This window comes from Candoia aspera, chromosome 2 (assembly GCF_035149785.1).
Source record: "Candoia aspera isolate rCanAsp1 chromosome 2, rCanAsp1.hap2, whole genome shotgun sequence".
Classification (NCBI taxonomy): Eukaryota; Metazoa; Chordata; class Lepidosauria; order Squamata; family Boidae; genus Candoia; species Candoia aspera.
This window is the reverse complement of record NC_086154.1, coordinates 19,947,994-20,020,082: the sequence shown is the minus strand read 5'-3', so window position 1 is coordinate 20,020,082 and position 72,089 is coordinate 19,947,994. Positions and strand designations below refer to the sequence as shown.

At 41.4% G+C, this 72,089-nt stretch overlaps 2 protein-coding genes across 6 annotated transcripts in view; both read right to left on the bottom strand.

The window, feature by feature from the left end:
• QRICH1 (glutamine rich 1) overlaps positions 1–29,237 on the bottom strand; it is a 31,969-nt gene extending 2,732 nt beyond the window's left edge. The window contains exons 1-10 of one of the 3 annotated variants that reach the window (XM_063291469.1): positions 29,131–29,204; positions 20,905–21,017; positions 19,851–20,183; positions 10,098–11,117; positions 5,574–5,751; positions 4,781–4,935; positions 2,113–2,227; positions 1,792–1,900; positions 919–1,070; positions 387–477 (exon numbers count right to left, since the gene is read on the bottom strand). In XM_063291469.1, coding sequence (XP_063147539.1) covers positions 387–477; positions 919–1,070; positions 1,792–1,900; positions 2,113–2,227; positions 4,781–4,935; positions 5,574–5,751; positions 10,098–11,117; positions 19,851–20,162 — 2,132 coding nt within the window. In that variant the 5' untranslated portion in view covers positions 20,163–20,183; positions 20,905–21,017; positions 29,131–29,204. Of the gene's footprint in view, positions 1–386; positions 478–918; positions 1,071–1,791; positions 1,901–2,112; positions 2,228–4,780; positions 4,936–5,573; positions 5,752–10,097; positions 11,118–19,850; positions 20,184–20,904; positions 21,018–29,130 lie in introns of all 3 variants that reach the window. The other 2 variants (XM_063291470.1, XM_063291468.1) reach the window with 2 other exon arrangements.
• An 8,039-nt stretch (positions 29,238–37,276) lies between these two features.
• Positions 37,277–63,468, bottom strand: QARS1 (glutaminyl-tRNA synthetase 1). Of its 3 annotated transcripts, none has more exons than XM_063291465.1 (24): positions 63,289–63,468; positions 60,923–61,070; positions 59,975–60,084; positions 59,260–59,335; positions 58,207–58,271; positions 54,028–54,081; positions 53,220–53,277; positions 51,638–51,709; positions 51,288–51,373; positions 49,631–49,717; positions 47,641–47,740; positions 47,233–47,311; positions 46,923–47,031; positions 45,945–46,075; positions 45,366–45,458; positions 44,681–44,818; positions 44,501–44,588; positions 43,000–43,146; positions 42,761–42,865; positions 40,814–40,906; positions 39,536–39,663; positions 39,060–39,126; positions 37,893–38,018; positions 37,277–37,521 (listed from the first exon to the last, which is right to left on the bottom strand). In XM_063291465.1, exons 1-24 carry the CDS (start codon positions 63,433–63,435, stop codon positions 37,468–37,470), a joined length of 2,361 nt encoding a protein of 786 aa, XP_063147535.1. In that variant the 5' UTR covers positions 63,436–63,468; the 3' UTR covers positions 37,277–37,467. The 3 variants fall into 3 exon arrangements, with proteins under 3 accessions (XP_063147535.1, XP_063147537.1, XP_063147536.1); XM_063291467.1 differs by lacking the exon at positions 63,289–63,468 and adding an exon at positions 63,230–63,247; XM_063291466.1 differs by lacking the exons at positions 59,975–60,084; positions 63,289–63,468 and having other exon boundaries at positions 60,923–61,007.
• Positions 63,469–72,089: the final 8,621 nt, after the last annotated feature.

Below are 72,089 nucleotides of genomic sequence, written 5' to 3'. Positions count from 1 at the left end.
CTATTTAGTTTTAGTTGTTTAAACTATCCTAGAAATAAAAATGAAAGACAAAAATTACTTCATGTTATTAGAACTAATATAATTCTGGGAATCTTGTACAGGTAGTCCTTGCTTAGCAACCAGAATTGAGACCAGCAACTTGGTTAAGAGAAGTGATTGCTAAGTGAAACAATGACTGTGCTTATGAACTTAATCTTTCCTTTGCTTTACAAACCTGGGAAGGTCGTAAATGTGAGGACTGGCCGTAAAGTTACTTTTTCATCACTGTCATAATTGTGAACAGTTACTAAATGAGGCAGGTGCTAAACAAGGACTACTTGTAGACTCAAAGCCCCTGAAGAGAATGTTCAAGTCTGGGTCTGGACAATTGTAATGGGAAAACTCACCATTTGAAGAGGTAGAAGTCATAGAGTTTTATAGGACACCTCAAGGGGTTTTCAGGATTCTCTGTCTGCTCTGCATACATGTCATCTGTAACTGCAAATCAACCCCAAGAGATAGAGAACCATTAAACACTTTCTTGCAGCAGATAGGCAGATTGATGTCAATGTTATTAATGGAGCAAAGAACATATCTTTTGTATCTTCTGCTATCTTTCATGGTTACATTTACTGTCAAATACATATCTTCTAAACAGTTTTTACAAATAAGTAAGAGCCCTCCTTCATAAGGCAAGAAAATTCCCTAATGTAAGTTATAAAAGGCTTGATAAATGACTACCAGAAACACTAGAAATCAAATCAGCAATTTCACACACAGCAAGGCACATACTCATTTGCAAACAGATCACATTCATCTGGTCCTCACCAGACAATTTATATTCCATTTATCACACAAGGTCTAAATAGTAATTTATGAAAAAGCTCTGCAAAATGAACATGGGTATTAGAATTTTTTCTTTTCAGAATGTCTTTCTACCTTTCTGGCCTGCCTGGTGAATGCCAAGAGCCTTTAGATACCGGATGCTTGTACTCTTGTCTTTAGGATTGGAAGGGTTCTTCTTAGTCTGCCTCAAGACTTTTGAAAAGGCCAGCTTCATATGCTGGTCTACTGTTTTTAACAGGAAATATCTGCAGAAAGAGACAGGCCAAGTGCCCATTAAAATATATTTTCTCTGCACATCCATCAATGGTCAAACATAATTAACATTTATGGACTATGGACCTAGGCATGGAATACCTAGATTTTGACAAGCAAGGACATGCATATATATTTTAAAAAATGGTTAAGCTTAAACAAAAAACATTGGTGCATCACTACTACATCTAGATGAAGTCACTTTTAGAGAAAAATATTTATCAGGGCAATTTGCCTCAACAACTAAGCTGAAACTCCAAGTTTTAAAATAAAGAAGGAAATGCCCCCCAAATCATATAGGAACACTAAAAGAATATATTCTTAAAGGATTAGGATGGTCTCTTCAGAAAACAGAATGCTGAACAGCAGCCAACATTTCTGCAATATGTGAAGTGATTTGCCATCAAGTACTTCAATTTCTTACATCTACTTACTACAGACTGATCATACTACAGACAGAGGATTGACCTAAAAGCACATACGGTTAATGGAGAAAGCAGAATTTGAACTAGAAAATTACTGGTTCATAGTTTATTCCTTTGTAATTGTACTATACCAGCTGTAGATTCACGTTTAGTCTGTTTCATCCAGAAAATTCTTGTCTGGAGGTTTGATTTGCTCATACTAATTCAAAATCCTTGGAAAAAGAGGGTTCTGCTTATTTTAAAATAATTGGAATGGTTTTAATGAGGTAATGTTTCCATTGGTACATACTTTGTATTAAAAAACATGAGAGTAGTTAACAAGGTAGCAGGAGAGTGAGCTCCCAGCTGTTTACACTCCCATAACATCTCTTCTGTCACATGGCTGGGAAGAACATACCCTGTGCAGATAAAAATACAGCATCAGTAACAGACATATCAAGCCAATGCTCCTCATAAAAGATATAAGCACTGCATTTCTCAACATTATAACATTAACGAAAAATAAAATTTTAAAAAGTTTGATTCATGATAGCAAATTCAACCACTTGTTTAGTTGCTGTTACATATTTACATACTCATCACAACTATCCCTGCCTGAAGATTCTCTTACCCAAAGGAGTGACCCTAGGCTGCACATCCTTGAGAACTTCATGTAACCATTCAGTGAACCGTATGTAATAGAGATCTGAGAAAATGTCATCAACTCGCCCATTTTCAAATAAGTACTGCAAGAAACAATTAACACAGGTGAGAGAAAACCTTACCCATGATGTTCATTATTGAACATTAAATCAACAGGGTATATGCTTCCTTAATTTTATATTCAAAATCCCTACCAGTCTGGATCTATCTTTTGTGCCTTGATGTGGAAGCATTTCAGTTCAAAGATTCAGAGAAGTTAATTGAAGAAAAATAGAATCAACAAATACCGCCCTCTGCCTCGCTCAGCCATCCACAGATTTGTGTTTAATAAAATTTTAACCAGGGTTTTAAAAATATATAAAATATATTAATTTCTATCATATAAAAAGCTCAGAGTATTGTCATCACATTCATCCAAGCAGCCTGGAAGCCTCAGACATTACTTGTCTGAAGCGTGAATTAAATGGGGCTAATACTTATTCTGCTAATTTCCAAAATTTATTTTACAACTATTAACGCTAGCAGTTGTAGTAACTGAAACTCCCAACATTTGGTATTCATCCAAAATATATGCCAGAGTTCAGTATCAGGTTCACCCCATTTTCTCCAACCAAATCAGGGTCTTATATTCCCATAGTTAGGTGGGTACATTTCAAAATGGTTTCCAGAGAAAGCACAAAAAAACTTCTCAAGTTCCTTTATTCATCTGAAATCTACACCAAAATTTTTTATCAACTTTGTTCCACCAGGGGGTAACTGACATACCCCCCTGTAGTGAGCTTCAGAACACCTGAAAGCCAACTTTTCTCTGTTAATCCCAAGCCAAAGTTCTGTACCAGTTTGGTGTTGCTCCGTTTCATCAAGCATAGGGTTTGTACGTGTAAGGGCCAGACACTTACTGGCATTTCAACCTATGGGTTTTCCACCTTTCCCCTCCTCCAGAAGTGGGTAACTGACATCACCCATTGCGGATCAACATTTCTAGAGTAGAAATATGTGCATCCATGTTTATTAGACTAGCTCCATGATTCTCACTTTGCTACTTTTTGATCAGATATAAATATCAAAACTTACAATGAAAAGTAGAGGGAGCTTTCTGAAAGCCCTTAGAAAATAATGAGAGCTGACAGTAAAAAATGCGTATCCTCACCTTACATTACCCTCCTGTTCTTCTGCTACTTGATAGTTATTGTTGTATTTCCAAAACAGTCAGAATCCAAGATAATACCATATTAAATGAATTAGTTTTTTCAAGCACAGAGATTTATAAGTTTCTTGATTATTGCTTGAAAGGATATATAAGGGGTTCTGTTTTAGTCACTATTGTTAATAAACTTCTAGTCACTTACAATAATTTATTGAGATTTTCTCTGTGTATGTGTGCACAGCATGGATGAATTAGATTACTTCTAAATTTCTTTTTAGTTCTGGAATTCCAACCTCTCCAAATTTCATCTGTGAAAGCATATTGGAAGTATTGTTATAGCTATTATTAGCAAAATGTAAAAATAAAACCCAAGGCTTTTTTCTTAAAATAGTCAATTTTAAACACAAAGATTTTCATGTAGAATATTATGTAAAGCAATTACCAAATAAATGAGCTGACACTGCACCCATATATCTACTGATGTGGGAATAGAATTACAAAAATTGTTTAGGGCCTTGTAACTTTTTTCATAATTAAAACAGATGTCTGGAGGAGATGTGGTTTCTTCCCACTCGAGTTGCCAAAAAAGAAATAAGAAGTAATAACTTCCATTTATTCAGGGTTAAATAATTTCCAAGCTAGTACAAAGAGTTTGTGTGAATGTGTTGAGCCACATACAAAATTTGGGCATGGTGAAGCAAAACAGTGCAAAACTAGTACAGATCTTTGGAATGGGTTTTTGGTCAATAGGCCATGTAATTGTTGGCATGTGCCAGTTATCCACTTAAAAGGGGGGAGAATACAAAACAGGCTTGGTGGAACAAAATGATAGAAAACTGGTATAGCAGCTTTGCAGTGTTTTAGGTGTTTCTCAGAATGCCATCTGAAATGTCAGTGCCCACTTAACTATAAGGGTACAAGACCCAGGCTTGGTGGAAGAAAAACAAGTTTTAAAATACTGACATAAAATCTGGGTAGAAACTAAATTTTGGTATAACAAATGCTAGTTTGCTTCTAATGCCTAAATAGGCTTAAATAACAGTATATTGGTAAAATGCTGCTTTAGAAGGCACACATCTAGCTACTCAACTGAAAGTTTCCATTAGCTTTTCACAAGTTGCTCCATCTCATTTGCATGCATTTCAAGACCTGGATTATGGAATTATTTCTCACTCCCCCTCCCCTCCTCTCCCCATCAGCTCCACACATCTTTGGAGTCATTCAAGAAAGATTTGAAAACTTACTTAATAAAAATGGTATTAAGGCTGTTTTTACTGTAAATCTGCCTAACAAAGTTAGATGGTAGGTAGGTTACGATTTTGTAATTGTATTATTTTTTTTTATTGTGATAGTAAATATATCATGGTGTACATTAGTTTTATTGCTTTTGTGTATTTGCAACAGCTATTTAGTTTTTCCACTCAAAACATGCCTAAAACTATTTGTAGTTTTAAAACTGTTTGTAGCAAGAGTTTCCATGATGCCACACCTTTTGAATGCACAGAAAGATATAGTAAAGAACATCTGGATCATAGGGCTCGCCTTCACTATTGCGAGCTTCACGAGTCATTAAGCACAATCCGTAATTTAACTCTGCTACAGCTGAAGATATAAGATCTTCTTGGAATCTCAATAACTGGCGTCCTGAAAACAAGAGGACAGGTCATCAATTGGCATTTAAAGTCCCCATTTAAATCACATTTTTCTTGACCATTTAAATCAACCCATTCTGCTACAAAAACACAACCTCTTCCTCCTTCAGCATATTGTTGAATAAGTAACCAATAAATATTTTAAATCCCTGATACTTGAATATACAGCCTGTCCTCATCTAAAACTTTTGGAGTGTCATCCAGAATCCTTCCAAAAGATACTGAATTGTAACTCTTAGTCTGACAGAATATAAAACTACCTGATAATATTAGTAACACAACAACAGTTAATAATTCATTGTTAAGTTACCAAAATTAATTTTTGCCTGGCCCCACCAACTTTTAGAGTGTAGGCCAATATCCTACACAAACGCCCAGTATGGCCCTCATACAAAACAAACAAACACCCATGTGTTAAAAAACTGGGAAAAGGGGCACACCAGGTAATATATAAATTTTCTGACACAACGTTTAGGGTTTTTGCTTAAGGTGGCAAAGCTCATTTTATAATGCAAACCTAACAAATATAACAAAGGTTTATCATGTTCTTCCTATAAAAAGAATAACATTACCAAAACCAATACAATAAGACAACCGAGAATAGTCGACTGGAAGGCTTGGGGCACTTACTACCAATGGGTGCAAGCCGGTTCTGTGATTCTTTTTCCATCTCTGCGTTTTTAGTCTGTGCCCAGCTCTTCCATACTTCTAATCCTTCCTCTGGCTTGAGAGACTGTGGAAGGAGAAGTTCAGGGGAAGGCTGAGGCTGTGGCTGCTGTTCAACTTCAGCTACCTGAACGGTTTGAGCCTGTGGAAGAAAACCATTTCAGCAACTCCTACAAGAGTTTCTTTAAAGTAAAAAAATGAACTAGGGGAGGATTTGATTGTCTGCAGTACTTCCTATGGGTAACTTCCCAAGTTTAGTCTGTTTTAGACAACTATGCATATAAACACATTTCTCATTTCCATAAATTTTTATTAGGCAGATTTCACTGATAAACTCCTACTTGCTTTATAACCAAGTACTTTATTGCAAGAGGTATTCAAGATATCATCAAGTCCAACACAGAGACTGACACTTCACATAATTATACTCTACAATAAGTTTGATCTTCAGTTCCACTAACATACATTTTATTTCAATTTAGGTGCCATCTGACTCCAAATTGAATCTGGCCAGCTCACAATATAATAAGCAATAAAAACACAGTATAAAACAAGATGACATCCAGTCACTCTATACAAAAACACAGACAAAAGCACATTCAGCAAGGGGCTCAATCCATCTTAACCCAAGACCCAGGAAAACAACCATGTCTTCAAAGCCTTACAGAACATCAACAGGGTAGGGGCCACAGATTTCAGGGAGGATCTCATTCTAGAGAGCAGGCACCACAACAGAGAAAATATGCTTCCTGGTTTCCAACAGATGGCACTATTTAATTGAAGGAACTCTGTCAGCATGTTCTGGCCAGGCAGAAACCACTGAAGATAGGCAGCCCCTCAAATAACTTGGCCTTATGGCTTTAATAGGGAATGACCAGCACCATGAATCACACTTGGAGGCATACTGGCAACCAGTGCAGCTCATGAAGCAGAGGTGTCACATAGGCATACAAGGAATGCCCCTTGCTTGCCCACGTCACTGCACTTTGGACCAGCTGAAGCTTCCAAGTGGCTTTCAAGGGCAGCCCCATTTAGAGCACATTGCTACAGTCAACCCATGAGATGACCAGAGTATTAGGGACTGTCTGAAGGACCTCCTGATCCAGGAAGGGGTGCAACTAGTACACCAGATAGAGTTGTGCAAAGGCTCCCTTGGCCACAGCTGCCACCTGCTCTTTAAGCAGGAACTGTGAGTCCAAGAAGAATGACACACAACGTTTGAATGGGGAAGCACTACTCCATCCAAGAGTATAGATGGAAAATATCTGGCTCCATGAAGTCTTGGTAGGACTGAGTGGACTTGGTTACTCCCTGTCCAGACCTACACAGCCTCCAGACATGGGAGCAGAACCTCAACAGCCTCACCTGGCCGGCCTGGAGAATGAAATACATAATTAGGTTATCATCAGCATACTGATATCAAACCCCAAACTAACAGATGACCTCACCCACCACAACAGCTTCATGTAGATGTTACTGGAGAGGAGTGCTGAACCCTGTGGCAGCCCATATAAGACAGCCAAAGGGATGACCTCTCCCCACCTCTAACACCTGACTGGAAACAGCCATGAAGAAAGTAAGAGAACCACCATAAAATGGTGCCCCCAATTCCCAACTCCCACAGGTGGTCCAAAAAGATACTGTGGTCAATGGTATTGAAGGCTGCTCAGAGATCAAGAACCATGCACTACCTCCATCCCAACTCCTGCACAGGTCATTAGCAAGCACAACCAAAGCTGTCTTAATACTGAATCCCGGCCTGAAATCCAACTGAAATGGGTCTAGATAATCTGCTTCTTCCAGGGTTCTCTGCAACTGTAAACTGACCACAAACTCAATACCTTTTCCTTAAAAGAGAAGGTTGCAGGCAGGATGGTAGTTGTCTAAAATTGTTGGGTCCAAGGCTGGTCTCTTGAGGGGGGGGGTGCACCAGCACCTCCTTCAAGGTCGAAAGCACTACTCCCTCTCTCAGCAAGGCCAACACCACAGCATAAACCCAACTACAGTCACCTCCCTGGCTGCCTTAACAACCCAGGAGGAACCTGGGCTGAACTAACAGCGCAGAGAACCCTATCCATCTCCTCAGGAGTCAGTGGCTCAAACTTACCCCAGATCACACTACAACACTGAGTCTCGGGTACCTTGGCCAGACCTGCCTAATCGACTCTAGTTCAGAGTGGAGTTATAAACTGAGAGCAAGGCCCACTCCCTCTTTGCACTGAAGATGTTGCCTAGTCTGGCAATGAAACGTCTGCAAGAAAACAACAAGGCTCAGAGAGCACCAAGGATTCCACAGTTCAACCTTGAGCTACAAATATTTGCTTCAATTGGTATCACATTAGTATATATGAGCTTTGTACATTTGACCCATAGTATAGAATCACAGAACTGAAAGGCGTCATTTAGGCAACCAACTCCAACTCTGTGATCTGAGCAAGAATCCAAATTAAAGCATTTGTAACAAAGAGCCAGTCTGGTCTAGTGGTTAAGGCAACGGGCTAGAAACCAGGAAACTGAGAGTACTAGTCCCACCTTAGGCATGAAAGCCGGCTGGGTGACCTTGGGCCAGTCCCTCTCTCTCAGCCCAACTCACCTCACAGGGTTGTTGTTATGGGGAAAATAGGAGGAGGAAGGAGTATTAGGTATTTTTGCCGCCTTGAGTTATTTATAAAAATAATAAAGGTGGGATAGAAAATAAATAAAATAAAATCAGTGCTCCAGTCTCTGAATCTATCGAGTCAACAGCTGCTCATCACCTCTCTTGATAATTTGATTCCATTCACAAACTGCCCTTACAATTAGGAATATGACTCTAGAGCGCTGTTTGCCAAACCATTAATTTAACTCTTAAAACAATTTTTAATTTACCCAGCTAATAATTTTCACTGGAGAAGCTAGCAGCCTGATAAAATAGATAGTATATATTTGTTCATTCAATTATTTTGGATGCTTTTTGACATTTCAACAGTACAACTTAAACAGTATACAGCTATTGCCGAAGTAACATACAACATAGCACTTACAGAAAAAAACCAGGATAGTGTTTCCAATGTTTATAAACAAACACTATGAAGCACTCAAAGAAAACCAAAGAATGAATATTGCCTTCCTGCCTCCTAGTATAGCATCTTTGTTACTTCCTGCAATCTAAAAGATGTTTTATTTATCCTGAAAGTTCTGCAACAGCTTATGTCTAGCCCTGATGAAGTTTCTATTTGACAGTGATAAGAAATTTATACTAATGTATCATTCAGTGAAGGATTGTTTATCTTCCGCAATTATGCAGAATTGGATCCAACAGTCTAGCTTATAAAAATCTCTGGAACTAGAAAGCAGTATTCAAGTTCTAATAGTAATGTTAGAAGACAGACAGCATATTTTAATATGCGCAATATCTCTGCAGAATGCATTGCCAAAAAAAAAAAGGACCAGAAAACTGTACCCTCTTTGGCTAGCTAATTTATGTTCTCAACATTCTCATCCTATGTCTGCTTTTCCACACAAGGAAACTGATTTATGTGAGAACATAGAAATACTTCATTCAGAACAAAGTGTGCAATCCAGAGAAATTCATAAGCCATGCTGTATCGTATTTGACAGATGCTTACAAAGCATAACTATCACTCTTATTCAGATACCCAAGGCACAATATCAGAGATTATATATAACCATCATTTCTGGTAGCCACAAGTAGCTTGTCTTTCATGGATTTGTCTATTTTTAAAAGCAGTCATAGAAAAGTGACTGGCAGGAGGCAAATGATGTTTTCCTATGGCATAAATGGTGCTCTCAGCTCACTCCTTTCCAATCGTTCTTAGGTCCTCTATTGTTGGAAGACCTGAAAGACCAGGTTAGGGACAGACTGTCATAGAGAAAATCTGTCTATGCACCCACTAAGAGTAACAGCTTGATGGCACACAATCAACCAAAGCTATCTAAACTGGCAGCCACTGTTAGAGCTTGTGACCTTGAATGCACTGGGCATCTGTATGTGGTATGGAACAGCACTTCCCTGTATCCATCCTAAGTCTCCCACCATTCAGCTTCATTAGGTGACCAAGCATTACCAGAAGGCAATTTTTTTTCCACATCTGTTTTCTCCGTATCATGTAAAACGGCATATGCTTCAGTCATTTTCCCAAGGCAAAGGTCCTCACATACTGCAGCCTTTCCAACGGACCCCAGTTCCTTATTTTATTCTGATGCTATTTTCTACATACAGTATGCCAAGCACAGCAGCACTAATAATTTGGATAAAAGCATTTTGATAATTATATTCCAGTTGAAGAACTTCTTGAAGAACTGCAGTTAAAGCTTGGATAAAAATTTATAGATTATTTAAAACACAGAATGTAATTGTTCAGAACACAACAAGCAGACAAACCTTCTCTTTAAAACTGTTATCTTTCACAGAGATGACAGACGATCCTGCCCATATTAAGTTATTCAACCCTGCAGGCACTTGACTCATAAAGATAGCTTACTTACAGAGCAAGTAACTTGCAGCTGCTGCTGCTGCTGCTGCTGCGCCTGCTCCTGTGACGTGGACTGCTGCTGCTGTGGGTCCCATATATGAACCGTCTGTGCTGTATTCTGGTAGGTCCCTGCCACTGCTTGCACTGCCACTGGAATGTGGATATTGCCATTCATAAACTGGGCTGGAAAAAGGGAATTGGCAAGAGTTTGCACCACCTCCTCGTGAGAGTTTTTCACTACTGATGCACCTCCCACCATCTTATCCTTGTCTTCTTCTAGCTTCACAGTGGCCAAAGTTGTTGGGGAGCCACTAACGTGGACAGCATTGTAGGCCTCCTGGGGAATGGCAATATGGGTAATGTTCTGCTGCTGTAGATCACCACGTGGTTGGGCAGAGTAAACAGGGATTGTCCAAGTCTCCCCAGTGGGACTGGTGATGGTCCCCGTGGCACTGTACAGGTGGGCACTATCCACCGTTAACAAGTCCGGCCTTAAGGATACGTAACTCTGCTGTTGGCCCTGGGGGATGGCCAGAACCGTAGCAACCGGCTGCCCTGAAATAGCATACGACACGGTAATAGGCATATCCACTTTGCGCTTCTTTACTGGCTGAAGAACGCTGGCAGTGCTGATCCTTCGCTCGCCCTCCCGTGGTGAGCCTTGTTGAGATGGAGGAGGGGAAAGTGCTCCAACTGTCTGAATCTGGATTTGCTGGCCTCCAGCAATGGCCTGTCCTGCCACGAGCTGGGCCTGGATCTGCTGGTGTTGTATGTGTTCCTCTGGTATTTCTGCACCCTGGATTTGCTGAGCAGTCTGCACATGCTGCACCTGGATCTGAGCCGCCTGTAACTGAGAAGGGCTGGGACTCTGGAGGGCCTGACCCTGTATTGTCTGGGATGCCTGCTGCTGTGTCTGGCCTTGGATCTGCACCTGGACTTGTATTGGCTGCTCAGAGGCTTGGTGGACAGTAAGCTGAGGAGAGAGCTGCTGGGTGGACACTTGTTGAGGGGACTGCTGAACCTGAACCTGCACCTGCAAAAGCAACACGTGAGCAGTTAGTGCATCAACTCCAAAATCCCCGAGACACTTCAGGAGTTGGCAGGACATCAAGTTAAATAAATAAATAAGCCAGCAGCAAGTTTAGAATTAGGCATTAAATATTAATAGGCATCCAATCAGCCGGGGAGCTAAATGAGAATACTCACAAAGGAAAAAAGGGTTAATACATCTTGGTAGAATCACAAAGAAAAAAACATTTATACCTTACAAGAACCGCCCCCCCAAAATTCAGTACAAGGTGAGCATACGTCATTGACCAAGAGTCACAGTTCAGAAATAGTCCATTTGTGCTTAACAAGTGAACAAAATTTACGCTATCTCAAAAAAAAATTTTTTTCTTCAAACACTCCTCCAAGGAGCCTAAAGACAGTAAGTGCTCTGAGCAGAAAACTTCTGTTTAGGAATACATCAAAGAATACTTGATTGTATGCAAATAAACATAATTGTATTAGAACTGTTCTTTATTGGCAATGTGAAAACTTTTGGGGGTTACTGATCTGGTCTTGTGAATTACTGACATTTTTGGAACAATATTTTAATGTATGTAAGTAGATTTATGCTTCAGCAAAGGATCGTTACCTTGTTGTGGTGCTGGAGCTTGAGCACCTCAATGATGCCATGAGCTAAACCGTGAAGGGCCACCCAAGACGGGAAGGTCATGACAGAGAGGTCAGACTAAATGCGATCCCTGGGGAAGGTAATGGCAACCCACCCCACTATTCTTGCCGTGAAAACTCAATGGATCAGTACAACCAAAGATATATCGGTATACCATCGGAAGATGAGACCCCCAGGTCGGAAGATGGTGAAAATGCTACTGGGGAGGAACAGAGGATGAGTTCAAATAGCCCCAGACGTGATGACGCAGCTAGCTCAAAGCCGAAAGGACGGCTAGCAGCCGACGGTGCTGGTGGTGAACGGCAAATCCGATGTTCTAAGGATCAACAAGCCATTGGAACCTGGAATGTAAGATCTATGAGCCAGGGCAAATTGGATGCGGTTATTGGTGAGATGTCAAGATTAAGGATAGACATTTTGGGCGTCAGTGAACTGAAATGGACTGGAATGGGCCACTTCACATCAAATGACCACCAGATCTACTACTGTGGACAAGAGGACCACAGAAGAAATGGAGTAGCCTTCATAATTAATAGTAAAGTGGCTAAAGCAGTGCTTGGATACAATCCAAAAAACGATAGAATGATCTCAATTCGAATTCAGGGCAAGCCATCTAACATCACAGTGATCCAAATATACGCCCCGACCACAGATGCTGAAGGAGCTGAAGTAGAGCAGTTCTATGAAGATCTGCAGCACCTACTGGACAACACGCCTAAAAGAGATGTTATTTTCATCACAGGAGACTGGAATGCTAAGGTGGGCAGGCAAATGACACCTGGAATTACAGGTAAGCATGGCCTGGGAGAACAAAACGAAGCAGGACATAGGCTGATAGAATTTTGCCAAGACAATTCACTCTGCATAACAAACACTCTCTTCCAACAACCTAAGAGACAGCTTTATACATGGACTTCACCAGATGGACAACACCGAAATCAGATTGACTACATCCTTTGCAGCCAAAGGTGGCGTACATCTATACAGTCGGTAAAAACAAGACCTGGAGCTGACTGTAGTTCCGATCACGAACTTCTTCTTGCACAATTGAGGATCAGACTAAAGAGATTAGGGAAGACCCACAGATCAGCTAGATATGAGCTCACTAATATTCCTCAGGAATATGCAGTGGAGGTCAAGAATAGATTTAAGGGACTGGACTTAGTAGATAAGGTCCCGGAAGAACTATGGACAGAAGTTCGCAGCACTGTTCAGGAGGCGGCAACAAAATACATCCCAAAGAGAAAACCAAGAAGGCAAAATGGCTGTCTGCTGAGACACTAGAAGTAGCCCAAGAAAGAAGGAAAGCAAAAGGCAACAGTGATAGGGGGAGATATGCCCAATTAAATGCAAAATTCCAGAGATTAGCCAGAAGAGATAAGGAATTATTTTTAAACAAGCAATGCGCGGAAGTGGAAGAAGACAATAGAATAGGAAGGACAAGAGACCTCTTCCAGAAAATTAGAAACATCGGAGGTAAATTCCAGGCCAAAATGGGTATGATCAAAAACAAAGATGGCAAGGACCTAAGAGAAGAAGAAGAGATCAAGAAAAGGTGGCAAGAATATACAGAAGACCTGTATAGGAAGGATAACAATATCGGGGATAGCTTTGACGGTGTGGTCAGTGAGCTAGAGCCAGACATCCTGAAAAGTGAGGTTGAGTGGGCCTTAAGAAGCATTGCTAATAACAAGGCAGCAGGAGACGATGGCATCCCAGCTGAACTGTTCAAAATCTTGCAAGATGATGCTGTCAAGGTAATGCATGCTATATGCCAGCAAATTTGGAAAACACAGGAATGGCCATCAGATTGGAAAAAATCAACTTATATCCCCATACCAAAAAAGGGAAACACTGAAGAATGTTCAAACTATCGAACAGTGGCACTCATTTCACATGCCAGTAAGGTAATGCTCAAGATCCTGCAAGGTAGACTTCAGCAGTTCATGGAGTGAGAATTGCCAGATGTACAAGCTGGGTTTAGAAAAGGCAGAGGAACTAGAGACCAAATTGCCAATATCCGATGGATAATGGAAAAAGCCAGGGAGTTTCAGAAAAACATCTATTTCTGTTTTATTGACTATTCTAAAGCCTTTGACTGTGTGGACCATAACAAATTGTGGCAAGTTCTTAGTGGTATGGGGATACCAAGTCATCTTGTATGCCTCCTGAAGAATCTGTATAACGACCAGGTAGCAACAGTAAGAACAGACCATGGAACAACGGACTGGTTTAAGATTGGGAAAGGAGTACGGCAGGGCTGTATACTCTCACCCTACCTATTCAACTTGTATGCAGAACACATCATGCGACATGCTGGGCTTGAGGAATCCAAGGCTGGAGTTAAAATCTCTGGAAGAAACATTAACAATCTCAGATATGCAGATGATACCACTTTGATGGCTGAAAGCGAAGAGGACCTCAGGAGCCTTATGATGAAGGTGAAAGAAGAAAGTGCAAAAGCTGGCTTGCAGCTAAACCTCAAAAAAACCAAGATCATGGCAACCAGCTTGATTGATAACTGGCAAATAGAGGGAGAAAATGTAGAAGCAGTGAAAAACTTTGTATTCCTAGGTGCAAAGATTACTGCAGATGCTGACTGCAGTCAGGAAAACAGAAGACGCTTAATCCTTGGGAGAAGAGCAATGACCAATCTCGATAAAATAGTTAAGAGCAGAGACATCACACTGACAACAAAGGTCCGCATAGTTAAAGCAATGGTGTTCCCCGTAGTAACATATGGCTACGAGAGCTGGACCATAAGGAAGGCTGAGAGAAGGAAGATCGATGCTTTTGAACTGTGGTGTTGGAGGAAAATTCTGAGAGTGCCTTGGACTGCCAGAAGATCAAACCAGTCCATCCTCCAGGAAATTAAGCCAGACTGCTCACTTGAGGGAACGATATTAAAGGCCAAACTGAAATACTTTGGCCACATAATGAGAAGACAGGACAGCCTGGAGAAGATGCTGATGCTAGGGAGAGTGGAGGGCAAAAGGAAGAGGCGCCGACCAAGGGCAAGGTGGATGGATGATATTCTAGAGGTGACGGACTCGTCCCTGGGGGAGCTGGGGGTGTTGACGACCGACAGGAAGCTCTGGCGTGGGCTGGTCCATGAAGTCACGAAGAGTCGGAAGCGACTAAACGAATCAACAACAACAAGTAGATTTATGGGGAATTTTTTAAAGGATGTTAGTGTCATGTTCCAAAACTTAAATATCTGACTAGTTTTAAGGAGTTATGGTTAAATTGGGCATGGGGTGTTACTAGGAGAATTATTTTGAGAAATTGGAAAAGGAGTAATATTCTTAATATTAAGGATTGGATTCGCCAGATATATAACTTATGTTTTTGAAAAGGCAATTTTATCACTAATCCAAAAATGACTCCATATGACATTTTGTAATGTTAGAGAATCATCACTTGTTTAAAAAATGTAAATTTAGAAACCTGTTGATATTTTATGAATATGTGATATATATCATTTTTCCCTTTGGGGATTTTTTTGGGGGGAGTTAAGTTGGTTGTTTAATGTTTTTATTGTTTTTCATATATTTGGTTTTGTTTGTTTCTGTAAAACATGTTAGGATAAACAAACCTAACTAATTCTCTAAAAATAGCATATAATACTAAGCTGTTGTTGCCTGGTTAGTTTTCAGCCACTTCAGTGTTCAAGCAGAAACAATTAAGCAACATGCTTCTTCCAAGTAGTAAATTGAGATCCTCTAATTCTGGCTTTTCATTAAATCTGAACCAGGCCAAAGAGTAATCATTTCTATTAAGTTTATTTTAACCTATATATATATAGCCTGAACTAATCACGTCTAAACTATTCTCAAGCAATACTTGTGATACAATTTCGTTTCAACCAGTAATCAAGGTATTCTGCAAGAGAGCTCTCTCATTCTCTCTCTCATATGGACATTGTACTTATCAACACATGAATTAATGCTATCCTGCTATCCATGACCTTAAGAGTAGAACAAAAGGAAAAACTGATGGCACAAGAAGCTTCCAGTGTATAACCCAAACCTAGATGTAAGGAGAGGAAGCTAGTGATAAGAGTTATTTGTATCTGCATTCTTACGCCTTGATGGCCATGATAAGAAAACTGACATTCACAAATGCATTGCTACAGAACACTGAAAGCAGCTTTATGTAAATTCAAGTATTTCAGAGTCACTTATCGTGATGGGCAGCTATAGAAATCGAATAAAAATAAATAAATAAATTTCCCCTTGCATAAATTCAGTCTGTGTTTGAGTAATCAAGCAAGGACAGCATTTATTTATTACATGAGCTGGTTAAAACGTTTTCTGCAAGCCTGTAAAGGAAAAAAGCTACACATCTCTCTAGTTCTTAAAAAAGCAGCAGCTTCCTCTTTTAGTTTAATAAACAGGAATTGTGAATACTGTTCAGAACAAAACTTTGTACTGTTTGGCTTGATACAGTGGCAGAGGTTTTCTATTCAAACTCTTGGCAGGTGCTAAGAACTAGAATACAAAGTGCAGTCGCAACAAGAAGTGGGACACTGGCTATCAGTAAAAGGTACATGACAGCTTTTGTTCTTAAATCCTGCGATCTATAAGCAATGAGAAGGGTAGAGGGGTAAATCCTACACCTATAAATATATTATATAATTTAGATACATTTATATAATTTAAATGTATATATAAACATATATTTATATAAACTATAAGTTCTGATGGAATACGGACATTTCACTGTTCAATTATGAACACTTCGTTTCAAACACTGGGACTTGCAAATTCTTACTTGTGTATCTGAGTTTCATTTTCACATCAGAATCCAATCTTTACCTTATAGATTTGTGGCAAGTCCTCAGTGGTGCCATTGCTTATTGTTAAGATACAAGTCTTGTCAGCAACCTACAGATGCCTTAGGAATCCCAACTTTTTAATCAAAAGCAATTTATTTCTAGCTTTATTAAAGCCCATTCGTCTGAACGTAAGGAAACCTCAAAGTGGGGTGAGAACAGAGCTGGACATACAGCCTCATCTGCTCCACTCAACTGCAAAGTTCAGGTAGGGCATCTGAAGGGACCGGTACTTGGTGCCGGAGTTGCATCTGTAGGCGTGGCTAAACCAAGGTACTCTGGCTTGTCTGTCTTTTAGCAAGAGAGTCATAAACAAAAAAAAGTATGGCCAAGGACTCTAGCTTCCTTAGGAAAACAAACCAGCATTCAGAGTCTTCATTTGCACAGGAACATTAAACAAATCACAGATCAAACCGTTAGATATGCAAGGTATGGCCACTGACAGCAGAAGCCAGCTGGAGCAATCAACCGGCACAGACCATCCTTATACACAGCTGGCCCCCGCTTGCAAATAACGATCTTCACCCCTCTTGTATACGTCAATATTCTGTTTTCAAACAGACAGTGACAATCTGCAGACAGTTAAACCACTCACTTCTGATGTACCTTCATGCTATAAAGGGCCAAATGATACTATTACTAAGAGTATTCTACAACTTCCAAATTTGATATAGTGTTCTTACCTATTTTGCAATTGAAAGAAATCAAAAATAATTGAAACTGCGTAACAAGCAACATAAATCATATCTATCAATCATAGGTAAGATGCTAAATAGTAGCTACTTTTCTGGTAGCTGAGAGCAGCATCCAAACAAGGCAGCACAACCGTAACCAGAATGCTCAGCGCAGCACTATTGGAAGAATAAAATCAACAGTGCCTCGGCATAGTATTGTGTGTAAGTAAATGTCAAGGGCACCCACATATTCTGTGATTTCTATTTCCATTGTAAATGCCCTTTGTGATTTCTGTTGTAAACGCTCTTTGAAGCAAGTTAAATGAAAGGAGTACTAACACTATTTGGGCAGCAGAAAAGAACGCATTTTCAAATCAAAACACTTATCACTAGTTGAAAAAACAAAGCCAACCAAATATTGTGCAGCTTATTCATATGTTCTCTATATAACCCAACTGGTATCTTTACAATTTCAGTCTGACCTCTAAGGACAAGGTTGTTTTTTCCTACCAGTTCATTGTTATAAATCTTGCTATGAGCTACGTTTCAAAAAACTTACACAAAAACGTATTTGCTTGTCACTAATAAGATAAAAGTTGTTTATCCTATTTATCAAAATTTGATAATCAAAAATCAAAATAAAAAATGCCATCTAAGTTCCATCCACAGAAATAATTGGTAAATTAAGGTTGAATCAAATAATTCCCACGAAATGCAGTTATTTTCCATTACAAGGAATTGGTAGATACGAGTGTTTGAGAAGTCAGTATCACGATTTCATAATACATACTTAGCTCCCTTTCCAGGAATAAAATCTACAATGTTCAGAACCAAGTACAACGTTCTGACTGGAGATGTTGGAAGGCCACAGACAGATACTGGCCCATGGAGGCTGCTGACTGACCCCAGGAATACTGCCGCCAGCACCACTGAAGCTCCTGGCAATATTCCCTTTTCCACAAACACTGCAAGTTAAGAAAATGCAATAGCAGGCCTAAAACTTTTTAACCAAGTTTAGGCTTGTTGAATTGATATATGGTGAAATTATAAATGTGATTGTCAGACAATTTTGTACGTACCCCTTACCCTTACCAGGTGAATATATTACGAGTTTGTATTGTTCCTGAGCAATTGTGGGATCTTATTTCTTCATTCTTCCACTTACCATTTAAATATGTGCCAGCCACGATCAGCATAAACTACATGGCTATAAAGATAGGCATCGATGTTGCGGCTCTTTAAATTGGCATTGGAGAACAACAAATATCAGCTCAACAATTTCAAGAAAAGAAATCTTGAATATTAACTTATTAACTCAATACTATGTACTTCAATAACTATGTACCAACTAGCCCATAAGGCAATTTAATGTATCATCATGGAGACAGTTTCCCTGTTTCATATGGAAATGATTCTACAGTTTGTTTTTCCCCTGATTGCAGTATTTTGTATATAATACACTACATGTACTGTACCACTCTTAGCTATTTGGGAACTAAACCATGCTTCAAATTATTTCTTTTGTGGTCTGAAAAGCACAAGACTTTCTGTATCAAATTTACATGACATTTCCCCCTCCTTTTTCTCAGTGCCAAGATATATGAAATAATAGGGGACAATATGCCTTAGGAATACACAATTCAAACAAGAACAACAACAAACATATATTTCAGCAGTTATTGTAAGCATTTATTTACCAGATGCTTCATTACTAGTTGTATGTACTGACCAAAATGATGGGCATTTTGGGTTCTAAATAAAGTATTAAAAATGCTTAAATGTTCAGAAAAATTATACCTTTATAAACAAGAACACAATGTTTGAGATTGTAGCATCTGAAAATATAAGGTTTTAAAAATTATTTATATTTTATCTTGCTCTTCAGACTATATTGCTGTTAAGAATTTGTCAGGCATTTAAAAACCTTCAGAGTTTAGATCACAAAATATTGCTTTAAATTTCTGTACTTCTCTCCCCCAAATCCATTAATCCAGTACTAAATATGCATTTATTATGCAGTAGGATTCTGAATTGGGGGAATTTTATTTTATTTCACTTGTGCAATAAAAAGAACATTCTTAAGCTTATAAATATTGACTTGTTATTAAAAATCAGGCTATATTAGTAAAGAAGATTTAAATCAAATTTCGTACATGAATTAAATGTATATTATTTATTCAAATAGCTATCATACGGAACTTAATAAAGCCATTAATTCACCTAGAAGAGTAGCCATGGAAAAAAAAGGTAATAATTCTAAATCAGTTGCATTATAGAAATTAACTTCTATGAGGTGGCCTAGCTGTAGTACAGTCCATGATGGGATATTTGAAATTCTCAAAATAAGGCGTATTTTATGAACCATTTTATTTTGAAAAAACAGAGGGGAGGAAAGAATCCAATAGATGGGAAGATTTCTGTGATTACAGTTCCTCCATACCCCTTTGCATAAGTATAGCCAACAGTAGCACACAGTAATATACTGTTTTTTGTAAACCACCCAGAGTCTCTCTCTGAGGGAGATGGGCAGGGAATAAATCTGAAATAAACAAACAAATACGCATGCAATGTTAACATTACCTGGACTTGCTGGGGTTGCTGCACCTGTATTTGCTGCTCTTGCTGGGTTTGCTGCTGGACACTAGTTGTAACAGGACAGGCAAGTTCAAGCAAAGATCCAGCCACTTCCGTGCTATCTGTATAAATGCAGTTGCCTCCTTGCTGGTATACCATGGTTGTGGTGGCAGCTGTCTGCTGAAACTCCTGCAGGGCTTCAGGGCCCTTGGAGGCAAGGGAGTCCAGGAATTCCTTCATCCTATGTTGGGGGATTGTTCGTGCTTTCACACGGATGTATTCTTCAAAGGAAATTGTGTTCTCCAAAGAATTATTCATATTGCAAAGTCCTCAGGGTTCCTTAGAAGAAAAACCCAGTAATTTATTAATTCTGAGTTGAAACTCTAGACCACTGGCTTTATATCTCTGTTGTCTTTACAAACCAGGTGAATCTTTCTTCAGATCAGCTCTATACAGCTCTTCACTATAACTACCAAGAAACCTACTGAAAGAATTATGCATAACATATGGGCTTAACCAAACTGCAAACTGCCATCACTCTACTGTATTTACTCTTTTCAGACTTGGATGAATAAAACTAAATCAAATCAAATCAAATCAAATCAAGCAATTAAAAAAAATTCCCACTGCTATCTGGAATCCTAGATATTGAGGTCTCTTTAAACCTCAGAAAAGTTTGCACAGTGCCAATTCATGCAAGTAATTAACTAATCTTAGTAACTGTAGCAAAATAGCACCCCAGCACCAAATGCCTTGGAAAACAATGGTAAAAGGGTATGAAAAAGGACTTGTTACATTTCCTTCATATTTTAATTACTCCTAAATTCAGAAAGATACATGTTCTCGACTGCCAATGCAATTCTGCTTCAGAGAACTGGAAAAGTATATCAAATCAAAGGATTTTATTTTTTATGGGATTTTCTAGGAGTGAATTGTTTACTTTTATGCCAACCATACATACACACGCAATAAAAAACATTCAACAACCATTTGTGTGAATTCTGCACAAGAATTCATTTTTCTGATATTTAAGCTTCTGTTAAAATATAGACAAACACACCATTTAATCCTTTGAAAGAACAGGAAAGGGAGCACCCAGAAAAGCTGCTTTGGGGGATGAGTAGGACTTCACTGTTCTATCTAGTTTCATCTTCCTCATTACGACTAGTAGAACTGCAGAAAGTTAAATCAAGGCAAATTAATTAACCTACACTATTTAAACGGCAGAATATTCTTCAGTGTGGATTATATGCAGGCCTTGGCACAAAGTCATTAAAATTGCAATTAAGTGCAAGAAGTTACTCGGCCTCTAGTCAATCAAAACGAAGTGACAGTAAATCCAGCCTTTTCTGAAAATTCCAAAGTATATAATATTAAGCAACTTTCTCCTCTTACTTTGAAAATAGCCAGGTAATAAAAAATAGAAAGGTTAAAAGTCATTAAAATAAATGTTCAGAAGTGATCATGAAACATATCCCAAATTAGATTCACAGAATAAAATAGACTTCTGGAAAGCTTAGCAAGGAATAATATATTGATTGTAACCCCATGGAAAATATGCTGATCTTCCATTTTAGAGTGAGATCAATATGGTACATTCTATAGTACACTGTACAGGTGTTGAATTTGCATCTGGTTTTATATCTATTTTTTTTAAATTCTTTATTGACTCTACTCCTCTCCTTTTAATAACAGTCCAGCAGACCTACAAAGTAAAGTTAGAGGAAAGGCTTCCATATGAAGAAAACCTTACCTGTTAAGTTTGTATTTTGGACAAACAATGATACAGAAGCAGGATCGTTACAAGTTGGCAAACTTATTTATAAACAAGCTGAATTATGGGTAAGATCCAAGATTAGTTAGACACACACAGACAAGGCTGACAGAAGCAATCCTCCCTCTTTCCTAAACCATACAACAGTCCTAAGATTTCCATGCTACACAGAAAGCTGGAGAATGCTATCAAATTTTTGGTGCAGCGAAACCCCAAAAATTAGAAAGATGCACATTCCATTAATGGGGATACAGTCATGGAAAGTAGCTCCACTTCATGGACCTCACTCTTCCTTGACTCCCAACATCATAGCATACCTCCAATCCACTTGCCATTCTAATCCTCCTTGTACTAGTTCCATGGTCTGAGGGGGTGCTTTTGGGAGACATCTATTTCTACCAGATCATGTACATCTGGATCCAACCCATTAACTTTAGCGATTTGCTAAAACAGGCTACTCCTATTAGATACATTAACAGTTTACTCCAGTACTTAACAGTTTTTTTCTCACGCTTAATACCAATTTTTATCTAGCGTTTGGGGAACTACTGAATATTGCTATCTCTCATGCTAATAGAAACTGTCAGTCATAACTGCTAATATATGGCAAAGACTGCACCATTTGATGAACAAACCCCTCTACTCACCTTTAGTTTCAGTCTGCCATTCAGGAATTTCAAGAAATGCCAGGTTCTTTAATCCAAACCAAGCATCACAAAAATTAACAACAGATTAACTTTTTAAATAATGTCATACTTTTCATTTTAGGTTTGAACTGGGAATTGAATAGGGAAGGAATCAATGCATCATCAGATCAAAACATTACTTTATAGGTAACTCATATATCTGATTATAAAGCAAGCAGTAAACAAAACACCAGTCCTATATTTTACCTGCACATTTTAAACTTAAAATGCTTAATTTAAAAAAAAAAAAAAACTTCTTCCAATGAAGCTTCCAGTTGATAGCAGCTTTCTCTTGCAAGCCAAAATTAATGATTCTATTCCCCTCGCTACTGACCCAGTAAGCACAATTTCCCAAGAAGAATGAAGATAGAAGTATAGCCTGTATGCTTCTGCTTGGAAGAAGTGGTGTGTCAAAGGGAAGAGCCAGCAATCCTAGCTAAAATCAACTTTTTCTAATAGTTTTTTAAAATACATTTTAACAACTGTAACAGTGTGATGGTTATTCCAAATAAAATTCTAAGTTTAGAAGAAAGCTGTTATTTTGAATTGGAATACAGTTATGAATGTGAAGTTATTGTACACCAGCCAGAGTCACTTTTTTGTGAGATGGGTGGCCATATAAAATTGATGAATGAATAAAATATAGTCATTTTAATAGGGTTTACACATAGATGATCACAGCAATCTGAGACTGTGTTAAAAGTTGTGTCATGATGCAAATCCCACCCTTACATTCAAGTATGTAAGTCACAGTATTTGCATCATGACTCATGTTTCAAATCTCCACATGCCCCCAAGGAAAGTTATAAAAGTTATCGCTAGGCAGAGAAGTCCAGGTTGGGATAAAACTATCTGCCATTGGTTATTTGACCTAGATATTCCTAGAGCCTCCAAAGTTTTGGAATCAAAAGAACTTTTACAGAAACAGATATCCCCCCCTATAATCTTTATACACATAGAATTTCAATGTAATGTTAAGTTAATTTCAATTAAAAAAGCAGGAGTAAATGTAGCAAATATTACTACTAATACATATTTCAAGCACAGTTTTGGAGAAACCTAGCATTTATTTATTTATCTGTCAAATTTTATTACCGCCCATCTCCCCCTCAAAGGAGGGGCTCTGGGCAGTTTACAGAAACAAAATTTAAAATTCAATGGCAATATAAATACAATAATAAATAGACAATAAAAATATAAAATAAAATATAATAAAATCCAGCTGTCTAAAAGTTGTGTTTCAGTCCGTGAGTTTAAAAAGATCGTCCTAGAGCGCTAGCCATCCCCACAAATGGTTGTCCCCCTTTCTGCTCCAGGCATGATGGCAAAACCAGGTTTTTAGCTTTTTGAGGAAGCGCAGGAGAGAGGGGGCTTGTCTCACCTCTGGGGGAAGAATGTTCCAGACGGTGGGAGCTACTGCAGAGAAGGCCCACTTCCTGGACCCCGTCAGATGGAATTCCTTTACGGATGGGGCCTGTAACACACCCTCCATGCATGACCAGGTGGGACAGCTCGATGTAATGGAGATGAGACGGTCCCTCAGGTAACCTGGCCCCATGCCTTGTAGGGCTTTAAAGGTGATGACCAACACCTTGAATTGGACCCGGAAGTAAACTGGGAACCAGTGCAGCTCACGTAGAGAAGGTGCTATGTGTCCCAGCCTTGGGGCACTTAAAATTGCTCACAGGGCTGTGTTCTGGACCAGCTGTAGCTTCCAGATATTCTTCAAGGGTAGCCCCATGTAGAGCGCATTACAGAAGTCTGTATGGGAATGACCAGGGCATGAGTGACCATTCAAAGGGCCCCTCAACCCAGGAAAGGGTGTAACTGGCGTACAACATGAAGTTGAGGAAAGGCCCTCCTGGCCACAACTGCCACCTGCTCTTTGAGCAGGAGTTGTGAGTCCAGGAGGGCACCCAAGTTACACACCGGGTCTGTCTGGGGCAGTGCAACCCTATCCAGAACCAAAGATGACAATTTCCCGTATACCGAGGAGCCATTAATCCACAGCCACTCTGTCTTACCAGGGTTCAGACGAAGCCTGTTGTTCCCCATCCAGGCCCCCACAGCCCCCAGGTGCTCAGAAAGGGTGGCCATAGCATCACTTACTTCACCCAGGATGGCGATGTATAATTGAGTACCATCAGCGTATTGATACCTCATCCTGTGGTGACGGATGATCTCACCCAGCAGTTTCATGTAGATGTTAAAAAGGAGCGGAGAGAGTACTGAGCCCTGTGGCACCCCACAGAGAAGGGGCCGCGGGCTGGACCTCTCACTCGCTATCAACATTGATTGGGACCAGCCCTGGAGAAAGGAGGTGAACCAGCGCAGAACCATGCCACCCACCCTCAACTCCCTGAGACGACCCAAAAGGATACCATGATCGACGGTATCGAAAGCTGCTGAGAGGTCAAGGATGGATGCATTGCCCCCATCCCACTCCCTTAATATGTATGAGTCATAAGGGCCATTCCTACATTTACTAATTATTTTAAAATCAGATTAATTTCATGTACTAGAACATGAGTTTCGAGGAAAATGAAAATTTGACTACTTTCCATAAATTTACTTGAACTACAAGTTGAAGAAATAAGGATCACACAATCATCCACAAGAAGATTGTGAATATTTGTCAATACCTGTATTATAAGGGCTTGTATCTAGCCTTCAAATTATTGCCCAGGGCAATATATCTTTAATATATCTTATTTGTGAGAATAAACAAATTAATTTTGAACTGAGAACAAATAGTAAGTATTGGGGTAGCGGTCTGTCCTTGGAAACTGTGCCACTTAGTGGTAATACTGAAAGATGAAAAGGAATGAAGAATAAACTACAGAATTGAGAGGAAATAGAAACACAGTATTTCTAGGGGATAAACTCAATGGTTACCTGAAAGGTTAAATGAGAACACAAGAAATCCAAATAAAATTACTGTACTGAGATCACTTCTAAATAAATAAATTGTCCAAGAAAAGGACTTTCAACATTTCAGGTGTTCCCTTCAAAATACAAATGGGGTAAACAAAGACAAGGAAAAGTAAACTCATATACAGTGAAAACACACACTACATAAGCGTACAGGTCTAAGTTCTCTCTTCCTTCACACAAACCTTCCCACACTGTAAGATCAATCCAAAACCATACAGAAACCTATTTAGGTTGATTCTGAAAGGTGAATCAAATTGTAGCAAGACATAAAATAGAGCTTTTTATCTCAGCCAAGGGGAATAAGCATGGCCCATGTTTTAAAGACAATGATAACTGAACTAAAATAAAAGTCTAGGCTAGCATCACAATATTAATCTTTTTCTCCTACCAATCAAAAATCTTTATTTCAGTTAACTAAACTATTAATATCTTTCTAATGCAGCTTTAAACTATTGGTAATTGATTAATTTATACCTGGGATTCAGAACTTTTGGACTTACTGAATTCTAGCAGTTGCAGTCAGCCTGGCTTATATTACTCAGAAGTGCTAGAATCTGTGATTCAGCAATATCAGGAGAGCCATCACATCCCCAGTCACTGGTTTATGATCCACCATTGCAAAGAATTAGACCATATCATGGCTTTGAACGATAGTTAAATTGGAATATTTTGTCAATTCTTCTACATTTTTTTCAAGTTATCTGCTAGTTAATAGCTGAAATACATATTTATATTCCCTTTTTCTATAATCCTGTACAGTCTGTTTGCACATGCAACTATCCACTCCTACATTAAGAACAGAAATTATAAACACAAACTTCTTTGAAACAAATCGTTGCAGTGCTGGAACAAAAAACATAAATAAGGAGAGGGGAGCAGCTTAGGTTAGCATTAAAATGTGATCTTAGTTCTGCTATGGCAATTTTTCAGAAACATACCTATCTGACAATTCAAGATTACCCAACCTAAGCAATTTTACCTTCTTGAAATCTTCCATTGTTCTTTTGCCTATTACAGCTTTCAGGAAATAGAAAGTGAAGGCAGACTACTTCACCCTATCCCAATCTGGTACTACTGTATTTAGGTATGTCATGTTACATTTACCAGATTTCTAACCATCATAGAAAAAATTAAAAGCCCAACATATCTGGAGGCACTATATAAAGGAAGGTTGACCCAATACTACAGCAGGATGCCATCCAGACAGTACGTGATTGTTATGCCATGTACTATGGTTGCAGTCCACAATCAGAGATAAAAATTTTAACCATTATTTTTAAACAATAGTGGTCCAATTCACACAAAATAATGATAACTTATGGTTTACACGCTATATTAAACCAAAACAAGTCACATGATTTTAACTTGAGGTGTAAACCCAAGCATAGACATACATCTATGATAATATCAGTTTTAAAAACCATATGGATCAATTATTTACTGATCTTTCATCCTCACATGACCATGACATAATATGCTTTCCTTTATCTTTCAAAGGGGATTGAATAAATGATACCATACAATAAATTTTCCTGGCTAAATATATAAGCAGTTCCCTTAACTGCCTGTATAGGTAGATAACATTGGGGTGGTTAGAAACAGTAGATTAGCAAGCAGTTCAATCAGAATATTTTAGACAATATTGAAGTCAGACACCATATGAAGTATATGGGTAATGTAGACTAATCAGAAAGCATACTGTACATGTTTGATATTCATGTCCTGAACTCTTTATGACTCATTACATTATGGAGAAGACAGAACAAAGAAATCCACCTACACTTGTTACATATATATAAGTGTGTGTATGTGTGTGTGAGAAAGTCAAAGTTATGTTACAAAGTATATTATTTAAATAGAGTTCTAGAGATTTTCTCATTCACTTTTCCCCAGCCAGATGTTTCTGAATGAGTAGTAAAATAATATCTAGTTTAATAAAATGAACTAAACGTAATATATCCAAGGGTCCCTGTTAGGGAATATAATAAAAACACCCTGTAGAAGTAAATGGGTCCAGTCAGTGCCCAGATGAGTTCTCAAAGCTTTAAAAACCTGTACAATCTGCCTTTATTTTAATAAAGGAAAATATATGAATATATCACCTTACATATTTATACATTAAATTGCAAGATTTCTGGAGCTTTGAATAAGCCAGCAATTAATATACCATAATATTTTTTTATAGTACTACTTTTCTAGTTACAGGTATACCTCAGAGATATAGCAGATTCAGTTCCAGACCACCTCAATGAAGCAAATATCACAAAGCAAGTCACACAATTTTTTTGGTTTCCCAGTGCATATAAAAATTAAGTTTACACTATACTGTAGTCTATTAAGTGTGCAGTAGCATTATGTCTAAAAAAATACACATAACTTAGTTAAAAATATTGCTAAAAATGCTAATCATTATCTGAGCCTTCAGTAAGTTGAAATCGTTTTGCTGGAAGAAGGTCTTATTAAAAAAAAACACAATTATCTGTGAAGAGCAATAAAGTGAGGCACAGTAAAACAAGGTATGCCTGTATCTACTTAGATACCTATGACAGGTCACAGATCCATCTGAGCCAACTTCTTATCCAATCCATTTGTCAAGACAATTGTAAAACAAGGTGCAAGGCAGGCTGGTACAGTATTTGTAATACCCATAGTGCACTATGCACCATAGGTATGGGGCTGACTGATAGCATAAAAGGCTATTAAGTGAGCACCAGTTTACAAAATTGAGCACCAATACATTTGTTTTGTCTTCGAAGACTGAGAAATGCTAAAGATACAGGGAATCTGACAGGCCCACAGACTGAAAGCAAGCAAAGGCCTTCAGCAGGTTCTTTCACACATCTTTTATCAATGCACGTAATAAAACCAAAATACTTTGATTACTTTGCCATCCAAGTTGGCCTCGTCTCTCGGCGACTATAGAGATTCTTTCCAGGACTGAAATACTTAAGTTACTAAAAGATACTGTAACCAGTGAGTTACAGTTAGTTATAAAACGAGACAGAAATACTTGAACCTCTAGAACAAATGTTATTGGATAGAAGTAAAAATTAATTAGATACCAAGAAGGCTCAAACGATCTCCTTGCTCATTCGAAGCTTTCCACAATACAAATAACTCATTGTATAACATTTAATACAGCAGTTTCAAGCTCCTGACAAATACTATTGGTTCTTGAACAAGGCCCGGACCTCAAGGACCCCGCCTTGGTCCGCCTCGCCTGCGTTTTTACAGCCTCCAGGCCAAGAGTGGAGATAAGCATCCTGCTCGCAATAGCTAGCGCGAGTGACCGGCGGCAAGAAAATTGGCTGCAGCCGGCACGGCACCACGAGGCTCACTCCGCCTCCCCGGGGGCTCTGCAGCACCAGGGCCTACCGGCCTCATCCTGTAACTTCGCCTACTCCTGCCGCTGCTCCCGAGTCGGCGCCTGGTAGAGAGAAATCGCGCCCACTCACGCGTCGGGCGACCGTACGGCGCGCGACTAATTCTCGGCCGTGGTTTTCCCCGCGCGTTACAGGCGGCGAGGAGGCCCTCCCCACCTTGGGTGCCAGTGGGCGGGGGCGCGGAGGAAGGCTTGGGAACGCAAGGCGGGGCCGAGCCCGGGGAAACGGCGCAGGCCTCAAGTGGATCCCGCCCTACTAGCCGCCAATTTCCACGCGTGCACGCGCTGGCGGCGGCGCCACACAACAGCCGGGGCCGGGCTCGCGGGAGCGCGCGCCCGTCCCCGCTACCCCTCCCCCTTCTATGCCGCTGCCGCCACCGCTGCCGCCTCCTCCCGTCGTCGCTCCCCCCCCTTCACCAATCCAGTACTGCGCCTCCCTCCGGAATACCGCGCTCCACGCTCCCGTAAAGAAAGCTCGGCTGTCCCCAACCGAGCTCAGCTCCGCCTCACCCCGGCCCCTCTGTCGCCTCGCGCCGTCACCACCTCAGGCCCCGCGTCTTTTTTCCCCTCACAGCTCCCTGGGCGCCATCTTACATTCAACCCGCCGCAGCCAATCGCCGCCCGGCCTGAACCTCGCGACAGCACCGCCTCTAACCCGCGCGAGACCTACAAGTTGAGCCACGCCCCTTGCCTTAAAGTGGACGAGTGCCTTCGGTGGGAGGGGGTGAGGGACGCGAAGCGGGGGGCGGGAGGAGAAGGTTGAAAAAAGAAAAAAGTCCGCGGGAAGGGTATTGTAGTCCTGCACTTATAGGTATATTAGCTCCTTTCGGCCCCCCCCCTCGTAAGTCCTAGATTTGCGAGTAATTTTCTCGATGTGATCATTCTATTCTGCTCTAGACAGGCGTCCTCTTCATCTCATTGATCCCTCCCTATAACAATATTTCCCTGTCTATACTGTGAACAATCCTACAAATAAAATATTACCTCCCCCCCAAGAAACCCCACCCGTATTACAAGTGACAGACTTGGGCAGAGAGAACTTAAACTAAAGGGGGGTAGGGGGGTAGGAGAGTGAGACTATTCACTTTTTCCAGTCCATAAAACACCAAAGAATTATACTAAGAATTTTGCAGAAAGTATCTGCCAAACAATCTCCGAATACACACTTGCCACTATGGAAATTCATAATAAAAGTTCTGTGATGTGTTAAACATCAGATGATTTATTAGAAGAATCCTAGAAAGAACAACTTTCTTCTCTGGAGGGGCCTAACACTATACACAGCCTATTACAACACAACAGATGAGTTGGATTTCTTTCTTGGGAGAGAGCACTCAGTCTCAAAGTCCTGTTCCAATAACCTATAACTTCTGGAGTTAAGTTCTAATACCTCTACTAAAGGGAGCTGAGGAGTCAAATATTTTATGTAGGCCATATGCAGTAGTTGGAATATTGCTACTCACTATAGATTTGCCATCCAAGAAAAGCTCCACAATTCGTATTCATGAGCAAGAGACTATATGGACATTAATACTTGTAATGCAATTGCACACAGAGCAATGCTTTCTTTCTGTTCTCTTAAGATGAATCCCAATTCAGAGTGACGGAAATAACAAGGAACTACAGTCTGCTGTCCCCAGTCTGGACAAATGACTCTCCAATCAGCAATTTTCACTGAAGTTGGATCCATTCTGAAGCATTATAGCGAAGGTTATGCATTTCAGCAGCACTAAGAAAAAAATATTCTACAGGAGTTCAAAGAAAGTTCTGCTAAGGGAAATTGAAAATAAACTGAACATAGTTACACATTGTCAGAAGTTCTTGTTTCTCTTTTGCCCACCGCTACTGTTAAAATCTGATAATCAAAATATTTTTGCCTGCTGCAGACATACTCAATTGGTGAGATATCCTTGTTGTGATTATGGTGTGGGTACCTAAATTCACAGAGGTAACTGTCAACCATCTATTGATAACCCTAACCCATTTAGTAGGGGGGGAAAAAAGTCTTAGGCAGCCAGAATAAGTGGACATCATTGACTGGTGCATGAAACTCATGTTGAGTAGTGGGGAGCAAAAACTTTTTGGTAGGGAAGGAAAAGGAAAGGAAAAAAGGGAAGGAAAAAAGGAACAGCCTTGTCAGAAGTCTTAGAAATACAGTTTTCGCGTTTGAGAAACAGGCCCTTAATTACTAGCTGGAGCAATATACAGAAATATCTTAGAAGGACTGTTTCACTAGAACACATTGCAACTGAATCAGAAGTGGAAGGATAGCTGTACCAAACAAGGAAAACGATTTATTTTACAGAGTCTTTTCTGGGAATCAAGACTTCATAATATTGCACTTCTTCCAAGCGGATGTTTCAACATGGAGCATATAACCTGTTCTCAGGCTCAATAAAGTACCAGTTAATAGATTAAAAGACAATACATGTTCGTCTTTGTTTATAAACAATTCAAAATGTCCCTCAATTTTTTCAATACTGTTAACCATCTAGAGGAAGCCTTATACTTGCTCATTTGAAATGTATGCAAATTAAAGGCATCCAGATGCATGACACAATTCATGTTAAATACAAAATAGGATTTACAAAACAGATCTGGGATGGGGGTGGGTAGGATTGCAGCCTTAGCATAGTATCATTTCTGACTAACACTTATTCAGTACAGGGGAATGTGGAAGTTTGCAAGATAATAAAATAAAAATGAATCTCCAACAAAATCCCACATCACAAAGGAGAAATTAGCACAGAATTTAAGCATTTCCTCCTTTTAATTTTTCTTGCAGAGAAAAACATCTATAGAAAAATTTCTATAGTTCCCCTGGCCTAAGCAAACTTACCTCAAGGTATCTCATGTGGGCCTAATTGAGCCATTTATGCTGGTAAATTGTAACAATTGGTTTTTTTTTAATCTGAGAGATTTTGGCAGCAATGGGGACTCTGCAGAAACAACTGTTGGAGACAGGCAGACCCAATTCTATCAAGGCGTGGAGACTGTGGTTTCACTTATATTCTGCAGAAAATCAAATCATTAGTAATCCCAAAAGGACTCAAGCTGCCAAGCATAGGAACACAACCTTATTAAGAAGTACCTCTTATCCTCCAAAGCTGCAGTTCAGATAAATAATTGCACCACAGCTGTCTTTCTGGAAGAGCCTTCCCTAAGCAAAACCCAGCTGATTCACTGACTGCACAAGAGAGATCTTATGTCAGCACTGAGAAATTAATAAGCCTGACCAAGAGTTGGCCTTTCCATTTAAAAAGAAAAATAATTTAGCCACTGAACGCAAACTCTCCCATTTGCTTGGGATTAAATTATCAGCCCTGTGGACCAGAACATCAAAGGAAAATGGATAATGAGGTATTTTGGAGGAATGCAAATACTCAGAATTACTTTTCATGCCTTCTTAGGAAATTACATTCAGCTCCTTCCCTTACTTTGCTATGGATATCCTCACAGTGCTGTTAAAGAAGACACAATAAAGTTGTGTGGACACTGCAGATACTACTCTTAAAAAGAAAGTGTTTCTTAAAAAGAACAGGTACCTGCTGTGCAGCACACACCCAAACAACTTGAGAGATGGTGCTGGCACAGGTTGGTATCTCTGGCAGGAATTCTTAGATGTTTTGCTATCCTGACCCACCAGATTTCTTTAGGGCAGAAGCAGAGGTATGCCAGCTATTCATCTGCCCCTTGGCAGCAGATGCTCATTGTATACAGCAAGAGTATTGAGCTTTCTGCAAGTGAGGAAAACCGCCAAAGAAAGGGGTCCCACGTCTCCTACCCCCAAAAGACCAGACTAGCTAAAGGCAATGCCAGGCTGCTTTAAAATCCCCATGTGTTCGCTGACAACCTCCCACTTCACAGCACCAACAACTGCTCCTTAAGGTGGCCCATGCCATCCTTAGCAGGTGATGCTTTGAAGGCCGCCCCAACACAGACGCTCTGCTTCAGTCCTCCGGCCACAGCCCCGCCGGAGCCTGGGCGAGATTTTGCCCGGATCGCGGATCTACTTGGCCAACACTGTTTGGGGCCAAGAGGGCCCGGCACTTCCGCACTGCTAGCGAGCGACCCTGTCCAGTCCACCTTAAAGAAGGCCCAGAGTTACTAACTTTTCGACTAGACTTTGGTGTTTGTACACAGCAGAAAATGTGCAAGGCGTTAAAGGTGCAGTGACCCCGGCTGGAGCGTTCCTAGCAGAAGAGGAGGGCGGCGGAGGAGCGCAGGCGAGCAAAGAGCAAATCAGCCCCTGAGCCCCGCCGCATCGCGAAAGGGCAAAGGTTAGCCGGCGGAAGGAGAGACCCTGGCGGCGATCCAGCCTGGAGGAACAGCCGCTGAGGCGTGCAGATGGTCAGCCGGGTGTTTTCTGCCGGGAGTTCTCGCTTGTCGTCCTCCCCACCCCCCGCCATCCCCATTCCCACCCGCCGGTATCTCCGCCCTCCTCGACTGGAGAAAAAGGTCACTCAGCGTTTCCCAGGAGAGAGCCGCGCACCTGGTCGCGTCTGCTGAATACACAGAAGGAAGGAAGGAAAGCTACATTCGGGGAATCCAGAAATCGGTTACGTTTGTATGCGGCATTCTGGTGGGATATGTGCCCACTACTGTTGTTGTTCGTACATTGCACGCCTGCGGAGGTGCTTCTTTTGTCCCCAAGACCAGGGCTTAGGACACCCGACCTTCCTCACTCCCCACCTCCTCCCTCATTTCATAAGGGAAGAGGCACAAGCTTGGCCAGGTTTCCTGAACTGCTTGGCCATTGGGGGTTGTGGCTTTGTTTATATGAGGTACAGAGCAATGGCTTTTTATTTCTCTTGGTACCTGCAGTATAGGAGAATTGTTCCCCCCTCCATACCTAGTTTTGCCTTTACTGTGCTGGAAACTGCCAGGTTTGTTGGTTGTGGTTTTTTAACAATTTGTTTTATTGCAACAAAAAACAACACAGCAGTACAATTCAATGAAAGAATTTTGTGGAAAGTCTCAGTCTTTTACTGAACTCTAAGTATGGACGTGCAACTAGAAAACCACATTTGGGCATAAAATCATGACATTCAATGGGAGATGCGGGGTTGATTACTCACTTAGCCTAACCCAGGGTTTCTCAACCAGGGTTCCGTGGCACCCTCGGGTTCTGCAAGAGGTCACTAGGGGTTCCCTGGAAGATCATAATTTATTTAAAAAATTAGTTCAAATTTGGGCAACTTTACATGAAAGAGGAAAGTTTCATTCTTTATTTTTTGTTTAAGAACATTGTTAGTGCATATATACAGGCCTACCCATGAAGCGAATATAATAATTTTGTAACTTCTGGCCTATATTTGAGTCTGAATGTGCAGGGGTTCCCCAAAGCCTGAAACATATCTCAAGGGTTCCTCCAGGGTCAAAAAGGTGAGAAATGCTGGCCAAACCTGTTGTCCATGGTGTGAGAACAGAACCATGCTGAGTCATGCTGGTTCCAGAAGCAGAACAGCAAATTATGCTTCTGTTCTCACTCCCTCCCCGCTTCATCCAGTCATCCAAGATACAGGATACCAAAATTATTTTGGCCCCTAAAGCAAAATCACACATACTTCCCCATACTGAAGCAAATTTGCAATTAATAGTGTCTTGCAGTGGTATGAGAGAAGATTTTCACACTGATGAAGAGCTAATAGCCTTTGTGTAAACAATGTCCAGATATAGTCTGGGTCATTTTTTCAGATGAGAAACGTTTCCCAAAAGCGTGAGGGCCAGAAATGAAGCTAATCGCTTGGGTTATCACTTGGACTGAGCTGCAGCTGCAGAGGATCCTACATGAAATGGATTATCTGGACCCTTTTCAATCAGGTTTCAGGTTGAGAAATAGTACAGAGACTGCATTGTCAATGACCTTTAGCAGGGCCAGGATGGGGGTGGTGCAATCATTCTGACCCTCCTAGATCTCTTGGCAGCTTTCAATACCACTGATTATGATATTCTATTGACTGGCTGCAGGGTATGGAGTGTGGGGTGGGCAGTGTTGTGATGGTTCCTCTCCTTTCTCTGTAGCTGGTTCAAATCAATGTTGATAGGAGGGGAGAGGTCCAACTCAAAGCTCCTTGCGGCTTGACAGTGTCACTCCTCCTGCTTAATATCTATATGAGGCTATTGGGGAGGTCATCCATCAGTTCAGGGTTAGGTATCATCAGTAAGCTAATAATACCCAGTTTTACATCTCAGTACTTGGCCAACCAAGTAATGCTATCTGGATGGGGAGGAACAGACTCGAACCTAGGAAGACTTGGCTTTGGAAGTTTGGTCTTCCCAATTCTGGGGATTTTCCATCTTTAGTCCTGAGTGGGGTTGCACTGCCTGCTCTGGACTTGTGCATGACTTGGGGGTCTTCCTGGACTCTTAGCTCCTGCTTGAAGTTCAGGTAGCAGCTCTGGCTAAGAAGGCCTTTGCACAAGTTCAGCTTGGACACCAGTTATAGAAAGGGAATTTGGGGCATAGTCATAGTTAAGAAAACCAGGTAGGATCTCATGGACAAAAATCCTCAGGTCAAAGGGAACACAGATGATTTGGGAACTTCCCAAAAATAAGATGCTGGAAATGCAGTTGTGCATCATTCCAGTAAGAAGAGAAAAAATATGAGGACAGCTTAGGAAAACATTGTGGTTGCACAGGAGCTGTCAACAGAGCTAAAAGGACAGGTATAGGAAATGGAAGATGGGGGCAAGCAATGTAGCAGCAGGTAGTTAATACTGACAGAAAGTCAGAAAGGCCAAAACAGAAAAAAGAACTCAGCCTCTCAAGGGAAGAAACTAAGAGCACAAAGGTGGCTTTTTTGGCTATGGCACTGGAAGGGGAAGGAAAGAGGAGAGGTGGGCTGGCTGCTCGAAAATTGTAGGATGGTGATGGAGGGAGGACAGACACTTTGCCTTTTTCCAAAAGGGAACTATGTTCCTAGTAAATCTGAACAGAGGGACTGACAGAGTGGTAATCCAAAGAAAGAAAGAAGATAGGGAGCACCTGACTACGATCAACAAGTTTAAGTCTCCAAGACCAGATCAATAATCTGAGTCTTGAAGTTTATGAAGAAGCTTGAAGAAGGGGAGTAGAACTAAGAGATAGTATCAGCAAACCCTAAAGTAGAGAGAGAGAGAGAATCAGCAAAATAAGGTAAATTGTGGCAAAACTTTGGGAATACAATGAAAGGATTCCAATAGAAGAGAGTATCTGTAGCTCAAGGTTGAACTGTGGAGTCCTTGGTGCTCTCTGAGCTTGGTTGTTTGCTTGCAGACGGTTCACCTGACTAGGTAACATCATTAGTGCACACCAAGTGCACATCAAGGACTCCACAATGAAAGGATTAGTAGTAATTCTGCATTGAGGAATCCCAGTAGAATCCTGACATTGAAAACTAGAAAACATTAGATTTTTTAAAAAAAGGCACTGAGGAAAGAAATGGATGAATGGTTGCTGCTATTTTAATGCTGGTTCTAAAGATTCTTTTAAAAAAGTGGAATTTCACCCTTTTAATGATATAAGGGGGCTTTCTGCCTAGACAGACAGTATAGAAAATATATAATTTCAAAAATACATCTATCCATCTATATTTACCATTCATTTACCTTTATTCACTGAGATTTGTGTAACTGCTGATTGTAACTATTGAATACCAGGTGATTATTTGATTGTCTTGTACACCACTAGCTTCAAATAGTCTTTAATAAAATTGTATTGATTGGTTCTTTATGGGACTTCCAGAACACACAGTGTTTAATAAGCTATTGTATATTTGCTATCAGAAAACTGTTGTTGTCTCTGTGTGTGTGTGCATCAGACACACTCTCTTTAGGTAGCTCCTTCTGTGGCTGTTGGCCTTAGACAGTATTTACCCTTTTCTATCCAAGGATGGGGAACATTAAGACAGTTCCCCAGGTATGAGTATGCTTTATAAGAATTCAGAGTGTCTTGCTTGAGTTTTAATTATGGAAAGGGTTCTCTGGTACTTTCACCAAGCTGGAATGGAGCTTTTCCTTTCAACTAGCTTTATGGGACATTGGTGACAACTATCTGTTTCCCTTTATTGTTGAGACAAAGGCATCACACAGTAATAACCAACAAAACAAAGCCATCCTACTTCATCCTATACATGTACGGCCAAATGTTCCAACAAGCTGCAGCTATGAAGCATTTTCCAGCAAAATGGATCAGAAGCATCTTCTACTTTGGGTTAAAATGTTAGTAGCATTTGCTCAGCAATCAATCTCTATTATTGCCACAGTTCCCAATTCTAGGATTTAAGCAGCTGATGCTGTTAAGTGAGAAAGAGGGCAGACAGAGAATACAGAGCATTGAAAGAAAGAGGGTGATATATTGTATTATATAAAAACTTTTTTAATAAAGAAAAACATGTAAATATATTATAGAAAATGTGAGGATAGGCGTAATAGAGCTTGGTGTTAAATTTGGCTGATGGCTTTGCCAGAAGATGTGGTTATTTCCTTCTTACCTAATGGTAGGAAAAAACTCCTTTTTTGCCAGACACCTGTGGAATAAATACTCCTTTTTGATTTCTGCCATGCAGTGGTTGGCCATGCAAAGGGGAACATCAGGGGATGTCCAAACAACTCTGACTGCTATCCCAGGGTCCTCCTTTTCCACCCACAATTTACCATCCATCATCATCAACAGAGAATTTCTCCAGGCTCATTTTTATTATGATTATTGATGCAATCGACTGTGAATTCAGGATGTGTATTAAGGCAACAGGAGCATTACAGTAGAAGACTGTGCTTGGGCTGTATGCCCCATCCCACTCCAGGGAAGGAGGGAGAAATAACATCTGAGCAATTTTGTCTGGGTTCAGAAATTATGATGGAAACATCACCATGCTTTCCCAGGATCCTCCTTCAAGGTCACTGTCCGATTGAACACCAGCTGTAGAAGAAACAAAGGACATTCATTTCCTCCGTCTGCATGTCCCATTTTAGAGAGTGACTCTTTCTTCCTGCTCTCTTACTTTGCAACAGAGGTCAGCAACCTACAGCCCACAGGCCAGATGTGGCCTGCCACCCATAACGATCTAGCCCATGGTTCCAAACTAATCATCTGGCCCACAAGAATGAGGGAGAGATGGCTTCACCAGATGCCTCAGCATGGGTGGAGCAACAAATCCCATGCCTGGCGTTGGTGAGAGTGAGCCTTGAGGCAAAGGCAGAAATGGTTTCTGGCCCCTACACAAAAGAAGGTTGCCCACTCCTGCTTTATAAGAAAATCTCCTCCAGCTCTTGCAACTTTTTGGAGCCCACCTTTGCATCTGTGCTGTCAGGATCTACTGAGAAATACCCGAGCCGCTCAAACTGGAATTTGGTGAATGGCTTGGCTCCGTATACAGATCTGTCCACCAGAGCTTCATCAATCACATGAAGGGAGTCCTGGAGGGTAAGAAAAAAGGAAGCCAAAGGTGAAGTTAAAAAAATAAAATAATAATTTCTTTTTCCTTGCTGATGGGTTTGCTTAAAGCACTTCATCCCAACAGATTAAAATCTGCAACTGCATTTCTCTTAAGTCTTAACTCTTTATATCCAGATCCTGGTATCTTGTCTTCACCAGTATTTGTGTGTCTGACTTCTCAAGAAGTACACTTTAAATTAGGATGGTTGTAGGAGCGAATAGGTTCATTCTGATCAGCATGCTCCAATCCATAAATACAGGTAGACCTTGCTTAACAACCATTTGTTTAGTGATGGTTCGGACTTAAGATGGTGCCGAAAATACGGACTTACAACTGGTCCTCACGCTTATGACCGTTGCAGCGTCCTTGCAGTCACATGATCATGATTTGGGCACTTACCAACCAGTTTGCATTTACGACCATCACAGTGTTCCGTGGTCACCATTTTTGACCTTCCTGGCCAGCTTCTAGCAAGCAAAATCAATGGGGAACCGTGTGACTCACTTAGTGACCACATGGTTTGCTTAACACCCATGGTGATTTGCTTAATGACCACCACAAAAAATATCGTAAAATTGGGCCAGATTCACTTAATGACTGTTTTGCTTATCAACTGAAATTCTGGTCCCAATTGTGGTTGTTATGCAAGGACTACCTGTACTTCCAAACCCTACTATATATTCCTAGAATGGTTGCTGGCACCCAACAAGATTCAAATTTTATTTTCCTTCTCTTCTGATTGGAGTGTGTATCTTTGGGAATCCTCTTAAGTATTATTATTGTTATCTTTTATTTTTATCAACTCTTTTTGTCTCCACTTCTATCCTTTAATCTTGTTTTGTTACAAACATAGAATCCCTTGTCTTTTAATTCTTGCAAGGTTCTACTTTTTGAATGACAAAAACCATGTGTCCTGGACTGCAGCCTGCTATCTTCCTCACACTGAGGAACAGCAGTCTGCCTCCTATGTCTGCCCACGCCAGTCCTATGTGTTCACAGCTCTTCCTGGCCCAGGACTCACAGGATTGACATCACTCAGGAAACCCCCTGGCACTTCTGTAGAGTCTTCAGGATTCTTATGCAGGAACCTGCAAGTCAAAGAGTTAGATCACTGTTAGGATGGAGTTAGATTACTGCAAAGGAAGATAAGGGGCTTCTGAATGACTATCCTAAGCTGCTAGCACAGGGTTCCTCAACCTTGGCAACTCTAAGCTGTGCGGAGAATTCAACTCCCAGAATTCTCCGCACAGCTTAGAGTTGCCAAGGTTGAGGAACCCTGTGCTAGGGAAACCCCTGGGGATATATGTAGTTAATCTGGGAAAGAGGAAGACAAAGCTGAGTTGAGACAAAGCTCAGATCCTGTGCCATTCCTCTCATCAGAATCTTCAAGGGCAAAATTCAGATAGAATTCCCACATCCAAAGGACAGAGGTTGAGTTTAATATGTTGTCTCCCCACAAATAGGAACAGTTTAACGATCTTCCACCCTAATACTCACAGCTGCTCATACTGGCGGACCTCACACACAAGAGGATCTGACACCCAGTGGATAAAGGCCTTGGGCTTCTCTGCTGCTTCTGACTTTGTGCAAGTCACTTCTAGCTCTTTGACAGATCCACTGGTATCCTGGGTACAAACGTGGAAGTCATGATATTCTCATTTCCATCTCAAATCAGGCTTCACAATCTCTCTCCTCCTTCTAGTGTGCCTTTGCTACACTCAGCCTGTTTTTACTCTCTGATTCAGAAGTTACATCCCTTGATTTTATAGCTATACATCTATCATTTTGCAATCTCCTTGCTACCATATTTAATTTACTATTTGGCAAAAGTCATTATTTTTCTCCCAGTTCCACATTCCTCCCCAAGGCAACATTTTGGTTGTTTTTTAGAATCAGAGAAAAAGTGCTCTCTGGTGGCAAATTCCAGGATACCCCCAAATTACTTGTAGGTGATCTGGCACACACAAATGCTTTTGTTTGACTTGCATTCTACTCCAGTGCAGCATCCTTTCCAACATGGAACAAACCAAAAAGATTTTAAGACCACAGCCGTCAAGATCCCAATCATCACATCAGGAAATGTTTGAGTAAAATTTTACAATGCTCTCCCCCTTTTTTAAAGAGGGGGTGTTCCAAAGAAACATGAAACTTGACTCAACAGTATTTCATTTATCAGTTTGCAGTTACCATCAAGAAAGCTCTGCTATGTTCTTAGAAATAGTGTATTATGAAATATCTTTTTATGTATTTGAGAAAGCAGTGACATCATCCATTTTTCTTTTCTCCATCTTAAACTCAGGAGTAAAATGTTCAGTTGAAGGAAGGAACACGGAACAGAATGCAAGAGGGTAGCTATCCAAAGGTGTAAACACCCAGAGCTGTCATTGTTAAATAGCCCCCCAGGCACTGAGAATGATCACCATCCCTTTAGTACAACAGTGGAAATGTTGCTGACACTGTATTATTATTAATATTATTAAGCATTAATAGTGTGCCTATGTGCACACAAAATTATTTATTTAATAGATTTAAGCTGCCCAACTCCAGAATGACTCTGGACAGCTTACACTTAAACTAGAAAAACAATTTTAAAAATCTAAGCATCCAGACCAACCACACATCAAACAGCCAGCCATGGTTGGTTTGTGCAGTTCACATGCGTACGCACCCTCTGACCCATTAATGGCCTTCAGGCCAGAAAAGATTGACCACTCTGTCCTAGTCTACAGCAATGGAACTGGTTGTCTCTTAGAAGATGCTGTGACACACATTCACCTTAATGATGTTCTGAACAGCAATGACGTAGCCAGTGTGCCTCAAACCCACCGGCTGGCCCAGTGCTAAGCGTTTGTAGCCTTTATCTGGAACCTGTCAGAAAAGTAATATTAACATCAGTGTGCAGAACTGCACTTAATCAGCTGCCACACAGACACACACACACACATGCAGCTTTCATGAGACTGTTCATGACAACACCAGGAACTGGAGGGTGCCATCCCATGGCTGTTGCAGGGATCCCTGGGCCAGGAGAAAGCCCTCACAGTTCACTTCAATTACACAGAGGATAGCTGACGATTTTTCCTGTTCATTTAACCACAGACCCTTCCAATGCTTTGGAAGGGCAGATACTGCCTCAGCTCAGGATTTGCCCATCAAGGGAATCCAGAAGGGTTATGTTTTCTGATAGCATCTGACGGAGGCGAAGAGTTGGTTAATATGATTGCAGAGTAGCTGGGTGTTCCCACAGCAATGATTAACCATTTACACAAGTCTGTATGAATATTCCAGCTAATACAGTATGCAGTTGTCTGCACTTTCAAAGCTAGACAGATAAATCTATATCATGATTTTTATTTTCAGATGGAAGTCAGAAAGAATGGGAAAAAGTCTCCAGTGAAAGGAACCTAAAAGGGATGGTGGTGAGGAATGGGAGAGGCCAGCAACTTTTTAAATGTGTGCTTTTAATAAAAAAGTCATAAAGTGGGCAATGGAATGGCAAGCCTTTTAAAATAAGAGGCTGTAGGACCCCAATCTATAATTCAGCTCATTAACAATTCAGCTCATTAACAATGGGAGAAGAAAACCCAAAGGAGTAACATTTGGGTCATGTTCCACTAGACTTTTTTTTTTTGTTCTTATGTGCATCCTTCTCACTAAAAGGCAAAAGAATAAATGTGAGAATAAGTTGGGTCAGAGTAGTTAGACGAGAGAAGTGATTTCCTAGTGAGCTTAAATCAGACAGGAGAACCATCTGTCGAAGACGCTCTAGATCTGGAGTTCTTGTGTCAGGTGGGAAGTAAGCCAACAGGGTCTCTTCCAACCAATGATTCTGTCATTCAGATATAATCTTGCTGCTCTGGCACAATAAATGTAGTCACAAGTATCTGAAAACCGAAACTGCCAGGGCCAGAATCAAGTGCACTGAAAGTCTAAGAGCCAACATTTCGTCAAGGAGAAATGAATTAATCCGCAGTGCGGGCATGGCTCTTATCCAAGTATTGCACAAACTACATACAGTATCAAGCAAGAAACAGCAAAGGGGACTGCAAACAGCAGATAAGTGGCCTTTTCAGCTATTCTTCAGAATGAAGGAGGGCTTAGGACAAAGGTACTCTGCGTGCTGGCACTGTCCCCTGCATTCTCCAAGCATCCCCGTCCTGACACACCATTTCAGACTTTCAGATCTGAAAGAATTTCTACTCATGTTCCTCTGATAAAATTGTGTCTGCAATTATGAGGGAACCACTACCCATGTTCAGCTGAATGCCAGTTGAAATTCCTTTGAGACTCTGCTGGTTAAACAGGGCAAGGTTTGTAAACTGAGAGCACACATATGAGGCATTTAAGTGAAGTCCTCTCTCCTTTGAGTCCTCAGAAGTTCCAAGGAATGCCTGCATGAAGGGGACTTCACAGACTATGGATAAGCTGAGGATGTGGATTACTTAAAATACAGGCACATTGCTTTTTTTAACTTTCAGGTAGCATGTCAAGAGCCACTCCTAAAATAGGAGAGGGCCAGATAAGGAAGCGGTCAGGCCATTGATCAAATCCAAGAAGTTGCATTTGATCAAGCCATTGATCAAATCCAACTTCTAACCAAGTAATAGATGCTGAGCTGGTGAACATGTCTACAATTTTGCAATAGCTCCCCATTCCCAATTCTAAGTCAAACACCAGCATCCTTTTCTCCCTTAACTTGTGGTGTCTTCCTATTAGGCTCACCTCTCGGAAGTCACTTTGCTCAATGTAGATGGTTGGCAGGAACGGGATTTCATGGAAGCCTTTGGTCTCATCAGCAGGGAAATTGGGCACAAGGATGCTTAAACTCTAGAAGGAAGGCAGAAGCCCTGGAGTCGGTTCCATAGCCGTGAGGAACACCCCAGATCCCAAGAGGTGGGCAGGATAGATAGCCCATCTTTCCTTTGTCCACCCCTTCCCATCACAAAAGATCACAGGCTTACTTTGTGTGGTGCTGGAAAATTAGTGATGGTCACCCGTAGTGGCTCCAGGACAGCCATGGCACGAGACGCCTGTTCATTCAGCACTTCCCGTACACAGGCTTCCAACATATGAGGCTCCGTGGTGCACTGGGCAACAGTTACACCCACCTGTTGGGAATGTGGAGTCAGCCAAAGAAGGCACAGGTATCACATCAGCTTTCAGGAAAAGGTACCGACAAGCAGCCGGTTAAGGCAACCAGTCAGGCTCCAAGGAGGTTTTCCAGTGGCTGCAATTGCAACATGTTCTCTGTCATGGTGTAGTTGTGGAATATCATCCCTGCTCTTGCTTCAGGACAATTGGGAAGAGTAGGACTGAAGCTGATGAGGAGGGAGCCAGTGTTTCTCAGGCCAGACAGAATCATTACATAAACCCAAAGCAGATGCTCTCTAATTTCAGGGCTGGGAAAGGCATGGCCAAATTTCCATTGTTTCAAAAAGATGAGAGGAAAAGGCCTAGGATTTAGACCCTGAAGCAGACATATCTCAAGACAGCCTGATTTCTATATTCTTCAGGAGGGAGATCTTCTGAGTAGATATGGCTTCTATTTTCTCTGCAATAAAGCAACTAATCTAGCTGTGTCATATCTGTCTGCTGGAAGCAAGTTCCTGAATATGCAATTAAGTGTCTGGAGAGTCAAGATTTATAACTGAGGCTGGCATGAAGTCTGAGAGAGAAGGAGAGAAAAGATGCCCCTTCTGGTTGCTTAGTAACTTTTAACTGTCCCTCAGCCAATGAGTTCCAGGTTCTAAAGCAGGTTCTCTCTTTTTTCCTTTTGAGGATCACAGGTCTTGGGCAACTGTCCCCAACCTGATGCCATTGGCTTTGCTGGCCATGGTTGAGGAGAGCTGTAATCTAGCACATTTGGAAGACACTAGTTGGAAAAGGCTGTCTATAAAAAGAATTTGTTGGAAGCCATAAGCTGGTGATGTGGAGTCATAGCTTACAGTGGGCATGGACATCCCTTCCCTCTCTTCTTCTCCAAGTAGGACAGCCAGGAAAGGCATAAAACTCTATTGTCAGAAGCTCAGACCAATTACTTGCAGATGAATCTTGAAATCAGACTACAGATTGCCCTCCCTGTCTGAATGCCATCCACTTCTGTGCAGAACAGCTGTGACAACTCAAAATAGGAATGTTTCCAATGCATCTTGCTGTTCACACGGTACCCCAGTACAACAACTGAAACTATGCCTCCTAGAAGACAATTAAAGAAAAGGCCTACAGAAGACAAGAGTGCTAAATGCTGTCACTGATGACATGATTGTGAGCTTTCAAGAACTCAAGCAAGCAACTACTGACAGATAATCCTGGTGAAATGATGTCCATCAAGTCATGAGGAATCAGAAGCAAATGAACAACTGAACTACAAGGATTCAGATCAGGATCTCTCTGTATTAATATCCTAAACCACATTTAGACATTGGACAGACCACTGGCTAAACATGGGAGATGCATCTTTACCTTTGCACAGAAGTTGTTGATCGCCTCTGGTGGAAAGCCTCGGCGGCGAAGAGCAGTCAAAGTAAAAAGTCTTGGGTCATCCCAGTCCCTGGAATGCCAACACCGGCAATGACGGAACCTTCTTAATTCTGCTTAACTCTCCCCACTCCACCACATGCACGATCAAACCTGTCCCCTTACCTGACAGCCCCTGCCTCAACCAGGCGAATGATCTTGCGTTTGGAGACCACAGTATAAAGGAGATTGAGGCGTCCATATTCCCACTGCACAGGGCAGTACACATCCAAGGCATTGCACAGCCAGAAATAGGAAGAACGTCTGTCAGGAAAGAGGAAAGTGATGTCTATGAGGTCACATCCAAGAGGCAGGTTTGATGCCATTCTCAGGCTAATGTGAGCAATGCAGTTTTGTGACTTCAGTCTTGTGAATTTTGTTTGGCTTCCATGGAATATGTTTTCAAATAAAAGCTCTTCCTTTTGAGAGGCCCAGGAGCAAGAACCCAAATGAGGGAAGGTGAGACCTAGCCAATTGTTTAATCTTGGAGATCACATGGCTCTTAAAGATAGGGAAAAAAATTCTCAGGACAAAGAACATCACATAAATGCTAAATTCTGCTTTTGTTCAGGGAACTCAAAGAATCTATATGCATAAGATGAAAAGCTCCTAAATCTTTGGCAGTATTTGTGCCCATGGGAAAAGACGGGAATGAAGAGAAGACCTTCTAGTGATTGATGGACTACAACTCTGTTCATCCTTGACCATCAGCTGTACTTCTATCTGGCTGATAAAACATGAACAATATTTGAAGGAAATTAGATTCCCCAACCCTTGAGATAAGGGATCCTTCCAAAGAGCATAGTCTTACCTGGCTTGAAATTCTTTGGTGCAGAGTGAGTGCGTAATGTTCTCCAGGGAATCACAGAGGCAGTGTGTGTAGTCATAGGTGGGGTAAATGCACCTGTGATGCCAGAGGAAACCAAAAGCTCACATCTCCAAAACTCTCAGTGGCTTCCACAAGCAGCCATCGTATCCTCCTAGGAATACTTTTCCAGCATTCTTGGTCATGACTGTCTCTCAAAATGCTTTCATACTACCTTCCTTCCTACAATTTTATTGTGATGTTTATCTACAAAAATTGCACTTATCCTTAAGGTAGTGGTGGTGGGGGCTAGTGTTCCCATTAGAGGAGTCCCAAGGACATTGCAGGGAGGGGGCAACATCCTCCATAAATTCCAGAGTCCAGCAGTTAACCCCAAAGGCTTAATACCTCTGAAGCCACATCCCAAGATTAAGCCCTGGAGTGCATCCAAACCAATGAGAGCAAGGACAGCTGTCTCACTCTCACCCAGTTTCATTTGTCTCTGCTTCACCAGTCACAAAGAAAACGTCCAGTGTCCAATCCCAGTCCCAACAACAATTACACTAGACACCTAACTCCACAAACCATTTGTCACCGGTGCGGTGGTGTGGTGTATATTTGATGCGATAAGCAACAGGATCCATCTTTCCATCCTCCATCACCATCTTCATGCGCAACGTGGCCTCTCCCTCTCCAAACTTTCCTTTGCGCATGTCCTGAAGAAACATAACCCATGCTGGAGCTTCAAATCACTCAGATAAGAAAACCTCCTATACAGCAGTGCTGCCAGCTTCTACTAAGGCCCTTCCTTCTTCCCTAGAAGCCACGATAGGCAGATGTCTAGTGGTGGTGATGCAGTGATGTCACACAGGAGGTGGCACAAAATAGATAGCCTTTTGATATTGGGGGAGTTAGGGCAAAATACTTGTGATATTTTAGCCTTTAGTTAAAAGGAAAAATCACAACCCCAAATATCAGCAATTTGTCACCAAATAGTGGCATGATTTTGAGAGATTCTGAGGGCCACAAAAGCTGAATGCTACAGATAGCTCATGGGCCATAACTTCTCCATCCCTGATCTGTGTAATCAACCTCCAAAATACACCACACTTATGTGAATGAAATCAATATCATGCAATCAAAATGAATATAAGTTGATGCATTTGATTGCCGTGCTGGAAAGAGTTACTTCAAAGGATATGACACTTTGGAGCAAGGAAATAGGGCTGGCAGAAGGAAACATGGAAAAGAAGGTCACCAAAAACAGCAGGGCCATGAATACCACCATAGAAAGGAGAGAAGAAAATGTACATAGTAATACAACTGATTTCTGAAAGCACTGCTACAATTTTTCTGAGTTTTCATCTGTTAGTACAGGATAACCAGGAGGGTCAGAAACTTGAGGTTATAAAACATACATAAAACAAACAAAGAAGTTGACAATCTACAGCCCTAAATACTGCAAACAATATTGAAGGTCTTGGATTCATTCTGAGAAGAAGCCCTGGACATTCCCATGCTTTTTCTTGATGGACAGGCCATCTTAGTGGATGCACACAGTACCTCAAAAAGAAGGAGAGACTCTTCAATCGGCCGGTCTCGCCATGGAGAAGGGGGTGGATTGTGTCCTTTGATTTCTTCCACCTTCTGGTGGCAAACATAAGCATGGCCCCTGGAAAGGAAAAAAAGACATCAGCTAGAAAGGCAAGGAGCATGATCTGGGACAGGAAGGAATGACTGTCCGTTACAGTAAGACTTCCCATAATCCTCTCTGTAAAAAGGAAGACTAGAACAAAGGACACTTTGGGAGAGTGCAAGGAAAAGTTGGATGGACACTTTTCCAGCATTCTTGATGCTACTTGGACCTCCTCACCTTTTAATGAGGTCCACAGCCAAGGTATACAACTGGCCAAAGTAGTCAGAGGCATGCGTCACTGCATACGGACTGTATCCTAAGGGAAAACAATACTAGAATGTGAGAAGGGGTAAACCCTCCATGCCATGTTTGAGCAGTCCCCCCATCATAGAAAAGGCGAACTCAGGCTTTTTTAAAGAAATTGCTACCCGCAAAAGGACTCCCACGAAAAGGCCACCAGCACAACAGTGGTTACCCCTCAACTGTGGCACTTCAGCTGGAAGGCATGGTGCAGAACATGCCAGCTTGCCCCAGCCTCTGGAAAAGCCAAGAGCTTTCCTTGTCATTTCAACCCTGGGCCCATCCAGCAATACAACCCTTCCTCCCACTCAGCATCTCCACCTCCCTTGCCCTGAGCATGCATACCCAGCCACTCCACCATGTCACGGATGCCCGTAAAGTATTTCTCCTCCTCTTTTTCAGGGTTTGTATCATCATAACGCAGGAAGCAAATTCCACCGTTCGCCTGGGGTGGGGGGAGAGGGGGAATCAAGCAGCACAGTTAACCAATCTACCAGCTCATCAAAAAACATTTTTTCCCTAATGACAGCAACGTTACAGGACAGCATCAGAGAGTAAGGAAAAATGACACCTCATTAAAATCACCAAACAATAAAATCACCATAAAATATGGGGCCATGTTGTTTCCTAATAGCCAAAAACATAAATTAAAACCCACCACCGGGAAAACCACCAGCCACTGTTCCTCCAAATATCTTCCAAGGCTCCACTCTTTACTGCAATGCAGATGAACTTTTGTGAGCCCAAAGAAAGTAAATTCACCCCTTTTCTTCCCACGCAGCTGGGAGAAAAGTTACGCAACATGCAACCTCCATTGCTACATTTCCTGGCTTGTGGTTATGTAACTGTTAACTGCGAATTAGGAGAAATTCTTGTGATTTAAACACACCAGCAAAACAATCCAGGACTTTTCATTAGCATTTGTTGTTTAAAAGAAGCTTCCTAAACTGTGCATAACAGTGAGATGGGACTAGAAGAAAGGTAAATTAAATCCTGGTGATCTTTTCCTCCAGACAACGAAGAAGGAAATGCACAAGCACCAGGCTTCCCATAGGCTTATCAAGGTAGCCTTAAATCCTTGCTTAGCTTTGTGTGTGACTCTTTGTGTAATTTATCTGAAATCTTTAGAATTTAACAGGTCTTCTTTGGGATTAGTAGATATGAGCAACCTATATATTATAGTGGAGGTAAAAGACTGGTACACACCTATTTAGACATAAGACCTGTTGAATTCAGTAGGGCTTATTTCAGTGAAATTGCAACCAACTAGCATTTCTATTTTAAAAAAACTACAGGAATTAGCAAATTCAGGCAAATGCTCAAAATAGAGTCATATGCATATCTGGGTGCATAACTCATGGCTTGGAACACAAACCTAAATATGTAGTATAAAATATATACAAATATATCATTAGGCTCCATGTATATTGCTGCTAACTAGCATGCTAGGGCTGTTCAGGGGATAAGGGGAGTTGCAATCCAAGACACCTGGATGATATGAGGTCAGGGTGTAAATAAGACAACTGTTACTGAATGTATAAACATTTCTTGCTCTGCCACAAACATGTCTATGCTGAAATCTCACTGCTGTGCCATCCCTGGGAAGCCATTTCCCCTTTCTATGTGTTTGGTTTATCAATTTATGGACTGTAGAATTGACATTACTCATGTTAAACCACCTAATTGGGCATTCAAAATGAAAGAAAAGCATCCACTAATCAGCTGCACTGAGAGATATAAAGCGCAACTGATCAGAGCCACTAGAGATGCATATCCTGGAGAAAACATTGTTTAAGGAAGAAACGGGTTCGAAGCACAGAAGCTGGACGTGTAAGTAAAAAATCCACATTAGGCTTTGCATGAAAATGAAGTAATTTTTACAAAGACCAATCATTCACTCAGTTCCATCTAAGAGTCTTCCAGGGAACAACAGAAGAGAATCTCTGTAGCTCAGGGTTGAACTGTGGAGTCCTTGGTGTTCTCTGAGCTTGGTTGTTTTCTTGCAGATGTTTTGTTGCCCAACTAGGAGACATCTTCAGTGCTAGCACTGAAAACAACCAAGCTCAGAGAACACCAAGGACTCCACAGTTTTCCAAGCCTCAAGTCTGGGTCTTTTCCCACTGGAGGTGGCATGGATTTAACTTGGATTCACACACAGCAAAGATTATCTTCTACTGCTGAGCTATGATTCACCCACACTTCTGGAAGAGGGACATTACATCAATAAGGTAGTCATGGGCATCTGCAGGGATAAATCCACCCTCCAACTCAAGAGGAAGAAGAGTATTCAAACACACAGAGCAGAACAGAGTGTGGAGAGGCTCAAGTGTCTCACCTTGGCAAAGCCAAAATTGAAATTGATAGCTTTGGCATGACCGACGTGGAGAATGCCATTGGGTTCAGGAGGGAATCGTGTACGGACCTAGAGCAAATACATTTAGACTATGTTAACAAAGATTTCGTTGAACAGATCCTATGCTAGTACCTGTTCACCATGCCAAATTTATTGATAATTACAGCATTTCTTTAGGCTAAAGATCACAAATAATACAGTGCAACTGTTCCAAATACTGATTCCTTCTAAAGGTGAGAGGGTAGCAGAATACAGGTAGTCCTTGCTTAATGACAATTGGGATGGGCATTTCAGTTGCTAAGCGAAGCGGTTATTAAGTGAATCCAACCCAATTTTAGGACCTTTTTGTGGTGGTCATTAAGTGAAACATTGTGGGCATTAAGCGAACCATGTGGTCGTTAAGCAAATCACACAGTTCCCCATTGATTTTGCTTGCCAGAAGCCAGCCGGAAAGGTCGAAAACGGTGATCACGTGACCAAGGGATGCTGCAATGGTCATAAATATGAACCAGTTGCCAAGTGCCCAAACCCTGATCACGTGACCGTGGTGACACTGCAATGGTCATAAGTGTGAGTTCCAGTCATAAGTCGGGTTTTTTCAGCACTGTTGTAAGTCTGAACCATCACTAAACGAATGGTTGTTAAGTGAGGCTACCTGTAGATCAGCAGCGCAAACCTATATATATTCACTAGTACTTAAGTTCCAGTGGGTTCAGTGAGCATGAATCCCACCTTAATAAATATTGGCATTACCTTATACAGCTCTTCACAATTTTTTTTTTTAAAAAATTATTTGCATGTGTGCCTCCCAGTCAGTTTTTTTGGCTCCTGGCAACTGCCTGGACAAGTCCCTGCAGTTTTCTTGGCCAGATTTTCAGAAGTGGTTTGCCACTGCCTCCTTCCTAGGGCTCAGAGAGGGTGACTGGCCCAAGGTCACCCAGCTGGCTTTGTGCCTAAGGCAGGTCTAGAACTCCCGGTCTTCCGATTTCTAGCCTGATGCCTTAACCACTACACCAAACTGGCTCTCTTAGTTGGGGAATCTTCACAATTTGGGGCAATATTTGAAGGAACACTGCTTCACAACTGTTCTTCCTCTCCAAAGCCGACAATCATTCCAGATGCTTTTCCCCCATGAGGAAGCCCCCACCCCCTTTCCCCAAAAGTTCAATCCTAGAAGTGACGTATGTTTATTCCTTTTAGTTTTCTCTGTCCAATCATCTTGCGGGGAGGGGGACTCACCTTAAATCCAGGATTGCCTTCCTTCTGGTTAAATACAGTTTGTTAGTATGTAACCCATTTTGTGCAATGGAGCTGTTCAATCAACTTTTTCCTACTGTTTTGCTTTTTATCACTTAGGCCAGTGTTTCTCAACCTTGGCAACTTTAAGACGTGTGGACTTCGACTCCCAGAATTCCTGGGAGTGTGCTGGCCAGGGAATTTTGGGAATTGAGGTCCACACATCTTAAAGTTGCCAAGGTTGAGAAACACTGACAGATGGTAATTCTTTTTACATGTTATATTTTTTAGCTCCTTTTTTTTGAGCTTCCATTTTTAGATTGTGAGTTTAAGTTACAGAGGCCAGGGGCTGCGCGAAGCCAGTCTCCCCAGTTTAGAGGATCAATGTTTGCCTACTGCTCACCTGTCCACCTGTGATCTCTAAATGCTTCTTCAGCAGATTCATGGTGTTAGGTGTGATGATGTAGCCTTCAGTTTTGTAGTTCTCACCTGGAAAGGCAGAGTACACATCTGAACTCATTTGCCATTTAAATCCCCCAACTCCACATAAATGGGGTTGAACATTTTGGCTGTACTTCATTGGGGACAAATTCTAATGAGCCATGACTAAGTTGCTGGAAGCTGACTGTGGCCTCTCAGTCGCCCATCCTGTGTGCTAAACGGTACCAGGAGGCCATCAAGGATGAAACACATAGCCTACTATGCCCTGTAATTTACCCAAAAGTAGATTGCAAGAGCTCTAAGGTAGCTTACCTGGCTTATGGAATTTGAGTGCTTCACCTCTCAGCTGCTCCAGGAGCGATTTTGTCTCTTGGTGTGGTTCCCCTGCAGAGAACTGGTTTGGGTATTCTTGCATGAAAGCCAGATAATTAAGTATCAGGCATGCGAAAGCATTCCCAGCTGCAGCAGCCACTATAGTTATTCTCTCCCTCTACTATCTTTAACAGCGGCCTTCTTTCCTGGTTGCCTTTCCAATTCTTTCCAAATCTAGCCTGCATTGGGATTTCTTTTTACTTGTAATTGTAATATGAAGGGCCGTGTACCACTATGACTTACTGGTGGTACGTCTAGGAGTAACGTAAGTAGTAGTACTAAACGTCGCAGAACGTTCATCACAAGAAGAGACTGCCAGAACTAATGTAACTCCCAGTGGAAATGGGAGACTTAAAGCACAACTCTCTGACTACCATTACAAGCCATAGCCTAGATGTGGTCTCAACTTGCAGGAACCCAAACACTTGGCAGCCCCAGCCAACGTGGCCAGCAGTTACCATGCAACCAATAGTAGATCAGCAATATCTAGAGGGCCACATATTATGCACCTATGTTCTAGACTGAAAGTCCGAAGACATACGAGACACTAAACTGTTGATACAAGTCGAATCTGCTTCAGGTTCAAATGGAAGAGACCTCACTGCATGGGAAACTGTCCTATAAAAGTCATGCCAGTAGTTTAACTAGCTTGATACCATTCAAAGCGGAAGCAGTTCTCCAGGATTTCAGATTGTGCCCCTTCCCAATCCTCCTTGAAAGAGGCTGAAGGCTGAATCTAGAACCTCTTGCATGCCAAGAATGCACATACCCCTGAGCAGCAGCTTTTCCTGAAGACATCTATGTGTAAGTTACCTACAGCTCCCCCAACATTATAGAAGGCATGAATAATCTTGTATTGTGCACAGCTGCACAGCCTCAGATATTGGTTGTGGCTCAGTTTCTTCCAACCTAATATCCTCCACAGATGCTGGATGATAAGTCCCAAAATTCCCAACCAGTGCTGGGTTGGGATGCCTAGGAATTCTGGAAGGTTGAGCTTCAGATAGTTCTGGAGAACACTGTTCTCCAAGAGTGCACTAGAAGGCGCTCCTGACCTCAGCAGAGGTTTATGACTTGGAAGTCTTAACTGGTGGAAAGAATTTTCCAAGGCAGCAAATTAAAAAAAAAAAAAGGAAGCACTGTTTCTTCAAAGTCGTCTTATCCAAACAAAGTTACTAAAATTAAAATAAGTCTAGAACTACTAAAAAGGGAAAAAGAAAAAAGGTATACTAAAAAATACTAAAAATAATTTAATCTATTTTAGAGTGGCAGGAGCTGCAAAAAACGTGTGCTATCAGGCTGATGACTCTAGCTCCTCCCCGCAGGAAGCACTGTCAACGTTCTACCCTGCCAATTCTCTGCATCCTTCACTGAGAGGGCAGGTGGATGCTGGAAGGCTGCAGAGTCCTGTGGCTGCAAGGGCCAGAGAGAGTCCACCGTGGATACAGAGCATGCCAGAAGTTAATTTCAGTTTACAGACAGACACATACAAAGCAAAGCATCCATTCAACAAAGGCCTTACCATTTCCCATCACCACTGATTTCCCCTTCTCTGGCTCAGTATTATGGGCCTTTGGAGTCTAACAAGACAAACAAGAAATAACCACTGGGTGTCACATGATCTGGCCTCAGTAGTTAACAGAAGAAAAGTTCCTAACAGGACCACCACAGGCAGAAATGTAGCAGCTAAAGCTTTTTCCTGGAATGAGGAGAGGATGCTGGGAAAGCTTTCCTGCCTGCTGATGAAGTTGCAGGAAACAAATGGGGAAAGGGGAGGACAGGTACATTTCCAGCTAGAGGATGGCATTCTGACAGGCTGCAGCAACCAAAGGCTTTTTAAGCATTTAGCTCATTTAGTTTCACCGGCCCTTTAGATCCATCCCTAAGCACTTGACAAGGGCATGATTGCCCCAAGGCATTTATGCATATGCCAGGATGATTTGTGATCTCAACTGGTAGAGGATGGACGACTGGTATTTACGTATATATTTTCCCCCATGTGCTATATTTGCCTATGTAGTTTTACATTTTTTTTCCCATGCAGTTCTAACTCTGTATGCTGCCTAGAGTCTTTGGATTGGGTGGCCTATAAATCTAAATGATAAATTAAAAAATAAATATACCTCAATAAAGAGATTGGGGGCTCAGAGAGAATCACACCCTCCCTCCCTAGCAACTGTTTGTGCCTCCTTAGGAATGATCATCTAAAGACTGGCAAATCCTCCCCACTAACCCCTCACTCCTACATTTATGACAAAGGTACATGGATCGCAAATGTAAGCACACCAATAAATGTGTGGTGAGGGGTAGGAAACAGCCAACTAAACTACCTTGGGTTTCTTTTCCAAGTCAGCTTCTGTCTTTGGGCCTAACAAATTTAGAACCTGCAAGAGAAAGACAGAAATAATGTTAGGATGGGGAAAGGAACTGGATGGGTTACACCTCTTTTAACTCCATTGCTTCAGCCAATAGACAAAGCTTCTGTTTTCAGCCTCCTTAAGGAAAGGTTCTTCTTATACCCAGGGCAGGCAATATGCAGTCTGAGATTGCACTGCTGAAATCTGGGGACAGATTTAGTGATGCACTTTTCATCTGCAAAATAAGGGTGGAACAGAGCCCCCTGGGCTTATTCCCATCCTTAAAACCTGCCAATCTCTTGAAAATCAACATGAAACCATATTGCCAAAAATAGAGCAGCAAAATGTCTCAATTTCAATGGAACCATTTTGGCCCTTCCTTGAAATCTACGGGGGCTGGAGTTAAAAGGGTGGTAATAAGAGTGGGGGACCTCTGGCAGGTGAACTGCTCCCATTTCCATCACTAAAATCTATTCCAAAAACAAAAAGGGTCCTCCTGGCTGAGTTGAACCCCTGTCCCATTAGAATCTGTCCATCCCTGCTTGTCATCGAGCCAAAGTTAGACTGCAAAATGCCCTCGCTTGGCATTACCTTAGTGACCTGCAAGTACACAAGATTCAAGACAATATTGCAAGACAACATTGCAACTATCTTTCTAGAGTTGAATTCACACAAAAAGATGACACTGTGGCTCAAATCGCAGGCCATGAATGGCACATTGAACTTTCAGCATCTAACCTAGGCAACCAAAGGAAAAGGTACCAGATAGGACAACCAACTTCAGCAAAGGATCGTTACCTTGTCGTGGTGCTGGAGCTTGAGCACCTCAATGATGCAATGAGCTAAACCATGAAGGGCCACCCAAGGCGGGAAGGTCATGACAGAGAGGTCAGACTAAATGCGATCCCTGGGGAAGGTAATGGCAACCCACCCCAGTATTCTTGCCGTGAAAACTAAATGGATCAGTACAACCAGAGATATGTCGGTATACCATCGGAAGATGAGACCCCCAGGTCGGAAGATGGTCAAAATGCTACCGGGGAGGAACAGAGGATGAGTTCAACTAGCCCCAGACATGATGACACAGCTAGCTCAAAGCCGAAAGGACGGCTAGCGGCCAACAGTGCTGGTGGTGAACGGCGAATCCAATGTTCTAAGGATCAACACACCGTTGGAACCTGGAATGTAAGATCTATGAGCCAGGGCAAATTGGATGTGGTTATTGGTGAGATGTCAAGATTAAAGATAGACATTTTGGGCGTCAGTGAACTGAAATGGACTGGAATGGGCCACTTTACATCAAATGACCACCAGATCTACTATTGTGGACAAGAGGACCACAGAAGAAATGGAGTAGCCTTCATAATTAATAGTAAAGTGGCTAAAGCAGTGCTTGGATACAATCCAAAAAACGACAGAATGATCTCAATTCGAATTCAGGCAAGCCATCTAACATCACAGTGATCCAAATATACGCCCCAATCACAGATGCTGAAGAAGCTGAAGTAGAGCAGTTCTATGAGGATCTGCAGCACCTACTGGACAACACGCCTAAAAGAGATGTTATTTTCAGCACGGGAGACTGGAATGCTAAGGTGGGCAGTCAAATGACACCTGGAATTACAGGTAAGCATGGCCTGGGAGAACAAAACGAAGCAGGACATAGGCTGATAGAATTTTGCCAAGACAACTCACTCTGCATAACAAACACTCTCTTCCAACAACCTAAGAGACGGCTTTATACATGGACTTCACCAGATGGACAACACCGAAATCAGATAGACTACATCCTTTGCAGCCAAAGGTGGCAGACATCTATACAGTCGGTAAAAACAAGACCTGGAGCTGACTGTAGTTCCGATCACGAACTTCTTCTTGCACAATTTAGGATCAGACTAAAGAGATTAGGGAAGACCCACAGATCAGCTAGATATGAGCTCACTAATATTCCTCAGGAATATGCAGTGGAGGTCAAGAATAGATTTAAGGGACTGGACTTAGTAGATAGGGTCCCAGAAGAACTCTGGACAGAAGTTCGCAACATTGTTCAGGAGGCGGCAACAAAATACATCCCAAAGAAAGAGAAAACCAAGAAGGCAAAATGGCTGTCTGCTGAGACACTAGAAGTAGCCCAAGAAAGAAGGAAAGCAAAAGGCAACAGTGATAGGGGGAGATATGCCCAATTAAATGCAAAATTCCAGAGGTTAGCCAGAAGAGATAAGGAATTATTTTTAAACAAGCAATGTGCGGAAGTGGAAGAAGACAATAGAATAGGAAGGACAAGAGACCTCTTCCAGAAAATTAGAAACATCAGAGGTAAATTCCAGGCCAAAATGGATATGATCAAAAACAAAGATGGCAAGGACCTAACAGAAGAAGAAGAGATCAAGAAAAGGTGGCAAGAATATACAGAAGACCTGTATAGGAAGGATAACAATATCAGGGATAGCTTTGACGGTGTGGTCAGTGAGCTAGAGCCAGACATCCTGAAGAGTGAGGTTGAATGGGCCTTAAGAAGCATTGCTAATAACAAGGCAGCAGGAGACGATGGCATCCCAGCTGAACTGTTCAAAATCTTGCAACATGATGCTGTCATAATGCACGCTATATGCCAGCAAATTTGGAAAACACAAGAATGGCCATCAGACTGGAAAAAATCAACTTATATCCCCATACCAAAAAAGGGAAACACTAAAGAATGTTCAAACTATTGAACAGTGGCACTCATTTCACATGCCAGTAAGGTAATGCTCAAGATCCTGCAAGGTAGACTTCAGCAGTTCATGGAGTGAGAATTGCCAGATGTACAAGCTGGGTTTAGAAAAGGCAGAGGAACTAGGGACCAAATTGCCGATATCTGATGGATAATGGAAAAAGCCCGGGAGTTTCAGAAAAACATCTATTTCTGTTTTATTGACTATTCTAAAGCCTTTGACTGTGTGGACCATAACAAATTGTGGCAAGTTCTTAGTGGTATGGGGATACCAAGTCATCTTGTCTGCCTCCTGAAGAATCCGTATAACGACCAAGTAGCAACAGTAAGAACAGACCACGGAACAACGGACTGGTTTAAGATTGGGAAAGGAGTACGGCAGGGCTGTATCCTCTCACCCTACCTATTCAACTTGTACACAGAACACATCATGCGACATGCTGGGCTTGAGGAATCCAAGGCTGGAGTTAAAATCGCTGGAAGAAACATTAACAATCTCAGATATGCAGATGATACCACTTTGATGGCTGAAAGCGAAGAGGAACTGAGGAGCCTTATGATGAAGGTGAAAGAAGAAAGTGCAAAAGCTGGCTTGCAGCTAAACCTCAAAAAAACCAAGATTATGGCAACCAGCTTGATTGATAACTGGGAATTAGAGGGAGAAAATGTAAAAGCAGTGAAAGACTTTGTATTTCTAGGTGCAAAGATTACTGCAGATGCTGACTGCAGTCAGGAAATCAGAAGACGCTTAATCCTTGGGAGAAGAGCAATGACCAATCTCGATAAAATAGTTAAGAGCAGAGACATCACACTGACAACAAAGGTCTGCATAGTTAAAGCAATGGTGTTCCCCGTAGTAACATATGGCTACGAGAGCTGGACCATAAGGAAGGCTGAGAGAAGGAAGATTGATCTTTTGGACTGTGGTGTTGGAGGAAAATTCTGAGAGTGCCTTGGACTGAGAGAAGATCAAACCAGTCCATACTCCAGGAAATAAAGCCAGACTGTTCACTTGAGGGAATGATATTAAAGGCAAAACTGAAATACTTTGGCCACATAATGAGAAGACAGGACAGCCTGGAGAAGATGCTGATGCTAGGGAGAGTGGAATGCAAAAGGAAGAGGGGCCAAGGGCAAGGTGGATGGATGATATTCTAGAGGTGACGGATTCGTCCCTGGGGGAGCTGGGGGTGTTGACAACCGACAGGAAGCTCTGGCGTGGGCTGGTCCATGAAGTCACAAAGAGTCGGAAGCGACTAAACGAATAAACAACAACAAAGGACAACCAAAATGAACTGCATTATCTGAAAGATAAATCTCTTTCCCATTTGCAAAAGATTATAATATTTGGGACTTTTTAAAGGCATATATTTCATTTTCAGTCAATTCTCACATATATTTTCCTATACAACATTTTCAAGTATATGATCCAACCATACCTGCAGGTCCACTTCATTTTTAATTATTTTGCCATCTGCCCATTTCAACTTGCTCCGTGCCTCACCTGCAAGAAAATAAAGTACATAAGGACTGCAGAGGCCTTTTTCATGACTGGTACTTAAGACAGACAGCTATCTGGGACTCTTACTATGGCAATAACTGGGGTGGGGAAGGATGTGGGGATATGTGAGAAGCTCTGACCTGAGTGCATGAAGTGTGTTCTGAATTTATTCTACCTCCATCATTAGAGACAATGTGCCACTAATTCCTTGGAAAAAGCAACTGAGAAGAGCTATTGCAGGGCTCAGTTTCATCCGCCTTTTCAGATACCAGGTACGCACTTTTATTTAAAAACAAACGAACAAGAACCTCACAAGTTTTTCAAGATTTCAGTGAGTTCACCTCAAGATCAGGACTAGCAAAATGTTTTGAATTTGAACCCCCCTCTTGAGTTGAAACAGGCAGTTCTGATCATCTCAACAGTGCCCTGGGCTTGAAACAACCCCTTTGACCTCGAAACAACTGTTTCAGACTCAAAACACATCAATTTCAAGCTCAAATGGTTGGAACAGCTTGTTTCAAGCACAAGTGTTATCAAGTTCAAAACATCTCGAATTCAAAACATCCCTGAGATTTCACACTTTTATCCGAAATCCATCAGATCTCGTGCAAGAATGGTGCAATTGTGCAAACGCTGGTGAGATTTTGGCTTTTTAAAAAACATTTACACTTTTAAAAATTGTAGGGATTGTAGATAAAGCTCCCAAGCAGACTGATCTACTTTCTCGATGCCACGGTATGAAACAAAACATTGGAGCAGACAGACTTTCTGTCTGGTCTAGCAGAGCTCTTGTTATGCTCCTATTTTCACATTTAATCCTCCACTGAATTTGCTGGTGGCATTTGCAAGGGCAGGAAACAGGGAGGAAAGGGCAGAGTTTGAAAAGGGCACATCAGAGAACAAGAGCCAGTGCCTCCGCATTAAGGAGAGGTCCCACCATTGTAATGAAGGTCAAGCAGCTTCTCCTTGGAACATCCCACGTTCCACTCACCCATCAGAACCCCCATGCTAAAATGGTAACGCTCTGAAAGGAGCTGAGTTCTGTGTTTACTGATGGCAGCTTCCACCTAGACATAAAGAGAGGAAGAGAAGTTCTGATTTAAGAAAAGGAAGAAGGGAAAACGGGGTTCAAAATGACTTCCAGGCAAGGCTGGATATAAGATGTTAAGCACGCTGATCTAGAAAAATACAAGACTAACAGACAGATGCAAAACTGTGTGTGTGTGTGTGAGAGACACAAGATTCAACGATCTTTGTTTTATAAAAATCCCTTCTGGCATTATGTATGCATTCCCATCAATTTAAAAGACAGCAATGTGGAACGATGAGCTACTTAGGGAATTGAACAGAGGTACCCACCACTTCTAATGTGGTTATTTTTAAGGAGTTAAAATGGCTAGGTGCTGTATGAAAAGGAAATATTAAATGGATCTATTAGCAGTACCACTTGCACGCCAGAATTCTATCATAGCATGGAAAGAGCGAGTATATTATGCTGCCCAATTAGTTCCTACTTGGCGTCTCTTTCCAGTGTCCACCCATGGTATGTTTAGCATTACCTTAAACCAGAGGCCTTGACTTATTCCTCTCTGACCAAATCAGCAGCATGTGGCAGGGTTTGCTTGGCTCATGGCTCTGCCTTGTTAGGAATAATTCACATGGAAGTATTGTTTTACTTTTGGCCTCCATATAGGGCTGAAACTTACTGCCTCTTCAATCTGTTCTGGTGTGATGACCACGCCAATGCCACACTCCTTGTCAAAGTCTGCTGTATTAATGGGATCCACAGGGTGACTTTTAAGGTATTCCAGAGCAGCTGCGGGTATAAAGAATTACAGATGGATTAGAAAGGTGGTGTGCTGCAGTGGGTAGTGTGTTTGACTAGGATCTAGATGACTTGGATTCAGATCTTCACTCAGCTATAAATCTGTTCTGGTCATCCTGGAACTGTCATTACCTTTCATTCTAGCTTTCATTCTAGCCTCCTTCACAGATTGGGGGAGGCATCGTCTATGCCATTTGATAATCCATGAAGAAAGGGAAGATAAAAATAAACCAGAGCTATGACAGAAGGAAACTCCAAAAACAAAGGTGCACACATGCTCCTTTAAGGCTTTCAGAGCAGAACTTGTGGCGTTTTATGGATGTTTCAGGATAAAGCCTCTAAGTTCTACCATAGAGCTCAACTGTGGAATGCTCTCTCACCACTTGCCAGGAAAACGCACAACACTTGGGCCCTCCTGCAATTATTATCTCCTTTCTTTTGGGTGATTCTCTATATGCTATTTCCTTCTGTGGTCTCTGAAATATGTTATTCCTCTAGAAGGCATGGGCAAAATGTTCTCTGCTCTACAAAGGATCTTCTGTGATCATATAATTGCCAACTCAGTCCGCCCCATATAAGCGTATAAGAATTCAAAATTGCAAAGAATAAGTGTCAACCTTGGTATGCTCCACCCACCCAAGATGGAGACAGTCTTGAGCAGGAAGTTTCCCTTAGGAGAAAACCTTCCTCTTTCTCAAGCTCTGATTACTGATTTCATCCAGTCCATTGTGGTGTAAGGGGCATGTAATATGACCCTTGGGGCCAAACCCAATGATCAATGATCAAGGGAGACTCTTGGCTCCAGCCTGTGAAATCCCCAAGTATGTACCATTGAGCTGCAGATCTGTGACAATCTTTTTGGTAGCAATGTACTCAACAAGGTCACCAAGACGCTTTGAGTCCTTAAGCCGGGAAGCCACGTTATACAACAGGGTGCCGACTGTCTTGTCAATCACTGGACCCAGGATTCCTTGTGCCTAAAATGTTAAGAAGAGTCAAAGGGGGAAGCTGAAAGTCAGGATAACAGCAAGAGCAGATATTAGGAAGAGGTGATGAACAGTGAGAGCCTTTTCTAGCTTCTCTCTCACACAATAGAAAGCCATCTCAGTGCCAGGTAAATCCAGACAGATTTTCCATTCTGATCTTTCCAACTGGAGAACAAACATTACAAAACTGTTCCAAGTCAGTAGCCCAATGACTAGCACTCATAATTCATTTAGCTGTTGTATTTGCATGCGTGAGTATAAATAACGGTACAACAGCCAAACTGATTACCAGTTTATTTTTGCATCACCAGAATCTCAGTCAATTCGGCTGTGGTACTTTAACTCTATAAAAAGCAACTTTTAGATTCCTCTATTGTTAGGCTGGGCTAACTACACGATTTTGGGGAACTATAATGTAAAAAGCCTCTTTTCTAACAATAGAAGAGATGGGTACATGTCAAACCCCTCCGCATCCAATGACTTCATCCTTTTCAAAAAAAGCAAGACATAAATTGAGAAACCATTTCCTGATTTCTTTTTTCATTTGCTGTTTATATTCAGGCAGTCTCTGTTAGAGTTACACTTTCACTTCTAGAGAGGGACATAAAGGAAGGAAATTCCAATGCAGAAAAACAGGACTGATATGGTTTGGGAGACAATTGCTTGCACTGAGATACGAGCTTTAATGTCACATATTTCTACAGGCTTTTTATGACAGCAGTGCTGAAACCTGAACCTCATTGTTTTAACATGTTTGATCTCAGCTAATCTTGGCCCTGAAATACTTATTCAGTGAACATCTTCAATGTGAATTAAACAGAATGAGTTAGCATTTCTCCAGATTTTACCACAAATTACAGCTTTATCCTAACAGTAGAAAAAAAACTTTTAATCTTTACTATTTGCATCTATACCAGAAAAGAAGGGTCACAAGCAGCCTACAAGAGTCACTGATCCATCACTATGAAGATTCCTGAGCATCTGATACCTGAGCCTCTTTCAGTACAGCAGCCTAAGAATCATACCCATACCCACTGACCATCAGCATTCCTAGAAAGATGGCAGGTCCCAAAAACAATTCCTTACTCAACATATAGTAGGTGTTAGACACAGGGTGGGAACTCAGTCAAAATTACAAATGACCCATTTAAATCACGTTAGGCTTAAGGCAGCATGATTAACCTGTTCCATTGATCTCAGCATGACTAAGTCTAGATCCAACCACTGACACATTTTTTAGGATTGTCTAAATAGCACAGGTATAACTAGTTTCAGCATTCACAGAAGGACCATATAAACTGAGCTGAATCTACCCATAGCAGATAAGAGATGGATAGCAAAATATATTATAAAAAGGTGAGGCACAGATTTCCAAGTGCACGTCTACGCAGTAGCAGTTTCTTTATTTCAATGGATTTCACACCTAAGCATAGAATTGTACGAAGAGCAAAACTATAGTGCTAATTCAAATTTGACAAACCCCTCTAAAATAACTTCATGCTGCAGAAGCAGAAGCCGTATCTGGAAGCTATCCTCCTTTAAAATCTCTTAAAATTCAATGCAATACATTTTGCTTAAAACAAACACATCTGTTAATTTTAGCAGTTTTGATTAAATCCGACTTGCCACCCAATGGCTGTGTTCACACAATATACTAAGCCACATTTTGCTCACTCATGGTATAAACCACAGTTGGCTAGCTTCTCATATTAAGTTGCTATCTTTTATTTTAGTTTATATTATGCATTTTGTTTTTAATCTATTTTATTGTAAGCCACCCAGAGTCACTTATGTGAGATGGGTGGCTACATAAAACAAACAAAATAAAGTTACCAACACATTCGACCCACCCAATAAACCACAAACAAGCCATTATATAACTTAATACATTGCATAAACCGAAGTATGAATTGCTCAGTAGGGCCAGCTGAAACCGCTGTGTAAGAAAGAGACACATTCTTGGAACTGAATTAATAACACAAGAGTGGCTGCGAAGGCGGGCCAGAGTTTCGCTCGTTTTAAAGGAAAAGTAGCAGAAACTCAGCAATTTTCCTGGAAACATAATGACGAGGACAGCTTTTGCCCTTTCAGTTTGTTCTCAGAGGGCAGGGGCACTACCGGAAGGGGTGCAGAAAACGTGGCAAGTCTACCCTGGAGAGATGGGGAAACCGTGAGGGCCTACAGACAAAAAGACAGCGGCTATTGCGACCTGTACAACTGACTCGCGGAGCAACGCGGTGAGCGCCTCGTTCCGAAGGGTCTCGCGAGCCTTGGTCTCGCTTAGCCCGATGCTAACGAAGAGCCGCAGCGGGCCCGATTCATCAGCCGCCGCCATGCTGCCGCCTACCCCTGCCATCCCTCCTACTTCCGCCCGCAGTAGGGCACGGGCTTCTCCGTCCAAGCCATCCACGCGAGTGAGCGCTGCGATAAAATCAAAAACCAATCAGAATCCTCGATCATCCTCATGACCAATGAGAAACACTTTCAGAGATGCACGCCTTCCCGGGTTCTCCGGCGAATCGGAAAGGAGCAACCTGACAGAGTGTGGGTCTATAGTTGTAGCTGGTTGCATCAGTCAGAGAAGATATATTTAAACTCTGTGCTAAGAAATTACGTAGGCAACTGGTTTTGTCTTATGTTTCTGTTATGCTGATAGTAGTGCGATCTAACGCACGTCTATTCAGAAAGTTTTCAGAACTGCCCTAGTGCAACCTCGAGGATCTCCTGGAAAATTCCAAGGCTCAGTTTTACTTTTTGATCTGGGAAAAAAAACAGAATTGGAAGTTTTTTTGGCTGTTTATAATCTATACAAAAAATCCTTATCAGATCATCTTTGTAAGAGCTCTGTGAAGTATATATATTCTTATCAAGATGTAGTACATAAGCTCCACTAGAAAAATTGTTTCTCTTTGGACTTAATTTGTAACCTCTTAGGCTGAATGCAGTTCACGAATGATTCAGCAAGGCTCATTTTGTTGCAATTCAGTTTGGGCCACAAAAACTTAAGCAAGTTGCCAGAATAGAGATGATGAAGGAGTGCTATAACCTGCAATCCTGTGCACACTTTCCTGGAAGTAAACACCTTTGAATGCAATGAGGCTTTCTTCCAAATAGGCCAGCAAGAGCTTTCACAGTTAAATCATACATTCAAGAGAAAATAATGTGAGCTGTTCTGCAATAAACCTGTCTGCATTATTATGTAATATAGGAAGTATAGAAACAATAAAAAAATAACCTTGTGAAATCACATAAAGCTTATGATGGATGTGATTAATTCTGCAGAAGGAGTTTTCTGATCAAGAAGGATACATAGCTAAGTTGTTATATAAAATCCTAAGCAACCCACCCCAGTATTCTTGCCATGAAAACGAATGGCAAGAGGTATGTCGGTATATATATAATTCATATATAGTTATGTTTTATGCTTATTAGATTGGTTTGTGAGTTAGTATTTTCTAGTTATTATATTTTTCTATATTGTACCATGGTATACCATCAGAAGATGAGACTCCCAGGTCGGAAGATGGTCAAAATGCTACTGGGGAGGAACAGAGGATGAGTTCAACTAGCCCCAGACGTGATGACGCAGTTAGCTCAAAGCCAAAAGGACGGCTAGCGGCCGACGGTGCTGGTGGTAAATGGCGAATCCGATGTTCTAAGGATCAACACACCATTGGAACCTGGAATGTAAGATCTATGAGCCAGGGCAAATTGGATGTGGTTATTGGTGAGATGTCAAGATTAAGATGTTGACGACCGACAGGAAGCTCTGGCATGGGCTGGTCCATGAAATTACGAAGAGTCAGAAGCGACTGAACAAATAAACAACAACAAACAAGCAATTTTGGGAGTCAGCGATGAGCGAGCCTGATCCTTCTGGAGTATGTGGTGCAGAACTATGACACCCCAAAATATATAGGATTGTAATAAGAACACACTATGGAACACTTCTGATGTATCTCCCCATATATCTGCATAGACAGGAGGTACCATATGTGCAAATGAATACTGTATTGCAAATGTATGTATTGCACATGTGGTTCTCAAAATCCAGCAGTCAGACAGATGGACAATTCACCCCATTTAGTTATTCAGTTGTATGGCTAATCAGCTAGATGTTCAGAAAGCAAAACAGGTTGTCCAATTAACAAATAATTCAGGATAGGTTATTTGCACACAGCCCTCCTGGACTAATTCTATAATTCATCTTGCAGAAAAGCTAACAGGTATATATTCTGGTGCCTTTTTCTGCAAAGAAAGAAATTCAAACCCAACTGTGTTAATATATCATTGTCCAATGCCTGTCTAATAACCCAGGGTGTTTTGAGAAACTCTTATCAGAAAGCAAAATGGCTTTTGAGGCAAAGGAGACAAGTTAAAAATCCACATTTCCTGAAAGACAGCTAGATATCTGATGAAGTTACTTTTGATTGGGACAGATTTTTAAGTCAGTGTTTCTCAACCTTGGCAACGTTAAGGTGTGTAGATTTCAAATTCACCCATCTTAATGTTGCCAAGATTGAGAAACACTGCTTTAAATACACCAAGGCATTATATAGAGCTAATCAGGAAGTGTTAGTATTTGATTATGTGCCATCAAGTTGTTGCTGACTCTTAGCAACCACATCGGTAGATTTTCTCCAGGACGCTCTGTCCCCAGCCTGGTCCTCCAGATCTCCCAACAGTGTGCTTGTCACTGCTGTAATTGATTCCATCCACCTTGCTGCTGGATGTCCTCTTATTCTCTTTCCTTCCACCTTTCCTAGTCCAACTTTTGCTCTCATAGAATGTCATAAGGAAAACCATTGCCTGAATGATTCTGATCTTTGTAGGTATACACACATCCTAGCATTTGGGTATCTTTTCCATGGCCTTCTTTGCTACCTTACCAAGCGCAATCTGTGACATATTTCTTGACTGCTGGTTCCTTTACTGTTGATAATCAGTCTTAAAAGGCAAAAGCTATCTATCACTTCTATATCCTCACTGTCAATTTTAAAACATTAGTATACAGCAAGGTTTCTTAGCAACTTTAAGATGTGTGGACTTCAACTCCCAGAATTCCCTAGCCATCATGGGGAATGGCTGGGGCTGGCTGGTTAGGGAATCCTGGGAGTTGAAGTCCACACAGCTTAAAGTCCCTGGTATAGGGACTTAGGTTTGCTTCCAGTGTTGCTACTGCAGTTGGGCCTTGTTATGGTATGCAATTTGATTTTTCTTTAGTCACCTTGGAAGTTAATTGAAGTTAATGGGTGGGGTTTTAAAATAATAATACACAAATTAATCATATTACATATTTATAAAGTGCTAATTATAATAATTGAATTCCTACAGGAAAGGACGGAGTAGAACATATTGGACATTGTCTAAATAGTTCATGAACAAAAAATAACCTAGTTAAAACCTGGAGGAGTTTGCTGGATTGCAAAAGACTACAAATGGCTACCAATGTTCAGTATCGTATCTCACTAGTATCAATAATCACTCCTGTGATTGCTCCGTATTGGCAATTGTTTCTGAGTGTTTAGACTCTTCCTTCTATTCAGGATGCCGAAGTTTGTTTCTAGTTCCCAGTTTCTGATTTACACAAAACTTTGAACAAGCTCTCACTCAATATGATGCTGCAGCTAAAACTAAGCATAGAGGTGCCCCATGTTGTATATGCCTATAATTGGGATACTTCACTCCTTCAAAGTAAGCAATAATGTTCTGTAAACAAAACCATAACATTTGCATAAAAGAAATACACAGTTATCCTGTACACATAAGGCAATACAGGGAAGTGCTAGCACCTTCCACCTGGATTTGAACCTTATGTCTGAGCAATTAATTTCCATGAAAAGATAGCCAATTGCTTAACAGCTCTGTTTGGCATACAGTGAACTAAGCAACTATTTGCAAAAATGTGCATATGAAAAAAGGAGGTCATCCAATGTGCTCATGTCGGACTGAGCACATTTGGAAAATATTGCAGGAGTATATTTTTTGTCTTGTTTCAGTGTTTCTCAACCTCTGCAACTTTAAGCTGTGTGGACTTCAACTCCCAGAATTCCCCTAGCCAGCAGGGGAATTTTGGGAGTTGAAGTCCACATAGCTTAAAGTTGTAGAAGCTGAGAAACACTGACTTATTTAATGGGAAATAACTCACAGAATGTGGTGGCATTCAACTTAACTTGGCCAGCAAAACAACCACCACCACCACCTAAGCCTGACCGGCCCTGGTTAGTACTGGTCTGGTACTAGTACTGGACACCACTAAGAAATCCCAGGGATATAAACTAGACTAGGGAGTTGAAAAAACATCCTGAAAAAAAACAATGGCAAATAACATATGCAATTGACTCAAGGCTATCATTTATCTTAATTTCCCGTGAAATTAAAGTGCATACTTTAAAATAAATAAGAAAAGATTGAAATCTGAGACATTTAAATACTGGATGGTGTTTAACTGGCAGGCTTTGGTGTGGCATGGGTAACTGCTGTTTTCTGTTTTGCTTATTTTAAATCACTAAGTTCTGTGTCTTTTAATATAGAGTCAAAGGCCTGGAGTTTACATACGTATGTAGGGTAAACATTAAACAGCCTTTCTGTGAGCTTTGTGACACAGAGCAATACCTTGCAATGTAATCAATGATAGGATAATCCAGTTGTGAATGTCTGGTTCATACCACTTTCATCCTCTTGGCTGGGGTTAGTTATTTTTAGATTTCTGCTCTCTCCCTGCCACCCATCCTCTTTTTGTTTATTTTCTTTGTTTTTTTGAACCTTGGCATTAGGCAAGGGGTGGATTAGACATCTTTGCAGTTTGACAAGGTCTGGCAAGCTTTTTTGCAGGCCTAATTGGTCTGCAAACAGGTAATCTCCCTGAGCTCACAAGTGGGGAGGTGGGGTGTTAACCCTACAACCCCAGCTGCAATTTTTGTGAAACTCTTCCCCCACGTTGCCTCAGCAGAGGGCAGCCACTTGCAACCTTGGTGGAATTTTGAGTGCATCAGGGTCCCACCTAGTTAATGGAATACCCTGGAAAATACAGGATGGATGGCTAGAAAGGACCACTTACATAACACTATTCCCCCAAAATCAATGCATTCATCAGGAGCTGATAAAAGGTCAGCATTCCCTTTACCCTTTTTACTGCATGTTTACAGTTTGCTTTTAGGGGGAAAGATAAGAATTGCTGGGTTGGGAAGTGGTCAATGAGGAAATGCCTTGGGGTGAAACAGAAGCAGCCCAAGGACAGCAACTCCCCATCCATGTTATTTATTTATCTGTTTTTACATTTATTTTTGAGAGCCAGTTTGGTGTAGTAGTTAAGCCACAGGGCTAGAAACTGGAATACCATGAGTTCTAGTGCTGCCTTAGGCACGAAGGCAGCTGGGTGACCTCAGGCCAGTCCCTCTCTCTCAGCCCTAGGAAGGAGGGAATGGCAAACCACTTCTGAAAAACCTTGCCAAGAAAACTGCAGGGACTTGTCCACAATTGAATGGATTAAAAAAAATAGAAAATCTTTTGATAGGTAAGAGCTATTCAACATTTGTTAGGGTGGGTGAAACCGAGAACCACAAAGTGGAGAATGGCTATATTTTAGGGGGTGTTATCTTTGTGTTTTAACTATGATATACTTATTTCAGTGCTCACAGTATTATTTTCATGGGTTTCCTACCTTAATGTAACAGTAAACTAGGCTGTCAGCTTTCAACAATCATGGTTAGTGAAGGCTCCAAGTACTGCAGAAAGGGCACCCTGAGGCCAGAGATTGTCTAGCCCACCTTATGTGAAAGCAGATCAATGGTCTATTAGACCTGGCCTTGCCTTTCCCAGATCTTAGACTAAGTGCTTTGGTTTTGCCTTTCTCAGCCCTTCTTCCAAGTTCCCTGGTCAATAATATCTCTTCCTTAAAGACATTTGAAGTGTAATGTATGAAGCTGCTCTGGGGCATATGTGATTAATTAAAGGCAGCCTTGAGAAAGAAAGACCATCACATCTACTTAAAAGCTGTAGTTTAAAGGCAAGGCTTTGATTTAATAAAAAGGATTTCGAAAGATCTGGAGCCACTACTAAAAAGGCCCCATTTCTCAAAATGCACAATTAATTTTGACTTAAACATTAATTGTGCATTTTGAGAGATGGGTTTTTTTTTAGCAACCCCTTAGTACTCAGTGGTACTATTATTTGTTTGTTTATTTATTATTAAATTGTGTGCCACCTGACTCCCAGTGACTCTGAGTGGCATTCCAATTTAATAATAAATATTAATAAATCAATAGGTTTTACTTCAAGAAGAAGGCTTGAAGCACCATCATAAAATAGCTCTACCATCTAGGCTAGCTTTCCCAATCTGGAGAGGTGTTGCCAACCAAATTCCAAAATCCCTACTCAGCATAGCCGGTGTTGGTGCTAAGTAGAGACCAGGAGTTGGTTCAACAGATCTAGCAGGTGTCAGATTGGAGAAAAGTGGTCAGTCACGTCTACACTGATGGAAACAACCCTCCAAAACGTTACATGTAACGAGTGGGCCTACGAATTTAGATATCTGGACAGGGTCATTGTGGGGAGGGTCAAAAAGTAAAGATGGTGGCTGTTACTGCATGTTTGAGGCCACCATCCTGACTTTTTTTATTGTCTTCTGCAGATGCACCTGTACCTGGACAGAAAGTTTCTTCTATTCCCTTAGCACTGCTTCATGCATACTTGTTTGTACTCCCCATCCTCTGATTAATTGCTATGAGTGGGCTTGATCCATTTCTTTGCAGGTACAGATTTGCCCTTTCTTTCTAGTTAATTCAGAAGACCCTGGCGCGCTTCTCCCCCACACTAGTAAACAGCAGCTTGGCTTGGGACAAAAGTCCCAGCACCCACTTCCCCACAGAAGCCTTAATTACATATCCTCTGGGATCAAAGGGCTGCTCCAGAACATTTAACCAGGTGAAAGGTTCCAACCCTGACAAATCTGGGGAATCAGTGACCGACAGCCCTGAATCACCAGGTGGTGAGTCAAAGCAGGTCCAAAGAGCAGATAGGAACCACACATTTGGAGCCACAATTTCCTATTCCCCTCTTCCTGCCCTTTTAATGGATAACCCAAGAACCACAGAGGGAGAGGATTCTGAGGCGCAAGGGCCTCTCCTCCCTAATGGCAGCTTTGCAGTCCTGTGTTACAGCTCTGCAGTTCAGTAGAAATTGGCATGATGCAATCACTTGGCAATCCCAGAAAGGTCACACTTTACACTAGCATGATGCAAGCCAAAGGCCAAGAGAAGCCAACAGAGCTATCCAGAGAAGGGGTCATTGGGAGCAATTTGCTCCAGGATCTCCACAAAAGCAAGAATCCCTGTGTGTGTACTTGACCTCACTAGGCTGCCAAGCAGAGTGTAATGATTGCCTTATCCCAACGAAGTCAGTCTCACCAGAGTTTAGTGAATAAAACTGATTTATTGAAAGGATAGTATGCAAATACGAAGAAAGCTGAGAATAAGCAAAAGCGCGCCAAATACAAACTAAAAACCCTAGCCTCCAAGCCGATCCCGCCCCCCACCCCAACATCGCAACCACCCCCTCCCAGCATTGGCAAGCGTCACACATCTGCCTGGGAAAGTAACCTTGAATACATGTCATAACCCAAACACACATTCCTTCAGGGTAACACAAAGATAACAGCCTGGCAGGGCTGGAATTCCCCACCCCGCAGGTGATAGACACGGATCAGAAACATGACATGCGAAACGTTACGATGTATGCAAACCATTGGAACGATGAACATGACACAGAGTCACACCATGTACTCATACCATGTTGGGGTCCTTGTCAGGGAAAGTAGAAAACTTCCCAAGGTCATAAGGCAGGACTGTGTGACTTTTTTGAGCTAACTGCCTCATTTGCCTTTGAAAGGCACCCTGTGAGTGGGCCGGGACTACACAAGAACAAGCTTGATTTAAGTCGAAATTGAATGAATGAAATACTTATAATTCAATTACTCCCACCCCCCTTCTATTCTCTTACAAAATACATTTGGCAGCAGTGTTTGGAAGGGCTCTCCCTCACAGCTCTGGCTGGCCACATGTGACCGGGCCAAGTGATTGATTATGTGCCATCAAGTCAGTGTTGACTCTTAGCACAGACAGATTTTCTCCGTGAGGCCCTGCCAATGCTGGGGACATAAAAAGCTCAGACAGCAAGGTTATGGCTTAAATTTCTTTCAGTGCTTGTGTTCCTGCTGCACTGAAGAAATGAAAAAAGAGTTCTGTACAGGATTGATTCAGTTTGCAACCCCAATCTGCCTCCATTTTTCTCATAATAACCCCCCAAAAGTTGGAAAAGCCATTGGAGACTGTCTTTGATCACCAAGCCAGCTGATTATTGTCAATCTTTAATAAACAATAGACATTGCAGAGCATTTGCTCTAGCCAGGTTCAACACACTCCCTTCAGCAGTTATTGATAGTAAATATCAAAACATTCCCTTCCACCAACAACTTTGCCCCTGTGACTCCCTCACCACAGAGTATGTTCACCATGTCCTGTTGTACTGTAATTTCTATTTGAACCTGTGTTAGGCATTAATCCAACCACTCACAAAGCATTTCCCAGGGAAAGACGACCAACAGTACGTCTCCTATCTTTTAGCAGACCATACAAGCACCGTTGCCCATAATGGTGCCAAATTCTGCCTCACTGCTACAAAAGTGAGGCAACAAATATTGTCCAACAAAACTGCATTTCTTTGATACCTTTAAAATTCTTTCCTTTCCCCTTCCTTTCCTCCTCTTTAACTCATATAACTTATTTTAATTGCCACTTTTAATGTATCTTTAATGTGTTTTGTGTGTGTGTGTGTGTGTGTGTATACTGTATGTAGACATGTTGGTCAAAGACCATAATAAAGGTTTACCTGCCTACCTGCCATTGGGACTCTGAGAGGTCATTCATTCTTGGCACAGGGCTGAGCAGCTCCCCAGAAAAAGGGAACATTTCTCTGTGGGGGAAATATCCTCCAGTGTTAGCACAGGATGAC

Bases quoted from the DNA above. Each gene is read 5' to 3' on its own strand.
- QARS1 (XM_063291465.1), bottom strand. From the start codon at position 63,435: ATGGCAGGGGTAGGCGGCAGCATGGCGGCGGCTGATGAATCGGGCCCG. The intron at 47,312-47,640 runs GTATGCATGCTC...GTTTTCCCTTAG, and splicing joins TGACATGGTGGAGTGGCTGG to GATACAGTCCGTATGCAGTG. The intron at 47,032-47,232 runs GTGAGGAGGTCC...TTTCCTTTCCAG, and splicing joins GCTGTGGACCTCATTAAAAG to GGGCCATGCTTATGTTTGCC.